The following is a 72,089-nucleotide window of genomic DNA, read 5'->3' as shown; positions in this document are numbered from 1 at the left end:
GACGATGATAGTAATTCTCTAAAATCGAAGGAGTTGAAAAAGAAATTTCCAGATAATAGAGAAATATTTGAGGGGGAAGGTTTGGTGAGCAGGGGAAGAACACATTCAAGGGAGGGTTCTTCTAGCATAAAGAAATCTAAGGCTAGATCTAAGTTAAGAATGAAAAATGCCAACTATTTTGAGTGCGAGGAGCAAGGTCACTACAGAAGAGACTATCCCAAGTTGAAAAATAAAAAGGGAAAGCAACCAGAAAGTTTTGCGAATGTGGTTGATAGTTTTATTGATTTTGATGGTGATGACAGTGCTGAAGAAATTTTATTTGTGAGTTCAGATCATGGACAAAATTCCTGGATTCTTGATACTGGTGCTACTTATAACATGTGTCCACGCAGAAACTGGTTTGTCACTTACAAACAAATGAGTGGCAAGGTATTTCTGGGCAATGATCATGCATTATCTGTTGAAGGAATTGGTAACATCAGATTGAGGATGTTTAATGGCGTTGTCAGAACTATAGAGTGTTGGCATGTTCCAGGACTAAAGAGGAACCTAATTTCTCTTGGGACACTTGACTCTCATGGATTCAGATACCATGCAGAGAATGAAGTTCTCAAAGTGTGTAAGGGCTCTATGGTACTCATAAAGAGCAGTTTGGTTTCAGGATTATATTTTCTTCAGGGCAGTACAGTTTTAGGGGAAGCTGCAGTAGCATCCGAAAGCAATAATCAGAATCAGACTCAATTGTGGCATATGCATCTTGGTCATATGAGTGAAAGAGGATTATCTGTGAAAGAGGATTATCTGTGTTAAGCACTATCATGTAGGACTCACTCTCTATATTATAGGAAGGGTCCATTTTTCTGTGAGAGATGGAGCACTATTTTTTAGTGCTCTCGGTGCATTTAATAATTAGCCTTGATTTTGGTGTTGCTGATTACACATTTGCCCTTTTGGACATGTGGTTTACAATTGCTAAAGTATTTTGTCATTAGCCCTTACACTAGGCCCAAAGGCCGAAGGTAATATTGCTTTGCTCTTTTTGCCCGTGATGTTTTTACGCCTTTGTCCACGGCTATGGTTACAAAGTGACAAGGTTTTCTTTTGCTTGCGAGGCTTTGCTTGTTGGACTGTGCTTTATCACCTACTATCGTCAGCTTACACTTGAGCCCGCTTTTGTCTTTTCGAGATAGGTTTGGGGTTAGCGTTACAAATTTGACCTTTGCTGCATGTTTATTGTATTTATAGGGTTTGGGTTTTAGCTTTTTCTTTTTTTTTTCTTTTATAAAATTTTGACTCATCTGCTTCATGTTTTTGCCCATGTTTCTTTCACATTTCCGCCCACACCACTCAAAAAACAGCATCATTTGCTCAGCCTTTGCTTTGCTCCTGCTGCTCCATGCTCTCTCTACACTAGTATTTTTTTTTATACAATCATTCGTTTCATTATCCATTGCTACATCATCCTTGACTAAAAGCCTTTCAAATTGTTGCCATGTTGTTGATTAACGTGTAAAAAAAAAAGCTCTAAGTTATTATTTTTGTTCTTTACTCTGTTGTTTGCTAATCACAATTGTAAGCATGGTATCAACTAATGATTGAACAAATAAAAAATACGGTGTGGCAGTTAGTGTTTTATTTAGTTGTATTTTTTTTTATCAAGATAAATGTGTACACAAGTTTAGGGAAGGGACGTGCTTCTTGGTAAAACCATGACAATTTCACTAAGGCGTGCTAACTCTTTTAAGCCCCCCCACCCCCCCCCCCCCCAAAAAAAAAAGTTTGAGTTTGGGGGTATTTGATACACCTGTATTATATAGATGTTTTTAAGCATATTTGTACAGCTTTTCGTAGCATTTAGATAGGTAATTTCATGCATAATCATCAAATTCATTAACTTTTGTAAATCTCATCGCCTGCACTAAATTTTATGTTTTTTGCATATTTTCAGGTGTTTTGAGGGAGTTCCAAAATATAGGAGTAAAGAAGGAAGCTTGGAAAAACTCAAGAAGAAGAGCATTATTGCTGATACACTTTACACGGGTCATGTAAATATACCACAGACCCGTGTAACTTGCTGCCAGGAGAAAACCAAAGAAGTCAAAGAGGAAGCATAGTACACGAGCCGTGTAATAAGACTCGTGTAAGATTATGCCTAGCAAAGCTTGAAGAATTCCCAGAAGAACAATAGAACACGGGCCGTGTAATTGGACTCGTGTAACTAGCCAAGACCCGTGTAATCTTCTGTCCAAATATGAGATGCAGCCTTCAAGTTCTAGTAAGTTACACAGCCCTGGGCCGTGTAGTGACACACAGGTCGTGTATCAGTCGACAGCCAATTTTCTGATTTGATTCCAGCTCCAGTTTTTACACTCAGAACAGACTTTTGATGCCTTTGGGACTCTAAAAACCTAACCCTAGGACATTAAATATAAATAGAAGCGGTAGAAAACAGAGAAAGGATTCCGAATCTGATCACCGATCTTCATATACACATCTTCATCATTCTCTTCAAGCCGTCTTGAACAACAATGCATTAGCATCAAAGAGGAGCCCTCGGTTGAAGTTCCACAAGTTAAAGGCCGCAGAGAATTATTTTCAATTCTTTTGTTTTATTTCTTTAGGCTACTTTTTTATGTTCTTTTATTTATTTTTGTTATATTTGTTAAACTCACCATGAGTGAGTAGTCTCTTTATTCTGGAATTAAGAGAGTAATGCTTGCAATCATTATTATGGACAAGTATTGAGTTTTATCTTTTGGATTTGAGTTTTGTTCTTTGATTTAATGTTATGTGTTCTTAATGCATGCTATGTGCTGGTACCCACTTAGACATGATATAAGATACTAATTGAAGAACTGAAAGGTAAAGGTTAATATTGGAAAATTGAAATATTAAACTTAGAATATCTGATCTAGAGATACGTTGAAATCCTTCATGGAATTCCATAATTAATCATCGATCTTAAAGGGTTTTTATTAGGACTAATCACCAACGAAAGTAGAGTTTAGCTCTAATTGAAATACACCTTAGGTGCCTTGAGAGAGGGCCTAGGATACCTCAGGATTAATTTCCATCAAAACAATGACCCTTAATCCAATGGATAGACAAGATTAAATCCATAATAAGGTTAAAGTGTGAAATCTTAATTCTGGAATTGTTTTAATAGATTGTTTCATTGTAAGTTCATTGTTCTCTTAGTTTTTAGCACTCAAGATAAATTAGATTCACTCTCCCATTATATTCGGTAGCCTAAACAGTCATAATTGCTGTGTAACTTGGTACTTGCTAATTAAATTCCTCGTGGGACGATACTCGACTCACTACTTTATTACTTATTAGCGATCCATGTACTTGCGGGGTTGTAAAACCAGCAAACAAGTTTTTGGCGCCGTTGCTGGGGATCGGTTCTTGATATCAAATGATTAGTGATTTGATTACTCTAGACATTCTTATTTCTTTTATAGTTTATTTCTTGTCTAAGTTTATTTTTACTTATTTTTCTTGTGAGGTACATTGAGATGTTTCATCAATAAGTCTTCACAAGTTTTATCCAATAACACAATGAACCATTTTTCAATGCTTGGAGAAGATTCAATGAATTGGTGGAGAAATTTGCCAATCATAGTTTTTTAAATTATGAACCCACTCTCAATTTCTACAATGGTCTGGATAAAGTGATAAGGAATTGGGTAGATTATGGAGCTTGGGCTACTGGTGATCACGTTTTTCAAAGAAACCATGAAGATGCCATTCATTTGTTAAATGACATGGTAGATTTTGATTACCATTGGTATTGGGATCTTTCACTGCAGGATTGGAGTCACTAATACCCCCACACATTCATCAACCTAATATTTCACACCAACCATTCGAGCTGCTACTAGATGAGAGAGTGGGACTTGAAGAGGCAGTAGCTCCATTAGAAAATTTTTACAATCTAATGGTAAACAATGAGCTATCACTTTATAAGGAGGAATCAAATGAACAAAGTTGGGAGAATGAAGAAGCTTCTTGGGATTTGAACCTATAGAAGAAGTTAAAACTCAAGAACAAAATTCCTTTGAAGATGAGTTACCAGTAGAATTCCCAGAAGAACAAGAGTTACTTGAAGAAGAAGTGGAACCTAAATTTGAAGAAAGCAACTCTTTTATTATTAGAGGGTCATTGGAAGAGTGCTTACATGAAGACAAATCAAAGGTGAAGGTGGTGGATGAAGAAATAGAGAAGACTCTCAATCTAAGTTCATTAATGATGCTTACACATACACCACTAGAAGACCCTTTTTTATCATGGACACCTCCTACATCATCACATGTCCTCCATGAGCTAAAACAGTCCTCTTCCTAAGCATATAACTCTAAGCCATGTGTTGTTCATTCTACGTGTAATCTTATTTCAGATCTTGCCAATCTTGAGGGTACCATAAATCAAGACCCATATGTGATGTTACATGATAACTACTATGTGCGAAAATCGCTTTTTGATTAGCAGTTCTAAAAGGGGTCAAGCTAATGACCTTAAAGTAGTGCTTCTTGGGAGGCAACCCAAGTTTTAAATTTAATCTTTGCATTTGTCTATTTCTTTTGTTTGATCACCCTCCCAAACTTGATTTTGATGTTTGTTCACTTTGTAAGTTCAAGAAGCACTTGAAAGGAGCAATAGAGATTAAGCTCACAAATCTTCAAGGGAAGGTAAGCTTTAAGGGAGATTATTCTATATCCATTAACTTTTCCTTATTATTACATTTATGATGTTGCTCTTGACCTGATTATGATATCTTGGTGACATTGAGGCAATGTCAAATTTGAGTTTGGCGGTGCATTTCATGCATTGCATTCATATATTGCATTTCATTCTACATCACCTTATTATGTCTCTATTATATTTGTGTATCAAAAACTCAAAAAACTTTTGCAAATTTTAAAAATTTTGAACTATTTTAAAAGGCTTTTAACTTAGAATTATAACTAAAACCTTGATGAGCTAATGATTGGACTCTCTGGGAAAGAGGAATGAATGTAACTGAATGGGCAAGAAGGCTTCAATATGTTATTCGCGAAAAACTTAATCACCTTAGTGGAGCTAGACTAGTTAAACCCCTTCATAGCTATTAATCAGTCACATTGAACTTGTAAAATTAGGAGAAGAGTTTTGAAATACAAACAAACCTAAAAAATTGCCTCACCAACTCCAGCACATGTCTTATAGACCTATCAAGGTGAAATCCTAGCATATGCTTGACAAAGAGATGATTAAGGCATTCTTTTATATAGCCTTATTAAGCCTTAGCTACCTCTAGTTACAATATATCCTTTGTACCCAACTTGAGCCTATATTTTTACCTATATGATTTTCCTTGTTTACCCATAATTATCTACCTAACCCCTAGCCTAAACACTAACCATTACCCTTTTTGAGGAAAGCCTAATGCATAAAAGGATAAGTATTTCAAGTACAAGAAGAAAAAGATGGGGAGAAGTAATGGAAACCAAGAAGAGTGCAAGTGTGAAATTGAAATCAAGGAAAAATTTGCATTTCGAACCCAGCAAAAGTAATGAGTTTGGGGGAGAGGACAAAAAGGGACATATCTAAAAAAAAAAAAAGAAAGAGAGAGAGAGAAGATCCCAAAAGTATCATGAAAGTATGCTTAGTACTATAAAGAACCCTACTTCCCCACACAAAATTAGCTGAATAAACTTGGTATACTTAGAACTTTATGCATGAAAGCTATCCTCATATTTTCATTCCTTAAAACCCTTCATTGGTAACCAAATCATTATTCCTTAACCCCATTATAACCTTTCTAAAGGCCTTTTGATCTTTTGAAAGTATGTGCTACATTAGTGGAGATAGAGAATTGAAATATACCTATGGAGTTGAAATTAAGCCAAACTCACCAATAATCTTCAATAGAGGCAAATTTGGGGGAGTAAGTGTTTCTTAAGTCTATTCTGATAAAACAAACTATTTGTGACTTACTAATAGCCTTGCATAGAGGAATAATTAGCTGAAACACTATGAATGTGGTGAAGCTTTAAACAAGAAGCTATTGAAACCCTTATGCCTTGAAAGAGGGTAGTTGGTATGAAGGATTGAAGGAGTTCAATTATATGCATATTGAATTTATGATTATGCTTCTGAGTTTTCTCCTAAAATGTGTTCTAAAAAAGTTTTGATCTGCTTGAGGACAAGCAAAAGTTTGAGTTTGGAGGTATTTGATACGCCTGTATTATATAGATGTTTTTAAGCACATTTGTACAACATTTCGTAGCATTTAGATAGGTAATTTCATGCATAATAATCAAATTCATTAACTTTTGTAAATCTCATTGCCCTGCATTAAGTTCTATGTTTTCTGCATATTTTCAGGTGTTTTGAGGGAGTTCTAAAACATAGGAGTAAAGAAGGAAGCTTGGAAAAACTCAAGAAAAAGAGCATTGTTGCTGATACACTTTACATGGGTCGTGTAAATATACCACAAACTCGTTTAACTTGCTACCAGGAGAAAACCAAAGAAGTCAAAGAGGAAGCACAGTACACGGGCCGTGTAACAAGGCCAGTGTAACCTGCGGAGATTCGTGTAAGATTCTGCCTAGCAAAGCTTGAAGAATTCCCAAAAGAACAACAGAACGCGGGCCGTGTAATTGGACCCATGTAACTAGCCAAGACCTATATAATCTTCTGTCCAAATACGAGATGTAGCCTTCAAGTTCCAGTAAGTTACACGCCCCTGGATTGTTTAGTGACACATGGGCCGTGTATCAGTTGACAGCCAGTTTCCTTATTTGATTCTAGCTCTAGTTTTTACACTCAGAATAGACTTTTGATGCCTTTGGGACTCTAAAAACCTAACCCTAGGACATTGAATATAAATAAAAGTGGCAGAAAACAGAGAAAGGATATTGAATCCGATCACCGATCTTCATATACACATCTTCATCATTCTCTTCAAGCCATCTTGAAGAACAGTGCATTAGCATCAAAAAGGAGCCCTCAGTCGAAGTTCCACAAGTTAAAGGCCACAGAGAATTATTTTCGATTCTTTTGTTTTATTTCTTTAGGCTACTTTTTTTATCTTCTTTTATTTATTTTTGTTATATTTATTAAACTCACCATGAGTGAGTAGCCTCTTTATTCTGGAATTAGGAGAGTAACGTTTGCAATCATTATTATGGACAAATATTGAGTTTTATCTTTTGGATTTTAGTTTTGTTCTTTGATTTAATGTTTTGTGTTCTTAATGCATGCTGTGTGCCGGTACCCACTTAGACATGATATAAGATACTAATTGAAGAACTGAAAGGTGAAGGTTAATATTGAAAAATCAGAATATTAAACTTAGAAAATCTGATCTAGAGATATGCTGAAATCCTTCATGGAATTTCATAATTAATCATAGATCTTAAAGGGTTTTTATTAGGACTAATCACCAACAAAAGTAGGGTTTAGCTCTAATTGAAATACACTTTAAGTGCCTTGAGAGAGGATGTAACATCCCTATTTGTATAGCCTGGTATATGTCACTATTTCGGTGATCGGTGTCAGTTTGAAAAATTAAGGGGATTAGAACCACACTTAAGACAACTAGAGAAGCCATAAACATAAATAATTAGTAATTGCCAATTAGTTAAGTATAGATAAGAAGAACAGAACATAAGAAGTTAAACGAGCCGAGAGTCACAGAGATGGGTGACCTTCTCGGGAACGACTGCGAAGTCGATTTAAACTCAAATTTCGAACCTTAAAATGTGACGCTGCAGTCCTTAGGACCATTACGAACACAGTGGAAAAAAGAAAATCACAAAAAAGAACTGTTAAGCCAGTCAAATAATTAGGTCAGGGAGCTGAAAGAAATATGGAATTATTTGCAAACCGGATCGAACCGGCGAGGGGCAATTTGGTCAATTGACCACGAGTGACTCGACCTAATCACAAATAAAATCGGAGAAAAGAAAATTTTGGAGTCGAGAATTAAATTAAAGAACTAATAGAAAAATGAAAAAAAAAAGAGGAAAATGAACAAGTGAAGGAAGATGACATCATGCATGACATCATGCATGATGCCATAAATCCTATCATTAATAAATTAACTAAAGTGATTTTTTTTGGTCTTCCATAAGACAAAATACATAAAAAGAAAAGAAAAGAAAAAAAAAATTATTTGGTTTTTTTCTTTCCCTAAGTGCCGCCCCACTTTCACTCTCCCTCTCCCTCACCCAAAACCTCCATTAAAGCTCATTTTGAGCTTGATCAAATCCCCAATTCCACCATAGAAAATTAAATCTCCAACATTAAACCTTGATTTCAAGCCTTGATAGAGGACTTGACGCAAAAAAAAAGGAAGAAAGGAAGAGGTTTGAAGGAAAGAAAATTATGCACTAAGGTTAGTAAATTAAATTTGATTTTCTAGTTGAATTAATTGTGTTTATAGCTTAACTAACTTAGAAATAAACTTAAAATGAAATGAAATTAATTGTTGGAGGACTAAACATGGATTTTGATCAGCTAGGGTTTGCTATGGTAGTGCATGAATTTGATTGGATAATAAGTGTAGGCAAGCTTATATGAATGTAGAGGTGATGTTGAGATGCTTGGATTTGATTAAATGCAATGAATTAGTATGGTTAGGGTTTGGCACCTAGGGTTTAGAGGCAAAAATTTGGAGAAATGGTGAGATGATGTATTTGATCTAGTTTGAAGTGAGAAATGGTCATTTTTTACTAGATGAAGTGTGTTGAAAGTGTTGGAGTTGAGATCAAATTTGGTTTGAGTGTGGTCATGCTGTTGGTAGCATGACCAAGATCCCTTTGTGAGACCAAAAATGAAAATTTACAAGTCCAATTGGTAAAAGACTAATTGGGAATGAAAATAGACACTAAATGACACAATTTTCATTTAGGAAGCATGCCCAAAAAGTGACCAAAACCTAGTGAACAAATTAACCAAACCTGGAAAATCATAGTCTGCCCTGTACAGACTGACCAAATGAACAGTATTTGTTCATTTGGCCATAACTTGAGCTAGGCAGGTCTAAATGACCTGAAAGTTTACCAGTGGACAGTTGAGATATAGACCTAAAACTTTCGTGAAGAACACAAATCGAAATTATGCCATTAACCAAGTCATTTGGCCACCCCAAGTTGGTGACCTAAAACTGCCAGCATCAAAAATTGCCCAGAAAATCTGGGTTAAATCCAATCCGGCAGCCATGGTTCAAATGGCTATAACTTGGGCTACAAAACTCCAATTGGAGTGATTCAAAAAGGAGAATAAACTTAAGACAATAAGGGACATTTTCTATGAAGGAAGATCTCCAAATTCCAACAGAAAAGTGACCAATGGAACAGTGAAACTTAAGACAACAAAACTGAAAATTTGCAAATTTGCCTAAAGGACTTAGAATTTGAGTAAACCACCAAAACCAACAAATTTAGTGACCAAAATGTAGTATGTGGGTGAAGTTGGAGTTCCCATACCTATTAAGTCTTAGAAAGTCAACAAATTGACTTGAATAGTATTATGAATAGTAACTATAAAATGAAAAATTCCAAGAATGTTAGTTTAAGTATATTTGGGCTAGAATTAAGTATTTATGAATTAATTATTGGATTTATTGTGAAATAAGATACTGAAACACTATAAATTTTGTGTTTCAGCTGAAAAAGACCCGGAAGGTATAAGGGACCGAGTCAAGGCCTAGAGGCAACTCACGTTAAGTTAGTGCACAATAGACTTAAAATTCTTTTTTTCTACTTGACAATTCTTGAAATAAATTTGTGAATAATTTTGATTGTTATGGCTTTGAAAATATTATTTGAAAAATAGTGTGTTGCCTACTTTGTATATGAAAAATTTAGAATGAAATATGATTTGTGAATTGTATAAAATATTTGAATAACTTTATTTAAATTGTTTTTAATTCATACTTGGCATGACAATATTAATATGTTCCTCCTCCACTTGTGGGGTGAGTTTGATATTTGATTACTTTCCTCCCTCTCTGGTTTTCCAGTCTGAGGGGCGAGTTTGGATGAGTACTCATTAGCTAGCTAGCCACCTCCCTCATTGATTTCGATCAGTGGGGTGAGTATGCCTTGTCGTGATGTACACACGGCATGTTCGGAAAATTTTGTGTCAAAGCCTAAGTTGTGTTATTGTTTGGCAACACTATTTTTATTAAATTGTTTGATCAAGTTGTGTTATATTAAGTTTTGAAAATTATGATTTGTTATAAATGTGATTTGAGAAAAAAATTTGTGAAATGCGATTATGAGATTTTTGAATGATGATTTGTTCATAAATGTTTTATATTATGTATTTTATGCTTTATTGTGCACCACTGAGTATTTATATACTCAGCGATAGCTTTAACTTGCTGTCGCAGATAAAGAAAAGGACATAGCAGCAGAGCGAGCTGCTACAGTTAGAGAGGAGAACAATTGAAGAATTTTTGTATGGGTATTTGTTTATACCCTAGTAGTTTAGTTTGATGTAAATATGATAGTATGCATATGTATCTCTGTAATTTGAGCAGTCGTATAGATAAAATTATAATAATATTATTTTTGAGATTTTGCATCTGTAAATTAACTTATGATTGTAAATTAATGATTTAAAACGTAATGTCCATGAGTTATGAAATGTTTGGAGATATTCATTCTTGATTTGAAATTTGGATTTTGAATTGAAGTGTTGCTATTGCTGTTGATTTGAAGTTTGGTGGTTGCAAATGGAGTTGTGATTGAGAAATATATTGGGAGTGTTTCTATTTTCAGGTTTTGAAGAACTGTTTTCTCAAAATATAGACGGCACTCTGCCGAAATTTTTGTAAAAATTATGGAGATTTTAAATATCTAAGAATTTAATTTATGTTTGGACTTTAAATAAAGGTTTTTAAAATTGAAAAAAAATTTTACCCATCAATTTCAAAATGAACGAAAATTGTTTTAAAATCCCTTGTAGTATATTTAATGGGTTACCGGTAGGTGAAGTACGGTAATTCATTAGGTGTACTACGGGAACATGTTACATCTTACGAGGAGTAGGGTGTGACAGAGGACCTAGGATACCTTATGATTAATTTCCATCAAAGCAACGACCTTCAATCCAATGGATAGACAAGATTAAATCCATAATAAGTTTAAAGTGTGAAATCTTAATTCTGAAATTGTTTTAATAGATTATTTCATTTTAAGTTCATTGTTCTCTTAGTTTTTAGCACTCAAGATAAATTAGATTCACTCTCCCATTATATTTGGTAGCCTAGACAGTCATAATTGCTGTGTAACTTGGTACTTGCTAATTAAATTCCTCGTGGGACGATAGTCTACTCACTACTTTATTATTTGTTAGCGATCCATGCACTTGCGGGGTTGTAAAACCAGCAAACAGGACATTGCTCATCATATTAGTTAGGGGCTTTTAAACCTATAAGTTCCACTTGAACTAACATGACAATGCGAAACTACCACACTCCCAGACAAAATACTTTACACGTTAATTCTTTTTGACATAGCCACATATAATGCTCATAGCTTTTCAAACTTCAACATCAATTTGCCCATCGCAAGCATTCCATGCCTTGAATCTCATCTGAAATAAGTACTTCCTATCTCCTATGTTTCATTGCCTCCTCTTTGCAATTTTTAGGCTCTTTCTATTGGATATGAACTTCACTAACCCACTGTTGTACCGGTATCCCATTTAACATATCATTGTATAATTTACTCTCTCTACTGATACTCATTTGTCTTCCATGCCTATCATCATTTTTCTTTGTGCCCCTGTATTCTGTCGTACTCTAGAAGGTACCTCTCTCTAACAAATTGATCATATCTATTGCCATTACTCTAACCCTTGTGCTTCCTGATGACTTATGACTACCATCTATACCTATCTTTTCCTATTCTATCCCTTATTGTTATTCTACCATCAATGCTCTTGTACGAATGACTCTGTTAGTCACGTTGATGATATCCACTTGATTATTATAACAGAACCCTAACTGTCGTATCATTATGCTGTAGTCTAACCTAAAGCCACTATGCCTTTATCTATCATTCTTTTCGATCATCATACCTATTTGAACCATTATGTTGACCTCAATCAACTTACTGTTTACTAGTTTTATTCTGCAACCTAATAGGATAGTTCAGAACACCATTGTACACTCTTTAGTAGCTATTCGCTTAGGTTGCATTTCTCGCCTAATTGCTTACATACTCTTAATAGGTTAAAGGAATCTTATCCTAATGGTACTTATTCCATGTTAGAGAGGGGGAACAGACAGAGTCTGATCAAGATTTGCAACTCTAAACTACTCATTTTGACTTTTGACACTACCCAAATTATTACCTACTCTAAGTCTTGCACTTCTAGGTTCTATATATTGATAATGGTTTTCATTAATATGGTTCTATTTTGGACTTTTTAATCTTGTCTTTCAGTTCATCTCATTTACCTTGCCTAGAGTAGCACCTAACCTACTTTATATCTTGATTATGTTATTCCTAATCTTATCCTATTTTAAGCCCTTCAACTTGCTCTTTAGTCTATCTGCTTTTATCTTACCCAAAACAAAACTTGCTTACTCTATTCCTTAACTCTATTCTTTATCTTGAATTGATAACTATGCTAGATAATTGTACTTTCAATATCTCTCTAGGTTATGTATGCCTCTATGCTGCTCAGAATTGGCCATCTGACTACTCTGATTAGGACTCTACCAGTACCTGAGCTTTTCACTCTCGAATCCCTGAGACCTTAAATGCCATGCACATTACCTATCATGACCTTTCACCACTGTCCGTCTTGATCTTGGAATTCATACCTTCAACTATCTTAAAGAGGGGGATCTATAAGGGTTCCATCTTCCATTCTACCTAATTAGTTAAAATTTAGGCTATTATTCCTGTCATTAAGCTCAAAAGAACTACATCTGCCATGGTTTGATCACTTATGAATACCTATAGTAGAATTTGTACCCTCCCTAGGGTACATAAGCCAGTATCTCTCCATCACACCATAGTCCCATCTAAGACACCATTCCATAGGTCACTAATAACCTTCTATCTCTATTGAGAAGACATTACCCTACTCTACAGCACAACTAACTTTGTGAGAAGTACTACACTATCCAAAACTCTAACCAAAATGTCCACTATAATGGCAAAACTATCATAGATCTTACATTGGAGACTAGATGATCATAAGACCCATATATTTTTTTTCTCTTCTCTTTTTTGTCTTCCTTCTTCGATGCGCTTACCCATTCAACTTTGGTCTTGCTCCTTTATCGATCATCAACCAACTTCCCTCTCGATTTGTCTCATTATCACACTACTCTTCCCATCCTCTAGCTTCGACCACCAGTCATCATGCGATTCCCTTTGGCCTCCCTTTGTAACGCCCTTACTTTAGGTAGTCCATACATTCTACCATTTCGACGACTAACGCTTGTTTGGACAGCCAGGATGTCTAGAACTACTCTCAAACTAGGGTGAGGAGATATAAATTGACTGAATAAAGAGCAAGAAAAATTAAGGAAAAATAAAAGAAATTAAAGGTTAATAAGTTAAAGGAGCTGGAGTCACGGCGATGGGTGATCGTATTGGGAAGCTACTGTGAAAAAGTTGTCGACTCTAGACCTGCGAGGAACCCTATGAAATAAATATTTTGGATCAATTGAAGGTTTTATGAGGATTAAATGATATTAAAAATTTCAAAGAAAATTTAAGAAAATTTAGTCAATCAGTACAGACAAATATAACCCGATAAGCACAATGAGGGGCATTTCGGTCATTTCACCCTTCGTGATGAATTTTGACCTAAATGCCAAGTGAAATGAGAGAGATTAGAACATATAAAATAAATTAAAAACATGAATTTAAGTAATGGAAAAAGGGAAAAGAAAAGGAAAAGAAAGAAATAAAATTAAATGAATTATGAGGTAAGCATGATGTGTTATGACATCATTAAAACTTTAAACCAATTATAATTAGACAAACTAATATATATAGGGACAAATTAATTAAAAGACCAAAAGTCATCTTCTTCTCCTTTATTCTTCTTGGCCGACTCCCACCACCACCATTGTCCTCCATTTTTGTTTCTTTAAAGCTTTAATTTCTATGAAATCTCACCATAAAACTCAAAAATTTCCTACACTAAACTTTGATATTAGACCTAGGCAAAGCTATTGGCAGCTAAGAAAGAAGATATTAGTAAAGTTTTGGACAAGTCCAAGAAGTTTATCAAAGAGGTTAGTGCCTAATCTTCTTTCCTTCTTTCTTTAAATCTTGAAATTGACTTAAGATGAGTTGAAATTGCATGAAATAAAAAGGAAGTCATGAACATATGGGAACCTTAATTTTCAGCAGCCATGAGGACTGTGTGAAATTGATGACTTTAATGGTTTTGAAATGGTTAGTGAGGACATGTGATGAGTTTGTAAATGGTAGAAATCAAATTGAATGGAAAAATGCATGAGATTGTGATTTTTGAGTTAGAGTTTTGACCTAACTTTGGGACTTTTATGTTATGGCTTGAGATCTTTTATGTTGAGATGATTTGTTGCCTATTAGAAGTACTATGAATGCCAATTGAAGTTTGGGAGTTAGAGAAATTGAATTTGGGAGTGTTAAATTTTCATACAAAAATTCTGACCTATGAGTCTAGTGTAGTGTTTGAGCTATAAGTAGAGTTGTGATGCTCTAATTGGTATGAGACCAATTGGAGATGAAACTAAGGTTATAATGCCCCATTTTTCATGAAGAAACCATGCCCAAAACTATCCCTACTTGATCTAAAAACTGCATGAATCTGGACAACCCTAATCTGGACTGAGAAAAATGACTAAATGAATAGTAATTATTCAAATGGCCATAACTTACTCTAGGAAGATCAGAATGACCTAATTTTGAACCATTGGAAAGGTTAGACATATGAGAACATTTTTCATGAAGATCACAGAACCCAGTTCTGACCCTAACCCAACCAAATTGCTAGCACAAGTTAGGTTACCAATTCTGTCCAGAACCAAAACTGCTCAGAAATTCTGGACTTGAACCTATCCGACCAGTTTTGGCAAAAATGTCATAACATGGTTTACAAAACTGCAAATGCAATGAAACCAAATCCAAAATCTCTATAAGACCTAAAATTATAATTTTGGAATTTTGACTAAAACCCAGAACCCAATGGAACTAAGTCAATTAACTAGGACTAATCAGCATGCCAAAACCTTAAATTGAACCAAATAACCACTTGACTCTATAATAGTTTTTATACCATAACTTTCACTAGAAAATCCCAAATGGGATGAGCCAAACTATTCTAGAAACCTAAGAGATAGGGCTCCAACTTTGATTTAGAAACTTTTCTCAAATTTTGAGTGTAAGTACCCCAAAATGGGAGACAAAGCCACTGACCTAAACTTGAAATTCTGAAGGCACGGGGTACCTGAGTCTAGGCCAGTTAATTTGCTATAATTAATTCTATAAAATTTGAAAAATTGTAAATCTTAAATTTGAGTGATCCTAAGACATAGAGTAATAACTCCTATGAAGAACATTAGGCACTGTAACATGTCCAAATAATTAGATAAATTTTGACTCTAGAATCTGCCTGGTTCTAGAACTAGAATGAGTTAATGAACCAGTTTTGGTTATTTGACCATAACTTGAGTTATAAAACTCCAAATGACATGAATCAAAAAGGAAAACAAAGATAAGACATAGAGGAACAACTTTCATGAAGGAAGTGTGGCCAAACAGTGTCTACATCTTAGCAATTTAATAGGGAAAGTTAAGGTACCAGCTTTGAACCTAAAGAAAGGTTCATGAAATCATTTAATACATAAAATGTAAATTACCTAAATGGTTTGCTAAACACATAAGTCATATGAAAATACACTTGGGACCTATGTTCCCATTATAATGACATGAAAATGGTATAAATTATAGATAGTGTATGAAATGAGATAATAACATGATATGAACCCTTAATAGTACATAGTATAAAATAATAAAACGATAAATGCTTAAAAATAATAATTGGCCCAAAGTATACCTAGACTTATTTATATATCATGGATCGATTGGTATACCAATTAGGGACTACAGATTACAGTACTGCCCATAGGAATGATCATTGATAGATAATATACGTCTGATATGGTTGTTCTACTGGCTTTATGCCTGCTCATTGGCCACAGTGCCTATTATTATTATTACTGGCTCTATGCCTGCCCGCTGGCTTAGTGCCTGACATGACCATTGTATAGTTGATAGATATACGGATGTCTAACTAGTATACTCCCGTATATCCAGTCTTTATAGTTTGTCATAGGTTACTTGGGCAAAGATATGAGTAATACACTTTAAATTTAAATAAGTACATCAAGAGATCACTATTATGGATTTAATAAGACTGAATATTAAATATATGAATAAAAAGATCCCGATAAATTATTTGCTCCCAAAGTTTCGCAAATATGTAATTAATTCAAAAATTTAGGAAATTTTATATGGAATAATTATTTCAATTATTAGTTATTTTTATTTCAATTATTGCACCACTAAGCAGAAATGCTTAGCACGATGGATTGTTTCCTCACGTAGGTACGGGAGATCAACAGCAGCAGTAGCAGTAGAGCCTAGACAGGATTTTGATCAAATCTGCTACAGTGTCGGTGTCACCTCATCAATTATTTTGGTAGGGCTCATGTATATATTAGATGTTGCATTTTGATCATTGTATAGAAGTAAATATTGTAAATCATTTTAAGATATGTAATTAAATTTTTGGATTGTATATAATTTGTACATTACTGTATGTAAATTTCATATGAATGAAATGAAGTATTTTATTTACTTGAAATGATTATGAACAATGACGTGATGAGAATTATGATGACATGATATAACATATGGAAATGTGAAATGGATATGAGTTTTTAACAGGTAAATTATGGAAACTGCCATACGCTAATAAAACAGAGGAGGCTCTGTCTAGGTCTCCACAAAAATAATTGTAATAGAAAAAATTTCTACACGTGGGATAATATAAATAAATGGATATTAAATTAATAATGTACATGACAAGACAAGATAGGGTGCTCTGGTACCGAATGCACCACACCTTATTCGACTACACAGTAGACGGGTAAGGGGTGTTACACCCTTTGTAGCAGTTGGTTCTTCTTTTGTGAATCCACACCTTGCCGTTGGTAACCCAACAACTACTACATCATTACTGACTATGCTAGGTCCCAAAAGCTCCTTCATCACATAGTGTTTTTTCCCCATTTGATTCGTGCTTCACTCCTCTTCCACCTTAGATTCGATTTTAGGTAAAATTAGGAATTTCCATCACTCCTTTGATGCTAATTTTGCCATGAAATTATTTGGTAGTTTGTAGATCTTATTGATTTTTGCTAGATTTGATAAATTCACAGGTACCTGTTTGTTGTTCAAGTATCCTCACTTACTGCAATATGAGGTTAAGCACCTGTATTTTGAATTGCATCTTGGTACTTGTATTACTTGCTTGACTATTGTTTAGGAATGGACATTTTACATGTCAATTTGTACTTATAGAGATGGCATCAGGTGACTCTCTCTCTAACTCACAAGCACGAGCCAGTTCCTAGGTACCTGCTATCTCGCAGGTATCTATTACTTCATAAGTACTTGGACTGCAACTACCCTTGACAGTGCTACAGGTCTCACCCATTGGTAGCAGCATCCCTGGACTGAGTGCTACTCCCTCCATTATTGCCTTGCATGTCTATACTCCACCAGTCTTTCCTATGCCTGGTACTAACTTATTTTCTCGCAATACTGGAGGTAACTTCTGGACTTTATTGATGTATATGTGAACTTTCTATAGATTGTGTTTGATTGTTGTGTTGAAAATTGGATAAATATTGCAAAGCCAATTTTTTGGATATTTGAATTGTAAAAGAGACTCTATCAAAATCTTTACTAACTAGGTATTTTTGTTGACCCCACAGGTGTCTCTATAGGTACCTCTACAAGTACCTGGAACCTAGTACCTCTAAAGGTACTTCTTCAGGTGCTTAGCCCTCATCTACTCTTATTAAAGCTCCTATAAGCACTTACGGCCTCACCATTGTTCATTTGAAGAGTCAATTTCCTCAAGTGCTTTTCATAGGTCTTGACATCAAATATTAGGGAGTAATAAATTTTTTTGCATGATGTAGTCGTTATGTCTTGATGAAATAAATTTAGCATACATGTAAATACTTAGATATTTATTGAACAATAAGTCTTGTTTCGACTTTTATTTATGAATAAAAGTGGCCATAAGGCCTACTTATTACATTAACATTTTGTCTACCTGATTACATGTAAATGAATGCTATAATATATTAGCCGTTATGTTGGTTTTGTCATATTGTACTTTGTTGTAGGAACCCTAAAGAAAGTCATGGGATCAACTATTTGAGGCTATGGGTCTGTTAAAAAGAGGCCACGAATCGGCCTTAGGTACTGCTTCGTGCTTGGTGCTGTACCATCGGCTTCTTATAAGGCATGATGGCTAAGGACTTGGCACACTCTTCTATAGGGGATTCATCATCATCACTTTGTTTCTCTTCCTTAAAGGACCCATGGTTAGAAGATATGGCAGACCTGACACCAATAGTATAAGCCTCTCTTAGGGAGCTATTGGCTGGTGCCCCCAAGTCCTTGGGTGTATCTTCTCTATAAGGAGTTGAATTGGACTCATGCCCATATCAATGTGTTGGACATGAATACATGCAGCTACCTTGGTACTCCAGGTACCATATGATGAGTATAGGTGTAACTTCCTGAGTTCTTTGATAACTCCTTTGAGATCTATGCTAGCTGTGTTGACTAAGGCTGTGTGGTTCGAATTTTGGTTTGGTTCTTTGTAAGAATTAAAACCAGAACTGAACTTTAGTTCTTTCATTTTTGGAACTAAAAGAGGAACCAAATTTCAGTTTTGGTTTGGTTCAGCTTTAAATGCTTTTGGTCTTGGTTCGATTCTAGTTTCAGTTTTGCTTTTGGTTCCATTTTTAATTCCTATTCGATTTAGTTATCAGTTCCTACACTTAAAATTGTAGTATTATTTTAAAAGAACCAAAATAATTATATATTACTAACATTAAAATATCAATAAAAATAATAGTGGTAATATTAAAATAACAATACCAATATCAAAATAAAGTATCAATAAAGTAACATAAACATAATAAACTACTCAAGAGAAATACTAAAATTAAACTAACAATTCTCACATAAAAATACAAGATAACACCAAATATCCATAATATTGGCACTGAGAGGAGATAACTCAGTGGACCAACATCCTACCTAGGTCCCTTTAGTCCATAGTGCTTGGGCTATTACATTATAAGGGATTAGAGTTGTCCCTTTGCTAAAAGTTTAAGCTTTTGGCAGCGTTCAATCCTACAATTGGTATCACAGCTAAGGTCATAGGTTTGAATCTTTGGTAGGTGCTGAGGGTGAATTTTTGGCTCTGAGTGGGGATAGCTCAATGCACTAGCATCCTACTCAGATCCCTTTAACCTATGGCACTTGGGGGTGCTACACTATAAGGGTTTAAAGTTGCGCCTCTGCTAAAAGCTCAAACTTTTAGTATAGTGGTAAGCGCTCGATCCTATACATAATAACTCATATAATATTTCCTTCCAAATTATAAAATAATAATAAATCAACGAGTATAATATGAGTTAGGATTAATGTAACCTAAACCAAGAGCACAAACTGTGTAATTTTTGCTTTTAGAGAAAATTTTTACTATATTTTCATTCAACTATTTGAAGCTAAAATTTTTTTGGACAACATACAATTTTCACTGATTTAAATTTTGATTCACAATAATAAATATTAAACATAAGTTTAATTTTAATATAGTAGATGTTGTTTATAAAAATTTGAAGATTATAGTAAAACTTTTCAAATTAAAAATAAGATAATTAATGTAATCTTAAACTTAATGAATTCAATTATTAACTCTAACTCTTAAATATTATTTTAATCCATGCTCTCCATTATGGCCACATACCTCATAAAATATTTTATTCGAATCGCACTATTGATATTTTGAGTAGGTCATAATTCAATCCCATGAAATAATACATACATAAATTAAGTTACTTCATAGCATGTATCTTAATAAATATATTCTACTATCTTATACATCTTTTTCAATTATTTAATTTTTAGCAAGAAAGTATACTACATGATGAAAGGCGATTTAATAAGATAATTAATGACAACAAAATGATTTAATGTATTTATAATTAAAAATAATAAAAGTTATTATTGGGTTACATATATATACTTATAATTAGTAACAAATTAAGTTATATATATAACCATCTTAATTACATATAATATATATAATTTTATTGAAACTATGTAATATATCTAAAATATATAAAAAATACAAATATACAAAATCGGTTCTTTGGTTTGATTTATTTTTAGTCCAATTTCAGTTTGATTCTTAATGAAGAACCATAACCAAACCAAAATAGTAAATAACTTCAGTTCAGTTCCTACAATAACGGTTTTTTTTTTTATTTCAATTCGATTCAATTTGGTTCTTTAGTTTGGTTCAGATCTCTTAGGAACTATGCACAGCTCTAATGTTGAGAAAGGCTCCTGGAAAGAAGGGATCCTCATATAGCAGCACCTTTCCTTCTCTTATGGGAATTTAAGAACTCCCTTGTTCATACGGCCCTGTATTATGCTCTTGAAAGCCCAATAGTAATTAGTACTATGGTCCCAGGAATCATGATAGTTACAATAATCTCTCCCTTTCACCTCTTCTTTAGTTGGAGGCTTGTGATCAATAGGAGAAGTGATGAATTTCTCCTTTAACAGGAAATCAAAGATCCCTTTTAGTTTGCTTATATCAAAGGTGTACAAAGGAGTCATATTTGAAGATGATTGAGATTGAATTTCCTTCTAGGAAACCACCTTATTTGCAGTACTTGAGGCAAGAAAAACAGAGGAACCAGTAGTAACCATGTCAAACTTAGGTAATTCATGATTGGTTACCACTTGAAAGTAAGTCCCCATGGTGGTTCTCTTTTTGTTTGACTCCTTCATGAGAAGCTCTTCATACTCGGCCACTTTGGTGATGAATTCATAGAAGTCTCTAAATTCCATTCCCTAGAACTTCTTCCTCAGCTTGATGTTAAGTAAATGTTGCACCATCTCAACATATTTTGTTTCAGGTAAGAAAACCTTACATCTATTTCTCATCTTTTTGAACTTGGTGATGAAAGCATCTGTTGATTCTTCGCCTCTCTATGTCATCCTTAACAGTTCTGCTACACACACATCAGATTCAACTTTGAAGAACTGAGTGTGGAACAGCCTCTCCATCTCCTGCCAAAAATAAACAAAGTTCCTTTGTATGGTAGAGTACCAAGTGAAAACAGCGCACCAATGAGAGAATTGAGAAAAAGTCTCAGCTTGAAACTGGCAAAGTTATTGTAATTTGCCAATTCACTATATTGAATAGTGAACTTTGCTATGTGCTCGAAGGTAGACTGCTCATCTTCACTTGAAAATGTAATAAAGTCGAGAATACAGTAACCCCTTGGATATGGATTCTTGCTTTAATTATTATTAAGATATTATATAAATCAACTTTACATTTACAATTAATTTTGATTTAGAAAAAAATTTTGGATAACCAAATCAAGATAGTGAAAAATATACTCTCATTGATAATCAAATCTAATAATAAGAAAGTTTTATTAATAGTAGTTCTTTTTACAATATTACACATTATTTATACTTGTCATATGTACTCATTATTTAAATTATTTTTATATATAATTTTAATTAACTTTTTATATATACTATAATATTATCATAGTATATTAATTTTCAATGAAAAATTAAATTTATTCTTTTATTGTCATAATACCAAATTAATATGATTTTAGTTTACTTATAATTAAAGATGGTTTATATTTTTTTTTAATTTTTTATACGTTTAATTTATTAATTTTAAATAAAATTGGATTGAATTTCTTTTTTTTAAATCATCCTCTTAATTTTTTTTATTTATATAGTTTTATGATTTTCTTGATTTTAATATTTATATATATTTATATAGTTTAACCTTATAACACCCTCTTATACAATTATTAATAATGCACATATTATGTTGCTTTTATAAATAGTATTGCTAATATACGTAAAAAATAATTACTTTTAACAAAATCCATCCTTAAACCCATAATTTAAAAAAAAAAAGTTGATATATTAAATTAGAATATGTTAATAAAAAAACTATAAATAAAATAGGCATAAAATTTTTAATTTAACCAATTATATAAAATTTTTAATTTAACCAATTAGTGTTGGAATAAAATTAAAAAAAAATCAATGATAATTATAGAAAATTATTTATACTTCAAAGTAACTACACAAATTGCTTGGTTTAAATAAAATTGTTCTACAAATAAAAATAATATATAGAGTTAATTTTAAATTAAAAATTTTATAAATATTAATTTAAACTATGTTCTAAAATTTCATTAAATAAATTAATCTAATAATAAAAAAGTTAAAATTAAAATTTTAAGTTGATTTTATAATCATATTTAATTTGTAATGATTTTTTAAAAATTTTCTTTGTCCACCTGCATATTCATGCTTATTTTTTCTGTTTTCTTTTATTATTTTTAATTAAAATTATTATTGTCCATTCAAAGTCCTAGTGCACCAAGAATTTCAGAAATAATAATTTTTTATTGTTATTTTACTCAAAATACATTAATTTTTAATAACGAATTAAATTTAACGTATAAAGTAATAAATAATGTATATAACATTATACATAATAATGTTATAAATTAATATAAAAGTGAAGCTAAAAACTTTAAGTTATAAGATTTATGCACATCACTAAGATATTATTGATAATTCTTATTAACAATTTAACTTAAATTTTTAATAATATATAAGGTATGCTGTTAAAGCCTATATTTATTATAGTGTCTCTCTTCCTCCATTTTTATATATATTATTGATGACAACCCTGTTAAAGTTAAAAGAATATATTCTTTTTTTTTAACGCCTAAAATAAGTATTTCCAATTAGTTTATGTTCCAAACTTACATTAAATATATTTTATCAAAACATTAAGAAATATTATCTTCTATAAAATATCATAAACAATATAAAATAATTAACCAAATTTCAATATGTTAAGTAGGTATTAAAGAAATTAATTAATTGAATTTACCATTATTAGCCCTTAAAACCTTACAAAATTAAAAATTTAAATACAATCCACTACTGCTTTATCGAATTTCCCAAGCACAATATAAATTAATAAATTAAAAAATTGAAATTCAATATTTTATTAATTTACTTTTGTAAATTTAAAATAAAAAAAACTGAAATTATTCATTTAATTTTTTATGATTACAATTATTTTTTAATAAAAAAATTATGAGTTTATTAAAATGTCAAGTTTACGAATTAAATCATCTAAAATTTACAACTCTTTTGCAAGTGGTGCTACACGTAAACATATTCATATTTATATAAGCATAATAAAATGTGTGATGAAATGAAAATCAGAAGAAACTAACCCAAAATAAATGTCATCAACTTATTATTTAAAAAAAAATTTTTAATTTATGAAATACTCCACATCTCAATATATAAGTAATTAATAATCCATGATAAACTCAAACAGTCCATGCACGTCCCGTAAGCTCCTTAATATTATTAACTAAATTCACTGTAACATTAACCATTCCCACATCTTCCGGCAGTATTTTAATCATTTCTTAAACTTAAGATTCTATCCCTTGGTTACTTTTTGAATTCAATAGAATTAAAGTTATAAAGATTTATTTTTAACGATTTTATATTTATAAACTTAATTAAAATAGAATTTTAATAGAAAAAGAATTTTTTAACGATTTTATAGCTAATTAATTTTTTTTAATATTATATATAATATAAAGAGAAACTTATCTATCTTAAAATTAGTTGTAGTTTTTAATAATCAATTAAATTTAATTTATTATTATTATAATTAATTTAAATTAAATAATGAATTAAATTTAATCCTTAATACATTAATTGCATTTTTATTTTTCATTTATTAATTTTTTATTTTAATTAATTATTTCTTATAAAATTTTTAATTGAAGTTTAGTATAAGTATGATTAAGAATTTTAAATTTATATAAACTTTAAAAATTAAAAATTTTAAATTTATTTAAACAATAAAATTAATTTAAATGATAAAAATATAATTATAATAAATTTAAAGAACGTAGGGCATTTTTGACAAGGACAACGTTCCCATTCCTTCCCATATTTATATATAGTATATATTATCAATATTAATAATCATATATTTATAATATTAATTCAATTTTTCTTATTTTACTAAATAATTTTATTTTTTAAAATTTTCATAATATTATCTAAAAACAAAAAATAATTATATTTAAAAAAGTTATAATAATTTTGGACCTATTCTAATCATAATACAAACTATGAATATATAATTAAATAGCAAAATTAAAAAAAAAAAAAAAAACTACCGCGTCATAATTCTAATACTATTTAAATAAAAGATATAAAACGATTTAAATGTTAATTGAAAAAGCAAAAGATTATATTAACCTGATTATACCTTAAAAATATATGACAGATATTTCCTATATAATCATTATCAAGGCTCAGCCAAAAATCTCTTCCAATTTGAATTTAATAACTACGTATTCGTTGATTTTAAGTTTATTTTATTTAATTTTAATCTTATTTTAATCTGAATTTAATGGACTCATATATAATACCTTATAATAAAGTTTTTTTTTTGCATTAAAATTAAAAATAAAATAAAGGTTAATCAATTATTTTATTTTATAAGACGTAATTATTACAAAATATTAATATAATATTATAAAATAATTTTTGTATGAGGCATATTTTAAAATATAAAATATTTTAAATAAAATAAAAATATTATAAATTTTAAAAAATATAAATTAGTTTTAGTTAGAAGTAAAATGATAATTTGATATTGAGAACGAATAACAAAATTTAATTAGTTATTTGGTAATTTGATGTTATGAGAATGAATGATAAAATTTAATTAGTTATTAAAAATTAATATATTATGATAATGTTATATAAAATTTAATAAAAATATATATAAATAAATTAAATTATAAATATTTATAGAAAACAAATAACATACACTAAAACAAAGTCTATAATTTCCAATTGTTAAAAAGTTTTATATTCACTTTAGTAATACATCAGATAATAATATTTTTACCATAACAATGACCATAAATATAAAGTTTCTGACGCGTTACCTACCACACCAATAATAACATATTAAAAATAATATTTTTTATATCAATGCTTTTAAATCCTCAATTTTGACCGAACTATAATAAAAACTAAACTATCAAATTAGATCAAAATTGACAAAAAAATATATATTTTGTTTCTTTTTGCTATAATTGCATAAATGCATAAAATTTTAAATTTCTTTTGGAATATTTGGCCTAAATTCAATCATTTATTTGGAAACCAATAATGGTATAATCGAAGATATGCAGATGGGGAATTTTCTGAAACGAAGTGTTTCTCAACTCTATGCTTTGGGTTACCATTCAACCATTAGGGAAGCCACCAACAAAAGCCTTCTTTTTTTAATTTATATATATATATAAAAAAAACCTTGTTATTCTCAACTCAAGCAAATGAGAAATGCAGTAGGTGTGGCCATAGGAGTTCAGCTAACAAAACTACCAACTGCACTGCAAATAGCAAAGATGAATAAGAAGAAAGCTGCAGTAGTTAATATGCCCCGCTTGCTAGGATTCAACAGGAATATTATCTTTCTAGTTTCCACATAGGATTCAACAAGAATTTGTTCCTATTCAACTGAATTAATTTCCCATTTCCATGATCTTCTGACAAATTTAGATTGAAAGCATTTGTAGCAAGAAAAGATTTGCTAAGAAATAAACCAGAAAGCAGTTCCATAATCTAAATAACAGAAGACATAAATAACACATCCATATCTCCCTTTCTAATACTCTTCATATTCACAAATCCAGCCGACAAAGACCTTACAAGCAGGTATCCTTCTCGAATAAAACCTCTCACCACCCACCCAACCACCCTCTTTTCCTTTTTCTGGTTGGAGAAAGAGATGCCTAGACAAGTAGATGTCACAAAATCATAACGACAATATTAACAAAATAATACTACAGCTGAATAGTAACAAGAGCCAGGAAGAGCTCATCCAACAAAATTCCCCGGACTTCTCTGTTCTTTGAACACTAGATGCCTTATAAATACTCAGCAATATATCTACCAATAGCTTTGCAAAAGCTAAAAATCCAAAAAATAAGCAAATGAAAAACACCGTGATACCCTTATTTTCCATAGATATTTGATTATCTCGAACCCTTTCAACCATTAACCTACAAATAAAGTGGCACTTGTTAGCATGAGAACTACATGAAACCAAGAAACATCGAGTTACATAACCTATGTCAAACAATTTTGAAAAAAATAGAAATATGTAGAGAGAGAGAGAGAGAGAGAGGGCACTTGTGCTCAGAAGATGAGGTGATAACCTGAAATGGATAAAGAGGGCCACTGACTTCAAGAAACAACTAATTATTCCCCTAGTACCTATTTGATGTAATGGCATCATCCAAGATAGGCCAATAATTATCCCATCATTTTGATTTTATAAATGTATGACCATATCTAAGTAAGCATGGTCATCTTGAAATTGGTTCACTAGCCACATGTCCCGTCCTAGCAAAATAATATGAAATCAACCTGGAAAATCTCTAAAAGAAGCACCATGCACAGCCAGAGTTGACTATTCTGATAGAACCATTTCAAGATTTAATTAAGAGTGACCGTGTGAGGTGAAACCTAATGCAAACAAAGAATCCAAGTACCCAGGCATCTTCACTGCCCCATTCTTTGCTCCTTTCCCAGCAACAATGTGGAATAAGGCAACAATGTGGAATAAGACTCTATTAATCATTGTGACTCTCATTATGTACATAATTTGTGTTAGGATCTACCAAAGAAATTGGGCATATTGAAAAACAGTTTCCACTTTTTCATGCTATTTGAAAGAGCACAAGCCAATCAATGGAGATGAGGACCATTAACCACTTTCCTTGAGCATACCCAAAAAATCCCATTATGTCATAAATTGCTGTCCCATGGCACCAAGGTTTCTTCTTTTCTTTTTCCTTTTAATTAAGAGAACTTATCAAAAAGTGACCAAAAGTTATTACTGCATATTCAGGGTTCTTTTATTGAAAATTAATCATCTAATTGCAAAAATATTTTTGAACCATAGTATACCAATAATTGAAGTTTTCATAGAGGAACAGAAGCAACCTGAGCGCAAGATTATCCCTGAGGAGATAATCCATCTGTGTAGAAACAAGGGATTTCCAAGAAAGAAGATTGTCAACCTCTTTAGCCTGCAAGAAGAAAGCATGACAAATGAGTTGAAAGAGACCTATTATAATCAAACAAAATTAATGAAAAGAAATAGAAAAAACTGACAAGGTGGGAAATTCACATACTATGACCTCCTGGCTGTCAAGGAGATTCTTTATGTCAGATATGATTTTCTCTAAAAGTGTGTCTTTCTCTCCCAAATCTTTGTCAAATTCTTTAAAAATATTGCCATATCTGTAATTCACCTCCTCCAAATATCGTTCCAAAACAGATAAACTTAAGTCCAGAGAATGAACTTTCTGCATCAATATTTTAAGAACAGTGTCCCCTGGCATTCTGCCTACTTGTTGGTGATGAATTTCTTCCACGCGATCTGGCAATTTATTTTTCGTTACTTCATGCTTCATGTTTGAGTTTTCAACTGAAGTGCCAGATTCAATTCCCATCCTCAGTTCTTGATCAAAATCATCAACACGAGAAGACTCTGATAGAGATGGTAAAGGTTTTGGCTCACCAGTTCCCTCATCATATATAATCTTGTTTTCAACAGAGATCAAATCTTCCAGCATTCGCTCAACAGCATCAACTCCGTACACTTCAACAACACTAAGAGTACAATAAAACTCTGTACCATAATGGCTAAGAAGACTCAGCTTTAGATATCTCACCCACTGTGGCTCCTGAAGAACAAACATTTGTGAAAGCTTAACATTAGCAGCTGTAAAATTCCCAAGCTGGACCCATGAGTCTGTCGGATAAACCAAACTGCCAAGCAGCACAAAATCTTTTAAATTAGAAGAGTAGTGCTCAAAATTTGCAATTTTAATTGTGTCTACTAAGGTTTCTTCTGAAAGTTCTATTACAACAAATTTCTCTTCAGCAGAGCATGGATTTCGAAGGTACTTGTCCTTGTCTTTGCCTAAGACATTAGAGGCTCCCTTTGCTTCCTTATTAAAATCCAATACCTTCGCTCCCTTCGATGCTGAAGCATAATTGTACTCCTGACCCCCAGGCTCCACTCTATGAATTACACCTCCAGCTTGAGCAGTTCCTGATTTACTTTTAGAGCTGAATGCTCTGCTTTTGAATTCGTCAAGACCCAATGGCACAGAATGAGATAGCCTGTCAATCTTAGGACCACTATTTTCAAATTTCACATCTGAAACAGAGTTTGCCTCAGGTTGCTCCATAACAAAGGCATAATTTGTGTTACCTTCACTGCCAAGTAACTCATCATTTGAACCCCTGGTTTCAGCTGTATCTGTACACAAACTTTCATCTGAATAGACAGAACAAATTTTATTTAAAAATGTTGTTTCCAGGGACTCAGAAAGTATACAAAGTCCCAAATTTGCTTCACTGCAAGTTGATATGCCAGCTGCAGGTACTGCAGATTCATCTAAACCAAAGACACAAAAGAGAGACTAATGAGAAGCTAGGGACACACTGAAGTTAAAGTTGAGGCATTCCAAAAATCAGACAGGCTAGAACAAATTTAAAAAAATAATGCCACTACTACTTTAACTCAAATCAACTTAGATTCACAAGTTATATTTATAATTGAATCTTATGGTTTCAAAACTTCCCCAGTAGTTGTAGTTGACGCAGTGTGTAGCAGGTATAGATTGTCAAACGAACAAATCTCCAAAAAAAACAAAGGTTTAATCCAAAACCTCAAGAAGAAAGAGATAAAACTAAAGCAAAAAAGCTTTATTGAGAATTGGAAAAACAAAGAAAGTTGCAAAATCTAAATATAATGGGGGTATTTATAGAGTTTGGATGTCCTAAACTAATTAAGAATAAAATAACTATTATCTAGGAGTTTAGACAAATATAAATACAATAGAAAATCTATGTTACATGCCATAGAAGGAAGAAGAGAAGTAATAATGTTAAGCAGAATGAGGGTCAGGTAGATAATGTTTTTGAGGGAAATATTGTTGAGGAAGTTAGAGGGAATAATTGAATTGGTTACAGTCAGTTGTGTAACTGCTTTATAAAAGGAAAGATCCTCATCTGTATTCATTCATTCCATTAATGAATCAATAACAGAACTTCTCTCTCTGATTCTACTCTCTTCTCTTCTCATCTAAGTCTAATTCTCTTCTCCTCTACTCTCTATTCTTTAGATTTGTTTCAATCTCTGCATCCAGAGGTTGAATTAGGGCTGATACCTAACAATCTAGATAAGATAGAAAAATAGCTACCCTTAATTGAAGTTGGTTAAGTAATAAGTAATCCAAATTGAAATAGGAAAAAAAAAATAAATAATAACATAAATAAATAATAATAATAATAATAATAATAATTAGCAAGTTGTTGTGTCACGCATCATTCCCCAACTTGAAAAAAGACTCGTTCGTGAGTTGGTTTCTAGATACTCAAGTGCACAATCAGCTAAGTACAAGCACAAACCAGCCACAATGAAGGTCTTGAAGATGTTCCCCATCCAATACGGAAGATCAACAACATAGGCATTGCCATTAATCCTTTTAGTAATCTTGAATGTACCATATTTCCTTTGTTTAAACTTGCGATGTCCCCTAACAATCCTTGCTTTACTCATAAACACCATGACTTCATCTCCTACCTCAAATACTTTGAATCTTCTATGTCTATCCATAGCTTCTTTGTACTTTGCATTAGCTTTCTTAAGCATTTTCTTCACATCCCCTTGAACCGATTGCACTTGTTCGGCAAGATTTCCAACAGCTACACTCAAACCTAGAACCTTTGGAAGCTTTATCAAGTCCAAGGCATAATTAGGAACCTTGGTATACAAAATAGAGAATGGAGTCCTTCCTGTAGCACTATGGACAGCATTGTTGTAAGCAAATTCCTGCTTATGGTATGGCTAAGTCCCATTGCTTCGATCTATCCTTGCAAATGCTTCTTATCAAATTCCCCAAGGTTTTATTCACCACCTTTGTTTGACCATCAGTTTGTGGATGTGTTGTGCTACTAAACTTCAATGAAGAATCAAACAATCTCCACCAAGTGATTCAAAAGTGACTTAAGAACTTGGTGTTACGATCAGATGTGATGGTCTTAGGCACTCCATGCAAGCGTACAACCTCCCTAAAGAATAGTTTGGCTATAGAAGTTGCATCCACTGTCTTCTTGCAAGGTAGGAAGTGTGTCATCTTAGAGAACCTATCAACAACAACAAAAATTGAATCCATACCTCATTGAGTTCGTGGTAACAAAACACGAAGTCCATTGATATGTCCTCCAATATGGCATTTGGCATAAGCAAAAGCATGTAAAGTTCTATATTTTGTGTTTGTCCCTTGGATATCTAACACACATAATACCTAGAGACAATATGAGTAACATCTCCCCTCAATTTAGGCCAATAGTATCTACTATTCATAGCTTCAATGGTCGTATTCCTTCCAAGATGTCCTATTAAGCCAACTTGACTTTCTCACGAATAGATATGCGAGAAATACAAAAAGTTGTCCACCTTTCATGAGATAATCATCATGCACAAAATAATCATCATGGGATTGGTTCAGCATACACTTGCCCCATGCTTCTTTAAAATCCTCATCATTCACATATAAATCTTTCAAATACTCAAATTCTACAATCTCCACTCTAAGGGTTTTAATTAAGGCCACCCTTCTACTTAATGCATCGGCTACTACATTTCGTTGTCCCGGTTTGTGAATCAACTTTTATGGGAATATATCCACAAAAGCTGACCATCTAGCATGCATGTCACTCCTAATTTGCTTTTAACTCTCTAGAAACTTCAATACTTAGTGATTGGCATAAAGCACAAATTCTTTTGCAATTAGACAATGTTCCCATGTCTTTAAAGCCCTCACAACCACATAAAACTCTTTATCATAGGTAGACCACTTTCGACTTGGCTCACTCAACTTTTCACTAAAGAAGGAAATTAATCTCTTTTCTTAGGAAAGCACAACACCTATTCCCAAACCACTAGCATCACATTCAACTTCAAATAATTTCTCAAAATTAGGAAATGCTAGAACAAGGATTGTACATGGCTTCTCTTTAATCAAGGCAAAGCTCTTCTTTGCTCCTCATCCCATTGGAAATTTCCCTTTTTCAAACACTCAGTAATGGATGCCACAATACTAAAGTGTTTAATGAACCTCCTATAAAAGGTTGCTAGCCTATGAAAAATCCTGGCTTCACAGACCATTTTAGGAGTAGGCCACTCTCTAATAGCACTTACCTTCTCTTCATCCGCTTTAATCCCATGCTTACCACAAATCCCAAAAACAAGAAGCCATCAATCATGAAAATACACTTCTTCAAATTAGCATATAGCTTGTTTTCCGTTATTACTTTAAACACCTCTCGAAGATGCCCCACATACTCATTAAGAGACTTACTAAAGATAAGAATATTATCAAAATACACCACTATGAGTTTACCAATGAAGGTCTAAGTACTTAGTTCATTAGCCTTGTGAATGTGCTTGGTGTTAGTAGTATGCCCTAGAGCATATCATTTAGTATGTATCTTGTACATAATTTTATTAATAAAAGGCATTTCCACTTTTCCGTTTACATAATATATTTATGTGTAATAGAAAAGGTCCATTGATATTTTGTTAGAAATATTATTCTTAAGTTGTTAAGAATATGAGTGACAATATTTCTAGCACAAAGTATCATAAATAGGTTCACAATCGAGGATACTTCATAATAAGGACATGACTTATCCAGAAAGATTGTATTCATGTTTGTTCCCAAGTTATTTATATGAGATATAAATAAGATGGAATGGTGAGTCTCATGCCATATAACAAACATGATAGGCACTTATAAATGATAAGTAGGCCGAACCAGTGACACTTATGACAAGCACATGGAGTTTACTCTTGTCAATGTTTTGTCATAAATCATATCAGTGCATATAATCTTTAGACACGAGATAGCACGATTATCTTGTATATAGGTAGTTTGAGTTTGATCTCGCTTTCATACTTGTACTGTATGGGTATATGGGCATGTGTTGGCTCACCTAGTTATATATGGAGGTAGGTGTTGATCAAGATGGAATCTGTTCCTCTAAGTAAATAGAGATAAAATCCTATGTTCATTTAATTGTTCTTGATGTTTCAAGTTCTGGCAGACAGATAGATTTATTGAGAAAAGAGTTTACGATGAGAAAAATCTTTTAATCAAGCTGGAATTAAAAGAGAACATAATATTCATAGCAAATGGAGTTTGACATAAACCATGACTCGGCTTGAGTTGGGATTTTGTAACAGAGAGATTCTAGTGCATGGTAACATATGATTATAGGTTCATTTAAGGTAAACCTTATTACCAATTGGGTGGCCATGGCATGCTATGCTAGGTGTTAACCATGGTCTATGAGGTTCATAAAATGATTTAGAGAAATCATTTATGGTAAGAAAGAGTTCTGATGATATTAAGAGTTGATATCATTTCTCATTGCCAATTAGTGATGAGCCTAGTAAGTCACACACATACACAAGTTATCACCTATTTAAATATGATTTAATTAATTAATTAAAGAGTTTAATTGATTAATTAAATAGATTTGGTTTGCAATAAAATTGCAAAGTCCCTAGCATGACTTGAAACCAAATCTAGATTATTGGATGTGTAGTATAAATTAAATTTATATTTAAAGTGTTTAAATATGAATTTAATTGATGAGAAATTAATTAATAGAGTTTAATTAATTAATTTATATTTGATATAAATTAATTAGAAGAAGAAAATAATTATTTTGGGTTAAGAACTCAAAATTAAGACACAAGGGCATTTTCGTCATTTCACAGTGTGACACGTGGCACCATGAGATGGTGACACATGGCATAACACATAAGCTTGCCAAATATTTTTAATCATGTAAGATGATTAAAATCAAGATTAAATATAGGTTTGACACTTGGCACAATGTGATTGGGTCACTTAAACCTAGAGCTAATCAAAAGGTGACATGTGGCTAGGGTTTAATGTGTTAACCTAGCTATTTAAGTGTGGTTATGAATGGAAAACATAACCAGCAGCCTCTCCTCTCAATTGTCACGCCACTTTGAGCCTCTCCAGCCATTCTTCTTCATCTCTCATCAATTCAAAGAGATTAGCCATCAATCTCTTGAATTAAGAACACTAGAAATTGTTTCTAGTGTCCTGTTTACATCTCTAATCTCTTAAAAGGCAGAACTTGAATTTCTAATTAATAGAAAAGGCTTTAGAAGCTGTTCAAGGGCTGCCATAGGTGTTCTTGGTGTGGACAAGCTAGAGGGACAACATCTGGTGTCCTGAAGACGAATCTCAAAGGCGCAGACACGCTGCAGCACATCAAGAGGTTAGTGTAATCGTTCTTGATTTAATCTAGGGTTCTAAAATTAATCTAATTAATTTTAAAATCTTAAATGGCAAATACAGATCCAAAAACATATTAAAAGAGTTTTAATATGTTGTTTATCATTGAAATCAAATAGATAAAAATAAATCTTGCATGGTGCATGTGACCCTAGGTGAAAATTTTTGAATTCAATGGTATAATCTTGTGTTTTTCACGCTTCCGTTCCTTCAATTGGTATCAGAGCCACTATATTTGCCATTTAGATTGTTGATTATATGATTTAATTGTGTGATTTGATCATGAGATGATTGATCCATTGCTGGTTGCAATGGATGTGTGGCGGCACACAAGGTAAATCCACCATAGGTGGCGGCAACAATGCTTCTTCATGGTGGCGCAAGGTTTGCTTTTTAATTTACAATTGTTGTATGATCTAAAAGCTTATCTTATGTCTAATTAAATTGTTTAATTAGAATTTTTATTACACAATTAAATTATGATTCAAATCAGAATTTTAAAAAATGTTTGAATGTGATTCAAATCTGAATTTTAAAAGTTGTTTGAATGAGATTCAAATCTGAATTTTTAAAGTTGTTTGAATCATATTTAAATCTGATTTTTTAAAATTGATTCAATAAAATTCAGATCTGATTTTTTAAAAAATATTTGAATGTGATTCAAATCTGATTTTTTAAAAAATGTTTGAATGTGATTCAAATCTGAATTTTTGAAGTTGTTTGAATGTGATTCAAATCTGAATTTTTAAATTTGTTTGAATGAGATTCAAATCTGAATTTTTAAATTTATTTGAATCATATTCAAATCTGGATTTTTAAGTTGAATATGAGATATTCAATTTAATTTAAGAATGTATGTTTTATTTAATTGTTAAATAGTGATATGCATGATGGATGATCATGGACTATAAAAGACCAATGTGATTGGATTTTTTTCTTTTATGTTTCTTTGGGATTGTAAATTAATTAATTTATTTTAATTTATTTTGGGCATGTATTATTAAGTTTGTAATAATATTTTGGGTTGTAATTTCATTTATTTAAGTTCTTGTAAATTCGCCTTGGTATGCCAAGGATTACTATGTAATATTCGATTGCAAGAAGTTCAAGGAGGTCAAGAGCATTGGTGGGACCAGTGGGAGGAATTCAATATCAAGTGTTGATTATGTACTCCTTCAGCAACTCTTGTAAAATGAATGAATGAAATGCACCTAGGAATGCCCTGATTCAATTCTTGGTGGCTCAGAATTGAATCCCTTAGAAAGTCCATGATCATACCATATTTACTGCTTATCCATGAATGCATGAGATGTATGGGAATGTATGCAATTATATGATATATGCATGCTAAATGGATAATGTGCAAAGTGAGACCTTAATAGTAATTAGGATGGCTATAAAATCTTCCAAACAAATGATTAAGTTGGAAATGCTATAATTAAAGTAATTATAACATAAGCCCTCCATTGGGGCAATTATTTTAAGAAATTTTAAATAGTTGCATGAGATGCAATTAATTTAAGAGATTTTCTTAAGAATAATTGTTAAGCATGAGATGTTGTAAATATGTAAATGGTTTGGTGGCCAATATTGGATGTACCTGAGGACATTAAAATTATTTGCATAATTACTGGCTCAATGGGATCAACTTAACTAATGCAAGATAAGTCAATATTGGATGTACCTGAGATTTTGAGCATTAGGGGCTAGCAAAAGGATTGAACCTCACATGAGATGTGATGGGCAAGGAGTTGCTCACTTATAGTTTATTGTAATTCCAATAATGGATGTACCTGAGGATGATCAATAGAATTATAAGAATTCAATCACCCACTAGAAATCCATCCAACTAGGATTTCCGTTTTCTACTTTGGAAGTGTAGGATTCGCTAAGTTAGTGGGAGGACCAATTTGATTAAAAGACCATAATCATTTTGGTTAATTACATGATACATTTACTAATTAATCTGGTTATTTTCTGCAGTTAATTTTCTGATAAAAATGAGCACAAAACAACCACCACCATCCAATATCCTTGCAAGCATACTTGATCACAACAGGTTGACAGGACCTAATCTGTCTGATTGGCTAAGAAATTTGAAACTTGCAACCTTGAACATATAGGATATGTTCTAGATTCAAATGTTCCTGGTCCCTTACCTCCAGAGGCCACACAAGAGGAACATGATACTTTGGACAAGTGGAAGGAGCATGATATGAGAGCTAAGTGTTACATGCTTGCTTCCATGAGTAATGAGTTACAGAAGCAACATGAGAACATGCAGAGTGCTAGTGAGATCCTCCTTCACCTACAAGAGTTGTATGGTGAGCACAACAGGAATGCTAGGTATGAGATATCTAGACAGTTATTCCGTATGAGGATGTCTGAGGGACAGAATGTTGGGGATCATGTCCACAAGATGATTCGGCTGATTGAGCAGTTGGAACATCTTGACTTCAACATGGATTTCCAACTACAAACGGATTTGATCCTTCAGTCCCTTCCTGAGTCTTTTGGGAATTTTGTGACAAATTTCCATATGACTAAACAGGAATGCACCTTAGCTGAATTACTCAACATGCTGGTTATTGCCCAAAAGAATATGCCAGGCAATAAAGGAAAAGAGGTAGCTTTGGTTGCATCTTCTTCTACTGGAAAGTCCAACAAGAAGAAGGGCAATAAGAAAAAGAAACCTCAGATTCCTGGTCCTTCCAAGAAAATAGCTAAACAGAAAAGGAAGACTAAAGCTGATGAAGGCAAAGGAAAGTGTTTCCACTGCCAAAAGGATGGGCACTGGAAAAGGAACTGCCCAGAGTATCTTGCTTCTCTGAAGGACAAGAAGGATACACCTTCGGAAGGTATGTCCATATCTTGTTATTTAGATTCTGATGATACTCATAGTTCATCTACAGCTTGGGTTTTAGATACTGGTGCCAGTTCTCACATTTCTAATGATATGCAGGAACTAGCAAACAGTAGCAGCTTGCGTTCTCAAGATATTAGAGTCCGGATTGGCAATGGCTCAACTGTTGAAGCTTTAGCCATAGGATCTAAATCTTTTTACATGTTTGGACATGTTTTGTGTTTGGATAATATTTTATATGTACCTGATGCTTTTAAGAACATCATTTCTATATCTAGTTTGACTAGAAATGGCTATGAATTTCAGTTCACTGATGATGTTTGCAATATTTATTTTGGAAATAAATATGTTGGTTCGGGTTATATGAATGATGGTCTTTATTATTTGGATAATAATGACAAACACAAATTGAATGCAAGTGATCTAAAAGAATACAATGCCATGGTGAAAACCAACTCAAGTTCAAAATATATTTGGCACTTAAGGTTATGTCATGTTGCAGAAGATAGGATTGCAAAATTGGAGAAAATGGGGATTCTATCCTCATTGGGCTCTGAGCCTACTCCAACTTGTGAATCTTGCCTTCAAGGCATAATGTCTAGTTCACCCTTTGTTGGACAAGGGCTAAGATCGGAAAATTTTTTGGAGCTAATAGTGAGTGATGTATGTTGTCCATTTTAAGAAATGGCTAGAGGGGGCTTTCATTATTTTATTACCTTTCTGATGATAAATCAAGGTTTGGGTATTTGTATTTGATGAAATACAAACATGAATCCTTTGAAAAGTTCAAAGAATTTAAATCAAGTAGAAAATCAAACAGAAAAATATTAAAGCTCTTCGATCGATCGTGGAGGTGAATATTTTAATCTTGAATTTGATGAATACTTGAGAGAGCATGGCATTGTTTCTCGGTGACTCCTCCAGAACGCCATACCTGAATGGTGTATCCGAAGGAGAAATCGTACCCTATTGGATATGGTACGTAGTATGATGAGCTATCTTGATATGCCAATCTCCTTTTGGGGATTTGAATTAGAATCAGCTTTATATATTCAGAAAAGGATTCCATCAAAATCAGTTTCTTCCACACCTTATGAGATATGGCATGGAAGAAAACCAAGTCTTAAGCATGTTAAGATTTGGGGTTGTCCAGATTATATCAAAAAGCTGAACAACGATAAATTGGAGACCAGATCGTAAAAGGTCGATTTGTTGGATATCCAAAAGATAGTTTTGGATATTATTTTTATTTGTCTACTTCACAAAGGTTGTGATAAGTAGAGATGCCACATTTCTTGAACAACAGTTTGTTCAAGAAGGAGGCAAAGGAAGGCAAATAGAGTTAGAATTGGGGAATTCTGACCAACCAACAGATCAGATGGATATAGATCCATCTAGTCAACCTATACCCATTGATGATACATCTACAGCTGTTCCTCGTAGAACAACTGGGTATCTCACCCACCGGTGAGATATGGTTTTTTTCATGAAGAAGAACAAGAGTTGTCTACTCATGGAGAAGTAGATCATGGAGATGATCCACTTACCTATGAAGAAGCTATATCAGATATAGACTCTTCAAAATGGATTGATGCTATGAAATCCGAGATTGATTCCATGTATAAGAATCAAGTTTGGGATCTTGTTGACCCACCTGAAGGTATTGTACCTATAGGGAACAAATGGGTTTTCAAGAAGAAAATTGGTTCTGATGGAAAGGTAGAGACATATAAGGCAAGGCTAGTAGCGAAAGGGTTTCGCCAAAGGCAAGGAATAGACTATGAGGAGACTTTCTACTGTTGCCATGCTTAAATCAATTAGGATTTTATTAGCAATAGCTGCATACTATGATTATGAGATTTGGCAGATGGATGTCAAAACAGCTTTTCTCAATGGATACATTGAAGAAAACATTTTCATGGAACAACCTAGGGGATTTGAATCCCAAGATGGTTCCAAGGTATGCAAGCTAAAGCGATCCATTTATGGGTTGAAACAAGCTTCGAGGAGTTGGAACATCCGTTTTGATGAAGCCATTAAATCCTTTGGTTTTATCAAAAATGAGGATGAGCCATGTGTATATAAGAAGGTTAGTGACAGTGCTATCACTTTCCTTGTCTTATATGTGGATGACATACTGTTGATAGGTAATGATACAGGTATGTTGACGACTATAAAGGTATGGTTGTCAAATACATTCTCCATGAAAGACTTAGGGGAAGCAACCTATATTCTTGGGATTCGCATCTATAGAGATAGAGCGAAAAGGATAATTGGTTTATCCCAAAGTCTTTACTTGGAAAAGGTGTTAAAGAGGTTTAACATGCTTGATTCCAAGAGAGGATTGTTACCAGTGAGACATGGTATCCATCTTTCTAAAGAGATGTCTCCAAAGACACCTGAAGAAAGAGATAAGATGGCCAGGATTCCAGAGGCTTCGGCTATTGGAAGTTTAATGTATGCAATGTTGTGTACTAGGCCGGATATCGCATATGCTGTTAGTTTGACTAGCAGGTATCAATCCAATCCAGGTTTGGAACACTGGATAGCTGTCAAGACTATCCTTAAGTACTTGAGAAGAACTAAGGATTTATTCTTGATTTATGGAGGTGGAGGCTTGCAATTGGATGGTTATCACGATTCGATTTCCAATCGATATCGATGATAGAAAGTCTACCTCTGGATATGTGTTCATTTGTAATGGAGGTGCGATCGGTTGGAAGAGTTCCAAACAGAGCACGCATTGCAGATTCCACTCATCGAGGTGAGTATATTCTTGCATCGATCTGCAAAGGAAGCTGTTTGGATAAAGAAGTTCGTGATGAACTTACAAGAGTTCCTTCCATTGAGTCGCCAGTTCCATTACACCGTGACAACAATGGAGCGATCATCTGAGCTAAGGAACCAAGGTCTCACCAGAAATCCAAACACATAGAAAGGCGCTACCACATTATCAGAGAAATAGTTGGGCGAGGCGATGTAGCCATGCAGAAAATAGCATCAGCTGAAAATCCAGCTGATCCATTCACTAAGCCTATGTCACAGACTCAGTTAGACCGACATCTTGAGAAGATAGGTCTAAGATATTGTAATGATTGGCTCTAGTGCTAATGGGAGATTGTTAGTAGTATGCCCTAGAGCATATCATTTAGTATGTATCTTGTACATAATTTTATTAATAAAAGGCATTTCCACTTTTCCGTTTACATAATATATTTATGTGTAATAGAAAAGGTCCATTGATATTTTGTTAGAAATATTATTCTTAAGTTGTTAAGAATATGAGTGACAATATTTCTAGCACAAAGTATCATAAATAGGTTCACAATCGAGGATACTTCATAATAAGGACATGACTTATCCAGAAAGATTGTATTCATGTTTGTTCCCAAGTTATTTATATGAGATATAAATAAGATGGAATGGTGAGTCTCATGCCATATAACAAACATGATAGGCACTTATAAATGATAAGTAGGCCGAACCAGTGACACTTATGACAAGCACATGGAGTTTACTCTTGTCAATGTTTTGTCATAAATCATATCGATGCATATAATCTTTAGACACGAGATAGCATGATTATCTTGTATATAGGTAGTTTGAGTTTGATCTCGCTTTCATACTTGTACTGTGTATGGGTATATGGGCATGTGTTGGCTCTGCTAGTTATATATGGAGGTAGGTGTTGATCAAGATGGAATCTTCCTCTAAGTAAATAGAGATAAAATCCTATGTTCATTTAATTGTTCTTGATGTTTCAAGTTCTGGCCAGACAGATAGATTTATTGAGAAAAGAGTTTACGATGAGAAAAATCTTTTAATCAAGAACTAGAATTAAAAGAGAACATAATATTCATAGCAAATGGAGTTTGACATAAACCATGACTCCAGCTTGAGTTGGGATTTTATAACAGAGAGATTCTAGTGCATGGTAACATATGATTATAGGTTCATTTAAGGTAAACCTTATTACCAATTGGGTGGCCATGGCATGCTATGCTAGGTGTTAACCATGGTCTATGAGGTTCATAAAATGATTTAGAGAAATCATTTATGGTAAGAAAGAGTTCTGATGATATTAAGAGTTGATATCATTTCTCATTGCCAATTAGTGATGAGCCTAGTAAGTCACACACATACACAAGTTATCACCTATTTAAATATGATTTAATTAATTAATTAAAGAGTTTAATTGATTAATTAAATAGATTTGGTTTGCAATAAAATTGCAAAGTCCCTAGCATGACTTGAAACCAAATCTAGATTATTGGATGTGTAGTATAAATTAAATTTATATTTAAAGTGTTTAAATATGAATTTAATTGATGAGAAATTAATTAATAGAGTTTAATTAATTAATTTATATTTGATATAAATAAATTAGAAGAAGAAAATAATTATTTTGGGTTAAGAACTCAAAATTAAGACACAGGGGCATTTTCGTCATTTCACAGTGTGACACGTGGCACCATGAGATGGTGACACATGGCATAACACATAAGCTTGCCAAATATTTTTAATCATGTAAGATGATTAAAATCAAGATTAAATATAGGTTTGACACTTGGCACAATGTGATTGGGTCACTTAAACCTAGAGCTAATCAAAAGGTGACATGTGGCTAGGGTTTAATGTGTTAACCTAGCTATTTAAGTGTGGTTATGAATGGAAAACATAACCAGCAGCCTCTCCTCTCAATTGTCACGCCACTTTGAGCCTCTCCAGCCATTCTTCTTCATCTCTCATCAATTCAAAGAGATTAGCCATCAATCTCTTGAATTAAGAACACTAGAAATTGTTTCTAGTGTCCTGTTTACATCTCTAATCTCTTAAAAGGCAGAACTTGAATTTCTAATTAATAGAAAAGGCTTTAGAAGCTGTTCAAGGGCTGCCATAGGTGTTCTTGGTGTGGACAAGCTAGAGGGACAACATCTGGTGTCCTGAAGACGAATCTCAAAGGCGCAGACACGCTGCAGCATATCAAGAGGTTAGTGTAATCGTTCTTGATTTAATCTAGGGTTCTAAAATTAATCTAATTAATTTAAAAATCTTAAATGGCAAATACAGATCCAAAAACATATTAAAAGAGTTTTAATATGTTGTTTATCATTGAAATCAAATAGATAAAAATAAATCTTGCATGGTGCATGTGACCCTAGGTGAAAATTTTTGAATTCAATGGTATAATCTTGTGTTTTTCACGCTTCCGTTCCTTCACTTGGTGCATTGGTTAGCCCAAAGGGCATAACTAACCACTCATACAATTCGTCCCTTGTCTTGAACTCAGTCTTCCACTCATCTCTAGGATGAATCTTGATTTGATGATAACCCTCCTTAGATCGATCTTGGCGAAGATGACCTATCCCTCCAATTGATCAAGCATGTCCTCCAACCAAGGGATTGGAAATTAGTATCCACCAATATTCTGTTAATAGCTTGGCTGTTAATGCACATCCTCTACCTTCTGATTTGTAATGAGGTAGATTAGGTAGGCTTGAGAGGGCATTAGAGGTGAGCATTCGATTCAATTCGAACGAAACCGAACCGAATTAAATTATGAAAACCGAATTACATATTTTAGAAACCGAACCAAATCGAATCGAAATGGATGAAAAATCGAATCGAACCGAACCGCTCTATTTCGTTTCGGTTAGGTTCAAACTGTTTATTTTTTATTATTTTTTAATTTAAACTTGATTTTTAAGTTATTTTGTCTAATTTTGACTTTGGTTTGAACCTAATAACCATTAATCAATAAAATTAAACAATATATATATATATATATATATATATATATATAATTACATATAATTCATAAATTCTCCATAAAAATAAATCAATTCAAAAATCGATTCGATTCGGTTCGGTTCGATTTCAATATAAAAAATTACAATTTGGTTCGGTTCAGTTTAACCGTTTTTTTTCTCTTCAAAACCGAACTGAACCGAAATAACCGAAATTTTTATAATATAAAACCGAACCGAACCAAACCAAATTATTTAAAAAACTGAACCGAATTACCGAATTAAGGCAGTTTAGTTAGGTTTATTCGGTTTGAACCGAACAATTCTCACCCCTAGAGGGCACCAAATCAATGTGGTGTTGTATATCTCTCATAGATGGCAACTCATTGGGCAATTCATCAGGAACCACACCATGAAACTCCTCTAATAGGCTTTTCATCTCTACTAGCAATTGGCTTGGCTCCTCTTTCTTTCTTTCTTCGCCTTTTATCACCAAAAGATGCACCTATTTAGTCTCCTTGCGCTCAGCTACAATTTTAAAAGGCTTATTGGTAATTGAGAGAAAATCTCTTTCCTCCACTTTAAAAGTTTCGGTAGGTTTCTTTTCTCTAATTGGTACAAGAGTGTATATCTTTTCTTCCTTCTCCAGCTTGTATTTATTTTTCCGATGATAGTGCTTTGCATCAACATCAAACTGCCAAAGTCTCCCAAGCAAAATATGGCAAGCATCCATATAAACAACATCATAATAAATTTCATCAGCATACTTACCAATAGAGAAAGGAACCTTGCCACGTTCATTGCCTTGAATCCCTCCAACTTCCTTGATCCATCCTATAGTGTAAGGATGTGGATGTGCCTCAGGTGTGAAGGATAGTTTTTGGATAGCTCTTAGACTCATGATATTCTCCTAACTTCTACCATCAATGATCAAGTCAAAATATTTCCATTCACTGCGCATCGAGTACGAAAAAGTTTGTGTTTTTGTGTACTGTCTTCTACTTTAGGTGAAAGCGTCAATATTCTCCCATATAAACACCTTCCTCTTGCTCATATTCTTCCTCAACATCATTCCCATTAGGTCCACAAAACTCTTCTTCCTCATCTTCAATCTCCCTTTCCACTAAATTAACCAATTTCCTCTTTCAGCATTTATTGGAACGATGCCCAATCTTATTGAACCTATAGCACTTAATAGCTATAGGTTTTGCATAAGAATTAGAAGCTTTAGGTACATCAAAATTGGTACCTCTGCTACCTTCAACTGTTGGTGCTTTGATGTTGCTCTTCTCTACATTCGTGCCACTTGAACTAGGGGATCCTTGTGTTATTTTCCCTTTTTCCTTTTCGACTGCACATTTATTATCTCCATACTTTTTAAAAGGCTCTTGCTTCATCACTATCTTAACTTTCAAGGCTACGTTTCTAACTTTTTGAACACTCATCACCATTTGAATGCTAATTTTGTCATGTATTAAAGGCTTTAAATCTCTCAAATACCTTACAGCTTGTTCACTATCACTCTCAGCTAAGCATGGTTTCAAATTGCGGTCCCAGTTGCAGGTAACGAAAATAGGTCTATAACGGCCATAACGTAACGGTAACGGCCTAGCGCTATACAAATTTTTCAGAGAAAATTAGCAACGTTCATAAAATGACGCTACACTATGCACATGTGAAAAAAAGGCAAAGGAATCTTCAAAGTAACGGCCGTTATTGTTACGTAACGGCCGTTACAGCCATTACACCTGCAAGTACCTGTTTGCCTGTAAATAACAGTCTCACTGATGACAGCCCCCTTCAAAACCTGTAAATGACAGTTGTTACGTTATGTAACGGCCATTATTTGAAACAATATTGCTAAGTGATTCCTTGCTGCCAATCTCAAAAATACTACAGTATACTCACTGACACTATGGATTCCTTGTCAACAATTTTGGTAAGATTCAAACAGATATTGCTCATAATCAGGAGGTAGGAACCTTCCCCTCAACAATTGTTGCATTCTCTTCCATGAAGTAATTGTATTGCACCCTTCTCCCCTTCTAGTCTCCTTTAATCGATCCCACCATAAGGAAGCTCCACCCTTCAACCAATAGTTTTGCTGGAAATTTCGGCCAGCTCTCCCTTGCACTTGGCATGCACCATACCCCAAGTCGATCTTCTCATCATCACTTGTATCATCATCCATCATGGCTCTTCATGGATTGACAAAAACAGAATTAACTTCAGCTCTACCAAGGTTAGCTCCACTAGCTTAAATAAGTTCTTCATTCCTATTTTCATCAACATTCATCCTAGTGCGCAATTGCACTTGGATCTCTTGCAATTGTCGCATAATTTCTATTATAGAATTTCGCTACTCTTCAATTACTCTCCAAATAGCCGGTAACCCCCAATCACAGTCACGAGGATGATAGTCACCAATACCACTAGTATTGGCCATCGTAATGAGGGTGAAAATCCCTACTTTGATATCACCTGACGCAGTGTGTAGCGTGTATAGATTATCACACGAACAAATTTCCAAAGAATAATAAAGGTTTAATCCAAAAGCTCAAGAAGAAACATATAAAACTAAAGCAAAGAATCTTTATTGAGAATTGAAGAAATAAATAAAGTTACAAAATCTGAATATAGTGGAGGCATTTATAGAGTTTGGTATTCATAAACTAATTAGAAACAAAATAACTATTATCTAGGAGTTTAGATAAACAAAAACACAATAGGAAATCTAGATAAGAAAATAGCTAACCCTAATTGAAGTTGGATAACTAATAAGTAATTGAAATTGAAATAGGAAAAGAAAAGAAAATAAAATAAATAAAATAATAATAAGCAAGTTGTTGTGCCCCGCATAAGCAGTTCGCAACAATAAGTAACAAGAAACATGTAAATCATAAATTTGAAGAACACAAACTATGAGATAAAGTCACCGTGAGACATATCTTGCAATCAGAGAGGAAAAGAAAAACTATGATAACACAAATTATGGAAATTTGTGTTATATTTCTAGGTCATAGTTGATAATAAATGTATGACAGGTAAAAAAGCCAATTTTTAACAGAAACTAATAGATATAGCATCATTGATTAAAAGCTTACCCCTATAACCATCCCCATGACTGATCCATAAACTGAAAAGGAAGAAAATCCCCCATAAAACAAGAAACAAAGAAAGCGAAACCTTGAATAACTGAGTTCTTCCACCGATAGCCTTCTCAAAAGCTCTTCTTTGAAGAAGAGCTCTACGTGATCTCTGCATTGCACATCAATCCAATGCAATGCTGAAAGCTGATTAATTAAAAAAAAAACAACGGAGCACCCTGCACCAGATAACACAAGGATTCACCTTCATTAATTTCAATTTACAGGATCCAAATTCAAAAGCACTTATTAAATACTAATATGCTAAAGTCTAAACTCCCATGGGTATTCTTCAATTAATGAAAAAAGTGTATCTAGCTTATAGATTCGTTTATCACACATCAAATTCAAATTCAACAAACTTCAACTGGACATTCCTCGGTGACTAACAGAAGGACTTGATAGTCTAAAAGGAGCAAGAATTACATTTTAAGCAACAAGTATAACATAATGTCCATTGAAAAAAAAAAAAAAAAACAGATCACTATTACTTCAACAATTGGGACAATAAATCTAGCGTAGAAATGTCCAGTCATCGAATTACAAGTTATGAGCTTGTAAATGAAATACATCCAGCTCAATATGCATAATGGGGTGTCTACAGATATTGCAAAAAATTCACCTTAGCAGCAAAGCAAAATCACCCTGCTTAACCAAAATCGTTTGTGAAATAACCCAAACTAACAGAGATTGAAAACCCAGATTACAGTCGACCCATTCTACGCATGGCACATCTTTTTGCCATAAAATTTTCGAATCTAAATTTTCACTCAGCAAAAATAATCCGAAACTAAAGGAATAAGACAATTTTAAAAATAATTATATAAAAAAGCCAAATATAAGCAGAAATAAGATCAACTACAATTATAAATAAAGCATTAAAGAGACAAGATAAAATTATATATATAAACTGGTTTAAATAGGAATCAACGGATCACCTGGATTTGGGATTATCTGGAAAAAAAAAGGATGAAAATTCTTAGAATGAAATTTGGAGAGATTCAACAACAGGTGAATTGAACGTGAATGATTGAATTAAAAGAGAACGAGAAGAATTAGGATTGTCAACAGAAGAAGAAGAAAGAAAATGAAAACGGCGCAGTTTAAGGCGATCAAGCGCGTTGTGCTGTGTCTTTATCAACATCATCGCGGATTTTATACTCATGCTGTCTCTTTCTTTTGCTAACGAATCTCTCTTCCTATTCCTTTTTGCTTTCTGCTTCTATTTGTCCTAATTTGATTTCTGTCGCATTCTCTCTGCCGTGTTTCTCTAGTTCTCTAAACAAGGATTTTAAGAAAATAATAATAAATTGGATGGGAGTAAAATTAAGCTTGAGACTGTGAAAATTAAAATTTTATATTTAAAAATAAATTAAAACTTAATTAATATATTAAATAATATTATAAAATTAAGCCCACTTAAGTTAACTTTAGACAAAAGGTACTCAGAATAGGGATTACGAGAATAACACTTGTGAAAATAATTTTATTTAAATTTGATTAATATTTATATTATCTTAAATTTATTTTTAATTTAGGTAAAATTTATTCTTAATTATTTAAATTCATTATAAACTTAATTATTGTTAACTGAATTTTATATAAATCCATTAAGGACAAATGTTATAAAAAAATTTAAATTTTACGTGTTTTTATAATTATAATTAAATTTTTTTTATCAATTTTAGCTTAATTTAAAAATTTAATATTAAGGTCAAATTTTAGGATTTGAGGATGTTAATCATCGTGAATTTAAATATTTTTTAATATATTATTACTGATGTGGTAGATGATGGGATAAAAATTTTAATATTTTTACTGACGTGATGACTATTGTGATAAAAATATTAATATTTTATATATTATTACTGATGTAATATAATTTTAATAATTTAAAAAATTAAAATTTTTTTGACTTTTGTTAGATATAATTAATTTAATAAATTTATTTTATTTATAGTTAATTAATTAATTTTAATCATTAATATTTTATTATCTAATAAAATTATAAAAATTAAATATTTATGTTACATAATATAATAAAAATAATAATTTTCTTCTTTCTCTTTCTTCATATTTTTTTATTTATTTAAAAATTAAAAATTCACGTAAAAATATTAATAATAACAATATTCATCATCATAATAATAATAATAATAATAATAATAATAATAATAATATAATTAAATGTCTATATATTATTGAATGATAAAGGGTGGGTAAAGAGAGAGAAAAGGAGAGATACATGTATAAAGACATTTTTTGGAGAGAGAAAAAAAATAAATATAAGGATATTATTTAAAAAAAAAAGCCTAAGTAAATGTTATAATGCTTAAATTATATTAATTATATTAATTATCTTCTGATAAAAAATATATTAATTATATATTTTTAATTTTATAAAAATAAAAGTAAAATTTATTTTATGAGATGCAGGGTATATGATATTAGTGAGGGTGAAGACAATTTTGATGAATGCACCTCTTGCGTATGAATAAGTATGAAACCATTTGACAATTCATGCGCGGCAATAAATAACGTGTATCAAAATTTTTGTGATTATGAATAGCAGAGACAGAAGATAACCTTGATAATTAAAAAAAAAAAAACTCTTGTAGGGCTCACATGACGTGGCAGGCACCTGTGCACGCGTTAGAAGGATATAGGTCAAAATGACGCAACAATTTAAGTATGCGAGCCAATACATGAAGTCCAGCTCATCTGTTTTACACCCATGTCCATAGCGATCAAACGTTTGCCTCACTGCAATGTACTCTCCCTTCTTGCGTGCTTGCATGCAATTGGTTGCCGCAGTAAATGACAGCTGACTCTCCATGTCTCTGTTTCCTCAACCGTTTTGGACGGGGCTTCCATGACATCCCCCATGCAACACGTAAAGCAGGAAGGGAATATTCTCCAGAAGTTACGTGGCCTTAATTTATAATTAATCCAATCAATTTATAACCTTTAAAAAAATTATCTATTTTTTTATAAAGCTTTTTGAGATTATAAAAAATAAATTTGATATTAATTTTCTTTTATTCTGATATTTATAAATATTATTTAATTTAATTAAATATTTTATTATATTATCTTTATTTAAATTTTATAATTTCATTACAGATATAATTTAATAGTATTTAGTTATTTTAAATTATTTTTTATTAAATACATTAATTATTTATAAATCACTTCTAAAAATTAAATACATAATTATTTAAAATTTAAATTATTTATAATATCAAATCAGCTTTCATAAATTAAGCTCAATAATCTCTTAGTCTTATACTTATAAATTCTTATGGTAGACTTGTCGATTATCACTGTTAGTTTGAAATTCAAAATTGGACCAATTTAAGAAAAATTAAAATTAAATCATAATTAAATTGAATTAAATCACTCAATTTTATTTAAATTAAAATTGCATTAAATTTTTCTAAATTAAATTTAAACTTTAATTATAATTATATAAAATATTAAAAGTTGAGATTTGTGATTTAAAATTAATACCTTTGGCTATACTTATAAATTACTATAAATGTTTGACCTTTTGTATGCAATTTGCCTATAATATTTTAAATGATATATATATATATATAAGGGATTTTAATTAAAATGAGCTTAATGTAATAAAGTAAAACAATAAAAGAAATATTTTCACCAATAACTTATCTAAAATTTAAATTCATTTTTCTCTAAAATAATACATTTGTTTTTAGCAATAATTTTGTAAAATAAAAGGGAAGAAAAGAGCTTACTGTTTTGACAAAAAAAAAAAATTACCTTGTAGAAAACTGCCCGAGAATATAAAGGATTATGATTTTTATTGTATTTGGAACGAGCACATTAATGTATATAGAATTTATTCTATTTAAATGAATTTTGAGTAAATTTTATTTATATGTATTATTCACTTATGAAATTCAAATTATGAAAATTTTTTTAAAAAATTATGAGATCCAAAAAATATTAAATATACGCATTTGCAAATGATTTTTTTAATTTACCAATTTTTTTATAATTAATTAAAATGCCCTTATATATTTATATCATATTAAAATATAAATGATGGTTAAATTTGTAAATTGTCTAAACTATTTTTATATATTATATTATTTATAAAGACTACAAGAAATGTTAAAAATAACTACAAAAATTACCGACTACAGAATTTCGTGGGTAATTTACCGACGAATTACAGACGCTTTACCAACGAAAAGAGAAATAAAATTTAAACTAATTTTTATCGACGAAATTACCAACTAATTACCGACTAAAACTTTACCGACGATGTAATTTCGTAGGTAAAAGTGGTGCCTAACATTAGCGGCAAAATTAGCGACCAAATAATAAAAATAACGACTAAATGTTTCGTCTGTAATTGCCAACGAAACGCTTTTCGTAGGTAATAGTAAGAAAAAAATAGAAAATAAAATTTTAAAAAAAATACCTACGAAAAATTTTTCGTTGGTAATTACCAACAAAAAGTTTTTTGTAGGTAATATTAAGAAAAAAATAGAAAAGAAAATTTCTAAAAAGCTAAAAAATTTTACCTACGAATTTTTTTCGTTGGTAATTACCAATGAAATGTTTTTCGTAGGTAATATTAAGGAGAAAATAGAGAAGAAAAAACCTAAAAAGCTTGAAAAAATTTTAGCTACGAATTTTTTTCGTCGGTAATTACCAACGAAACGCTTTTCGTAGGTAATATTAAGGAGAAAATAGAAAATAAATTTTTTTAAAAAAAATACCTATGAAAAATTTGTCGTCGGTAATTACCAACGAAAAGTTTTTCGTAGGTAATATTAAGACAAAATAGAGAAGAAAATTTCTTAAAAACTAAAAAAAATACCTAAGAAAAATTTTTCGCCGGTAATTACCAACGAAAAGCTTTTCGTAGGTAATATTAAGGAGAAAATAGGGAAAAAAAATTCTAAAAAACTATAAAAACTTTACCTACAAAAAAATTTTAGTCGGTAATTACCAACGAAAAGCTTTTCGTAGGTAATATTTACGAGAAAATAGAGAAAAAAAATTCTAAAAAACTAAAAAAATTTTACCTGCGAAAAGTATTTCGTCGGTAATTACCAACGAAATACTTTTCGTAGGTAATATTAAGGAAAAAATAGGGAAAAAAATTCTAAAAAACTAAAAAAATTTTACCTACGAAAAAATTTTAGTCGGTAATTACCAACGAAAAGCTTTTCGTAGGTAATATTTAGGAGAAAATAAAGAAAAAAATTTCTAAAAAACTAAAAAAAATTTACCTAAGAAAAATATTTCGTCGGTAATTACCAACGAAATACTTTTTGTAAGTAATATTTAGAAGAAAATAGGAAAAAAAATTTTAAAAAACTTAAAAAATTTTAGCTACGAATTGTTTTCGTCGGTAATTACCAACGAAACGATTTTCGTAGGTAATATTAAGGAGAAATTGAAAATAAAATTTTAAAAAAATACCTACGAAATATATTTAGTCGGTAATTCGTCGGTAAATCACAAAAAATGTGAAATTTCCACATCGTTTGAGAATAGATTTGAGGGTAGTGAGTTTATCTATAAAAGGAGAACTACTCTCCAATATAGAGTAATTGTGGCATAGTCACATATATGGGGCCTACGTTGGGCTCCACTAGTAATTTTTTTTAAGTCAATTAAATCTTAAAAAATTATAAATTAAAATAATTAATAATTAATATTTAATTTAAAAATTAAAAAATTAAAAATTAAAAAAAATTAAAAAATTAATTTGAAAATTTTAAATTAAATTAAATTAAATTAAAATTTAAATTACATTTTAAATTAAATTAAATTTAAAAGTTAATTTAAATTAAAAAAATTAAAAATTAAATTAAATTAAAAAGTAATGACTAAATTAAAAAATATTAAATAAAAATTAGCTACGAAAATTTGTTTTCATCGGTAATTACCAACGAAAAATTTTATCGGTAAATAGTCGGTAATTTATAAGAGCAAAATCTCCTACGAAATTACCTACAAAAAAATTTAAATTTACCTACAAAATAATTCGTCGGTAAATTTAGGGACAATATTTTTTTCGTCTGTAAATTTAGTGACAACATTTTTTTCGTCTGTAAAAATTACCTACGCTAGTATTTGTGGATGAAAAAATTTCGTCGGTAATCATTGATTACCTACGAAATTTCAGTATATTTGATCGGCAATTTTTGTAGCTATTTTTTTAATTTCTTATAGTGAAAAATATTACTTAACATAAATTAAAATTTAATCATGTTAATTCAAAATAAAAAAAGTGAAATTAGAATGAGAAAAAAAAAAGTTTCTTTTTAAATTTGTTCGCATCACCTAGTTGATGTTGGAAAAGTTTGTACAAGTTAGATTTGGATTTTTCTACTTGTGGCCTATATAGAGGAGACCTTTCTCCTTATTTTCGGTGTGCTTGTAAGCTACACACCACAAGTAGAAGTTTATTTTTGAGATGCCTGCCATAATGGGTGAGTGTTTTGTTCGTTGATGACACCTTTCTATTTGGTAAGGCAACAAGGGTAGAAGCTGGGAAAATCGTTCAAGTTATTAGACAATATTCTAAGGCAACAGGCTAGAGAGTGAACTTCCATAAGTCCAACATTTTCTTCAATAGACATATCCTAGTTCAATTAAAGCAGGAGATCTTGGAGCTGTTCAATATGAAGGAAATGAACCCTCATGACAAATATTTAGATTTGCCTTATTCATGGTGGAAATCAAAGGTGAAGGCTTTGGCGTTCATCAAAGAGAAAGTTATCTGTAAAACTCAAGCATGGGAGTAGAAATTATTGTCCTAAGTAGGCAGAGAAATGCTCATTAAGTCAGTGTTGTGTGCTATCCCAACCTATTCCATGGCTATTCTTTAGTATTCGAAGAGCTTCTGCAACCATCTTAATTGCCTAATTTTTAATTTTTGATGGGGAAAAAGAGATGAGGAAAAGAGGCTTCATTAGGTGTGTTGGTGCAAGGCATCCTATCCAAGGCATCCCTCGGTTGAGAGTGATGTTGGAGACAGGAGAGATCCTGCTATGCTAGTGTTAGAGGGACTTGCACAACCCCAACAGGTTTTATGGGAGTAGATGATCGAGTACTTCAGACAGATTACTGAGGTAGTTCCGCAACCCCAACCACAACAGAAGTTACCTTTGGGAAAAATTAGAAAGTGTGGAGCTGTAGATTTCAATGGTAGAAAGGAAGATGATTCTTCAGCTATGGAATATTGATTAGAAAGGACTGAAAGAGTCCTACAATAGCTTCATTGTACCCTAGAATAGAGTTTGGAATGTGCAATTTCACTGCTACAAGAAGTTGCATATCATTAGTGGGACACTGTAACCAAAGTAGTGCCACCAACCAAGGTGACTTAGGAATTCTTTCTGATGGAGTTCAGAAAGAAATATTGTAGCTGTGTCCAAGAAGAAGAACATAATAGAATGGATGGTCAACAGAGAAAAGATTTTAGCTAGTCTAGTAACAAGAGACCTAGAGAACCATTAAGTCAAACACCTGATCAAAGTAAGAGACATAGGCCCATATCCATATCCAAAAGAGACCAACCAGAGACACCAATAGTGAATACATCGGGGCTAGCAATGAGAACTTCTACCCCAAGAAAATATTGCCATTGTAAAAAGTGGCATAAAGGTGAATGTAGGGGGTTGACTGAAGCTTGCTATAGATGTGGGGCCATGGACCACTATCTAAAAGATTGTCCTAAGAGGAATATACCACAGACCCAGATAGAGAAAACTGTCACCTAAGCTAGAGAGGAGCAAGATGCTCCAGACATAATTTGAGGTAAGGTATTCTTTCTCTATGATATGCCTAGGTATATATTGATAGATTCGAAAAGGATAAATATAGGAAAAATTTGATCTATTGGGAAATACATAGAAAATACTATGAAAAAAAAAACATAGGACAAAAGGGAGTAATGGATAAAGTGAAGAAATTGCCTCCATTACTTAGATCAGATAAATTTCGAGGACGAAATTTAAATTAGAGGGGAAGAATTGTGACGCTCTCACTTTAGATAGTCAGTACGTTCTACCGTTCCGGTGACCAATGTCTGTCTAGACAGCTAGAATGTCTGAAACTATATTTAAACTAGAGTGAGGAGTCATAAATACACTAAATAATACAAGAAAAATTAAGAAAAAAATTTAAGAAATGTAAAACTAGAAAGTTAAATGAGCCGAACCTGCGGCGATGGGTGACCTAACGAGAAGCGACTATGAAGACAGTTAGCAACCCTAGACCTATGGAGAAATCCTGTGAAATAATTTTTGGGACTCCAGTGAAGAGTTATTGAGGCTTAGATGGCAATAGAATGCTAAGAAAATGCTAAAAAAAAATTTGTAAATCGGTACAGACAAATTTAACTCGATAAGCAAAACGAAGGGCATTTTGGTCATTTCACCCTTAGAGATGAATTTTGACCGAAATGTGAATTAATTTAAGAGAGATTGGAAGCTTTGGAATGGAATTCTAAATGACCAAAGAGAGTTTGAAAATTAAAGTGGAAGAAAATGAAACCTTGGTGGGTGAAAGTTGAATTTTGAAAAGTTAAGTGGGTAAATTAATAAAAATTGAAAAATGAACTTAGTAAAAGAGATTAAACCATTAGAATTCAGCCACCCATCCCTCATTTTCTACAGCCCACTTCATCTCCTTCTTCCCATGAGTGCCGTCCCACCTCTCTCCTTAAGACTCCATTTTTGTCAACCTTCAAGCTTGGAAATCCTTTGTTTCTAACCCCAAAACTTATAACTCCCAACACTAAAGCTTGTTCTTACATCCTCCTAAAGAGTTTGGCAGTCAAGAAGTGGAAGAAAAATGAAGTTTATCTAAGGGAAAATTCTTCCAAGTAAGGTTTGTGCTATCTCCTTCCTTTCCTCTCCTTGTAAACTTGAAGTTAAGTATGAAAATGGAAAGAATTGCAAGGAAAATTAAGAAATTATACATGATTAATTAAAGAGAAATTTTGGGCAGCATGTTTAGTTGTGGGAATTGCTGAATTTAATTGAAATTAAATGTGTTTATTGGAGTTGCTTAGTATGTATATGTGATTAGAATGTTAGATTGCATGGTTTGCATGAAATGGAAATTGTGGAAGCTAGGGTTTGGAACTAAATTTGGGGGATTGATGCAATGTTGTTCAATTGATGTTGTTAAGGTTGATTATTAACTAATTGAAGTGCTATGAATGTGATTGAAGTTTGGTAGTTAGGTGGAAATTGAAAATTAGGAGTATTGTGTTTATACAGGATTTTCTAGACCTTGAGTCTAGTGTGGTTTTTAGGCCATAAGTGGAGTTGTGTTACTCCAATTGGTGTAAGGACAATTGAAGATGACACCTAAGACAATTTGCCACATTTTTCATGAAGAAATCTTACCTAGAAAACTAACTTAGAGTGACCTAAAAATTGCTTAAATCCGGGTAACCAAAATCTGGACCTAGAAAAATGACCATATGAACAGTAAATGTTCAAATGGCCATAACTCACTCTAGGAAGGTCAGAATGACCTGATTTTTGAACCATTGGAAAGCTTAGACATAGGAGAACATTTCCTGTGAGGAGCTTAGAGCCCAGTTCTGACCATAACCTCTTTAAATTGCTAACCAAAGTTAGCTTACCAAAACTGCCAGAACTAAAATTACCCAAAAAATCTGGACATGAATCGATCCGACCAGTTATGGTAATTTGACCATAACTTGAGCTAAAAAACTCCAAATGGAGTGATTCAAAAAGAGAAATAAAGTAGAGACATTAAGGAACAACTTTGATGAAGAAAAGTTAGCCAAAATCCCACTGTAGATTAGTCCAATGGAATAGTAAACTTAGGAGATAAAATCTAAAATTTTGAAAATACTTATAGGAAACTTTGAATTATAATTGGCAACTAATGCCAGCAAATTTAGAATGCAAAATGTGGTAGGATCATGTGTCTAGAATTTGTATTCCTATTATTTATGAAATAGTCAATATTTGCATGAATAGTAATGTGAATAATAACCACAATGACATCAAACCCAAAGAATCAAAACCTAAATGACTTACACCTAAATCATGTGGAAAGGTAGATGGGATGTCACATCCTACTCCTCGTAAGATGTAACATGCTCCCGTAGTACACCTAATGGATTACCGTACTTCGCTTACCGGTAACCCATTAAATATACTACAAGGGATTTTGAAATAATTTTCGTTCATTTCGGAATTGGTGGATAAATTTTTTTTTTCAAATATTAAAAACCTTCATTTAGAGTCCAAACATAAATCAAATTTTTGGATATTTAAAATCTCTGAAATTTTTACAAAAATTTCGGCAGAGTGCCATCTGTATTTTGAGAAAACAGTTCTTCAAAACCTGAAAATAGAAGCACTCCCAATATATTTTTCAATCACAACTCCAATTGCAATCACCAAACTTCAAATCAACAGCAATAGCAACACTTCAATTCAAAATCCAAATTTCATATCAAGAATTAATATTTCAAAACATTTCATAACTCATGCACATTACATTTTAAATCATTAATGTACAATCATAAGTTAATTTACAGATGCAAAATCTCAAAAATAAAATTATTATAATTTTATCTGTACAACTGCTCAATTCACAGAGATACATATGCATACTATCATATTTACATCAAACTAAACTACCAGGGTATAGACAAATACCCGTACAAAAATTCTTCAATTGTGCTCTTCTCTAATCATGGCACTCGCTCTGTTTGCTATGTCCTTTTCTCTATCTGCGACAGCAAGTTAAAGCTATCGCTGAGTATATAAATACTCAGTGGTGCACAATAAAGCATAAAATGCATAATATAAAACATTTATGAACAAATTATCATTCAAAAATCTCATAATCGCATTTCACAATTTTTTTTTTCAAATCACATTTATAACAAATCATAATTTTCAAAGCTTAATATAGCACAACTTAATCAAACAATTTAATAAACATAGTGTTGCCAAACAATAACACAACTTAGGCCATGACACAAAATTTCCGAACATGTCGTGTGTACATCACGACAAGGCATACTCACCCCACTAATCGAAATCAATGAGGGAGGTGGCTAGCTAGCTAATGAGTACTCATCCAAACTCGCCCCTCAGACTGGAAAGCCAGAGAGGGAGGAAAGTGATCAAATATCAAACTCATTCCACAAGTAGAGGAGGAACATATTAGTATTGCCATGCCAAGTGTGAATTAAAAACAATTTAAATCAAGTTATTCAAATATTTCATACAATTTACAAATCATATTTCATTCCAAACTTTTCATTTACAAAGTAGGCAACACACTATTTTTCAAATAAGATTTTCAAAGCCATAACTAAATTCAAAACCATATTGTTCAAATATTTCATACAAATCAATAATTAATTTTCCTTCCAAATTTCCATTGTAGAATAGGCAACACAACATTCTCGAAATTCATAATGAACAAACACATTCACAATATATAACAAATCAATTTCCATTATGAAAACTATAATTTAAAATTTTTGTGCACAAACCTGACGTGAGTCGCCTCTAGACCTTGACTCAGTCCCTTATACCTTCCGGGTCTTTTTCAGCTGAAACACAACATTTATAGTGCTTCAGTATCTTATTTCACAGTAAATCCAATAATTAATTCATAAATACTTAATTCTAGCCCAAATATGCTTAAACTAACATTCTTGGAAATTTTCATTTTAGAGTTACTATTCATGGTACCATTCAAGTCAATTTACTGACTTTCTAAGGCTTAATAGGTATGGGAATTCCAATTTCACCCACATACCACATTTTGGTCACTAAATTTGTTGGTTTTGGTTGTTTATTCAAATTCTAAGTCTTTTAGGCAAATTTGATAATTTTCAGTTTTGGTGTCTAAGGTTGCACTATTCCATTGGTCATCTTGCTGTTAGAATTTGATAAAACTTTCTTCATAGAAAATGTTCCCTATTGTCTTAAGTTTATTCTCCTTTTTGAATCACTCTAATTGGAGTTTTGTAGCTCAAGTTATAGCCATTTGAACCATGGCTGCCGGATTGGACTCAACCCAATTTTCTGGGCAAATTTTGGTTCTGGCAGTTTTAGGTCATCAAATTTGGGTGGCCAAATGACTTGGTTAATGGCATAATTTGGGTTTGTGTTCTCATGAAAGTTTTAGGCCTATATCTAAACTATCCACTGGTAAAATTTCAGGTCATTTAGACCTGCCTAGCTCAAGTTATGGCCAAATGAACAAACACTGTTCATTTGGTCAGTTTGTACAGGGCAGACTGAGATTTTCCAAGTTTGGTCAATTTGTTCACTAGGTTTTGGTCACTTTTTGGGCATGCTTCCTAAATGAAAATTGTGTCATTTAGTGTCTATTTTCATTCCCAATTGGTCTCATACCAATTGGACTTGTAAATTTTCAGTTTTGGTCCCTCAAAGGGACCTTGGTCATGCTGCCAGCAGCATGACCACACTGAATCCGAATTTGGTTTCAACTCCAACACTTTCAACACACTTCATTTAGTCACCATTGACCATTCTTACTTCAAATTAGGTCAAAGACAACATTTACCAAATTTTCACATTTTTGTCTCTAAACCCTAAGGGTCCAAAACCCTAATTCACAAATTCTTGCATTTAACCAATTCAATGCATATCAATCTCATTACCACATCCATACAAGCTTGCTTAACATATTAAATTCAATCAAACCATGCAAATACACCTCCACAACATGCTGGCCGAAATTTACTCATGGCCCCTCAATAATTTTTTTCATTTCATTTTAAGTTTATTTCTAAGTTAATCAAGCTATAAACACAACTAATAAACTAACTTTGCAACTTAAATCACTAACCTCAATCTTTGATGTCCGATTCTTTAGTTCTCTTCCTTTTTCTTTTTCTTTGTTCTTCAATCTCCTCTTCTAGTTGCCAAAACAAGCTTTAACCATGGTAAAATAATTTTCTATGATGAGATTTTTGGTTTTTCAAGCTCAAAGATGAGCTTTCATGGAGGATGAAGTGAGGGAGAGGGTGAGGCGGCAATATGGGAAGAAGAAGAAGACTTTTGCTATTTTTTTTTCTTTTCTTTTATGACTTTTATCCTTATGGAAGACCCAAAAATCAAATTAATTAAATTTATTAATTATAATCTTTATGGCATCATGCATGATGTCATGCATGATGTCATCTCCCTACACCTTTTTCATTTTCTCTTTTTTTTTTTCTATTAGTTCTTTAATTTAATTCCCGACTCCGAAATTTTCTTTTCTCCGATTTTATTTGATAGTTAGGTCAGGAGTCAGCTCTCGGGGTCAATTGACCAAATTGTCCCTCTCGGTTCAACCCGGTTTGCAAATAATTCAATATTTCTTTCGGATCCCTGACCTAATTATTTGACTGGCTTAACAATTCTTTTTCGTGATTTTCTCTTTTCCACTGTGTTCGTAATGGTCCGAAGGACTGCGGCGTCACATTTTACGATTCGAAATTTGAGTTTAAATCGACTTCGCAGTCGTTCCCGAGAAGGTCACCCATCGTTGTGACTTTCGGCTCGTTTAACTTCTTATGTTCTGTTTTTCTTATTTATACTTAACTAATTGACAATTACTAATTATTTGTGTTTATGGTTTATCTAGTTATCTTAGATATGGTTCTAATCTCCTTAATTATCCGGACCGACATCGATCACCGGAATAGTGAAATATACCAGATTATGTAAATAGGGGTGTTACATGGGACTTGTATTCCCATCACAAATAGAACACATAATACCTTAGTAATATAACTTGAAATATGAAATGTGATTTACATAAATGGATTGCTAATTGTATTAAATGAGGTAAAGTAGTCATTAGGACTTATGTCTTCATTGTAAATAGAATAATAATGCCTTGCATAATAAATGGCACATGAGAGGGAACAATGTGAATTATAAACACTTGTTCTCATAATGAGAGAAAAGAAGAATATTTGAATACAATGGTACATGAAAATAATTGGTGTAAATTGTGATTAATGTGGATGATAAAATGAATGTATAAACTATGTAGAAATGTGATTTGGAAAATTTTGCTTCCATCATAACTAGAACTAAAATACTATAAAATATAAATAAAACTTATAATGAAATAATGAAATATAAGAATACTTAATGGTACTATTGTGTCTATGTATTGCCTAGACACATGTGTCAGATTGGATAGATTGGCATGCCAATAGGGGATTATTTAAGCAGTATTGTAAAAGGCTTTATGCCTGTATTTATGGATTTATGCCTGCATTCATGGCTTGTATACCTGATTATTTATTACCATGGCTTTTTAGCCATATTGATTGCATACGTGATTGACGTTTCGCATTTCATGTCCCATGTTATGACGGCCCGAGACACCACGGTGTCCAGTGTCCAGGGACCCACTTATCCAGTTTAGTCAGCCAGTCATAGGTTACTTGGGCAGTGAAATAAATTAAGAATATTAGAAATTAAATAAACGAGTTTGATAGACCTTAAATAAATTAAATTAGCTCTAAGAAATTATTTATTTGAAAGACCTGAAATGAACTAGATTAATATTAAAATTTATCTATTATAAAATAACTCTGAGAATTTTTATTATTATGAAATGATCTAAGACAACCTAGAAAGTATTGAGGAAGTGATAAAAAGATTAGCAAAGGAACTATAACATAAATAAACATTGCAAATGTGTCATACATAATAATATAAGCATAAATTTATTTTTAGATAATTTTGTATTGTGTATATTTATTGTAAATTTATGAACTAAGCACCTCCAATGAAGAATAAACATATTAGGATAAAAGATAGTTAATGTAACACCCCTCACCAGTCTATAGCGTAGCCGAGCAAGGGGTGCTACATTTAGTGCCGGAGCACCTTGTCCTTTCTTGTCGTGTACAAAATTAATTTAATTGTCTATTTCATTATATTATCTTACGTGTAGAAATTTTTTTTCATTTTTTTTATTCCATTTCATTTTTATAGAGACTCAGACAAAGTCTCCTCTGTTTTATTAGTGCATGGCGGGTTTCCTTATTTACCTATTAAAATCAATTATATCCATTTCATCATATTATTTCTCATATCAATTATTAATGTACCATATCATACCATTACTCATAAAATTTTTAAGAAAATAAACTTTCATTTCATTCACATAACATTAAATATGATAATGTACAATTATATACAATCCAAAATTTAATTACATGTCTCAAAATAATTTACAACATTTGCTCATGTACGATGATCAAAATGCAAAATCTAAATTTACATGAGCCCTACCAAAATGGATTGACAAGGTGACAATTTACTTTGTAGCAGATCTGATTAAGTCCTGTCTAGACTCTACTGCTGCTGCTGGGGGTCTCCTATACCTACGCGATGGAAAAACCTATGTGCTAAGCCTTTTTGCTTAGTGGTACAATAATTTGAAATAAAAATAATAAAATAATTGAAATAATTATTCATATTCAATTTACTAAAATTTTGAATTAATTACATATTTATAAAACTTTGGGAGCAACAAATTATTGGGATCTTTTTATTCATATTTTTCATATTCAGTTTTATTAAATCCATGACAGTGATCTCTTCATGTACTTATTTAAATTTAAAATGTATTACTAATATCTGTGCCCAAGTAACCTATGACAGACTATAAGGACTAGATACACGGGAGTATACTAGTTAAACATCCATATGTCTAACATGTATACGTCTATCATGTCAGGCATAAGGCTAGCAGGCAGGCATAAAACTAGAAATAAAATCAGGCACAATGGCCAACGGGCAAGCATAAAGCCTGTAGAACAATCATATCAGACATATATTGTCTATCAATAATTATTCCTGTGGGTAGTATTGCAATCTGTAGTCCCTAATTGGTATACCAATCGATCCATGCTATATAAATAAGTCTAGGTATACTTTGGGCAAATTAGTATTATTAATTACTTATGATCTTATCATTTCATGTAATGTACTATTTGTGCTTTATAGTAGTTTCATGTAAATTTATAGTGGGACAATAGGATCCCCCATCATTTTCATGTAGCTTATACATTTAGCAATTTATTTAGGTAATTTACATGTCATATATCAAATAATATCTTGAACCTTTCTTTAGGTCCAGATTTGGTGTCTTATTTTCTCCTAGCAAATTGGCCAAGATGTGGCCACTGTTTGGCTACACTTCCTTCATGGAAGTTGTCTCTCTATGTCTTGCCTTTGTTTTCCTTTTTGAATCATGTCATTTGGAGTTTTAGAACTCAAGTTATGATCAAATAACCAAAACTGGTTCCTTAACTCACTCAAGTTTTAGAATCAGGCAGATTCTAGAGTCAATATTTTTCTAATTATTTGGACATATTACAGCCACTTTTAGGCCTAATATTCTTCATAGAAGTTGTTAAACTATGTCTTATGATTACTCAAAATTTTGAATTATAATTTTTCAGGTCTTGTAGAATTAATTATAGCAAATTAACTGGCCTGGACTCAGGTGCCCTGTGTCTACAAGATTCCAAGTTCAGGTCAGTGGCTTTGACTCTCATTTTAGGGTTCCTACACTCAAATTTTGAGAAATGTTTCTAAATCAAAGTTGAAGCCCTATCTCTCAGGTTTCCAGAACAGTTTGGCTCATCCCATTTGGGATTTCCCAGTGAAGGTTATCATATAAATTCTATTATGGGGTCAGGTGGCAGTTGAGGCAAATTCTAGGATTTGGTGTACTAATTTGTTCTAATAATTTGACTTAGTTCTCTTAGGTTATGGCTTCTGGCCAAAACATAAATATGGTAGATCTATGTCTTATAAAAATTTTGACACTGGTTTCATTGCCTGTACAATTTTGTAGACCAAGTTATAGCCTTTTTGCCAAAACTGGTCGGATAAGCCTATGTCCAATTAATTCTGGGCAGATTGGTTCTAGATAGTTTTATTGATCTAATTTGCGCTAATAATTTGATTTGGTAAGAGGTAGATATGGATTCTATGTTCTTCATGAAAAATGTGCTCCTATGTCTATCCTTTCCAATGGATTAAGAATCAGGTCATTCTGACCTTCCTAGTGTAAGTTGTGGCTATTTGAACATTTACTATTCATTTGGTCATTTTTCCAGGCCCAAATTAGGGTTACCCGGATTCAAGTCAATTTTAGGCTAGGTTAGGGATAGTTTTTGGGCATGGTTTCTCCATAAAAAATGGGGCATTATGATCTTAGTTTTATCTCCAATTAGCCTCATACCAATTGGAGCAACACAACTCTATTTATGGTTCAAAAACCTCACTGGACTCATAGGTCCGAATTTCCTACAAGAGAAATTGCACTCCGAATTTCAATTCCCCCCAACTCCCAAACTTCATTTCACATTCATAGCACTTCAAATGATCAACAATTCATCTCAATATGCTCAATTTCAAGCCATAATGCAAAAGTACTAAAATTAGGTCAAAACTCTAACTCAATATTCCTAACACCATACAAACTCAATGCAATTTCACTTCCAATATATATAAACTCATCAATCAACATCACTAAGTTAGTTATATCAATTAAAAGCATCAATTTCCACTTTACATCATGGCTGTCAAAAATTAAATTTCTACATACTCCAAGTTTTCTTTTAATTTCATAAAATTTACACTTAAGTTAACATGCCTAATCTAGTTAAAGAAGAAAGAAACTTGTTTAGGCATTAACCTCTTATGGCAAGATCCCAAGCTTCCAATTCTTCTTTTTTTTTCCTCTTCTTTTTGCCACTAATTACTTTATCAAGATCAATAATGAAGTTTTTATGTTGGGAACTAGGGTTTTTATGGTGGTTTATCAATGGAATTAAGCTTGCAAAATGAAGAAAATGGAGGAGAGAGGAGGAACCATAAATTCAGCCAAGAGAGTGGAAGGTAGAAGAAGACCAAAATTTTGGCTTATTTGATTTCCTTTTCATCTTTTTATTTAAGCTTGTCCATTTTTAATTGGTTAGTAAATTTTTAATGATGTCACTCTTGTGTAATGCTTAGGTAATAATTCAATTTCATTTCCTTTTTGTTTCTTTCCTTTTCTATTCATTTTTAATTAAATATTTAGAATATTTATTTACATTTTATATCATATAATTCACTTACTTAAATGGACAAGTTGGTCAAAAATCGTCTCTGAAGGCGAAATGACCAAAATGCCATTCATTTAGCTTATTGAGCTAAAATCGTTTGTACCAATTAATTTAATTTTTCTTGGGTTTTCTTAATAATTTATTGTCATCGAACCCTCAATAACTCTTTACTGGAGTCCCAAGAATTATTTCACATAGTTTTCCTCAGGTTTAGGATTGCTAGCTATCTTCATAGCAGCTTCCCGTTAGGGTCACCCATCGTTGTGACCCCGGCTTATTTAACCGAGTTGCACTTTGCTTGTTTTATTTTTTCTTGACTTTTCTTAGTCTTTATTAAGTCAATTTATGCCTCCTCACTCTAGTTTAAGTATAGTTCCAGACATCTTAGCTATCCGAACAGATATTAGTTGCCGAAACAGTAGAATGTACGGACTACTTAAAGTGAGGGCATTACAGTTAATATTAGAAATTTTTTATGAAATTAAATTAATTCTTGATTACCCAAATCATGTTTTATTTCTATCTTTATTTGTATATTATTTCTTTGTTATATTATCGCACCACTAAGCAGAAATGCTTAGCGCGATGGATTGTTTACTCGCACACGTACTGAAGATAAAGCCCAGTGAACATTAGACTGGGATTTTGGAGTCCAGATCTGTAAAGTGTCCAAGGTTGTCACCTTCTCAGCATCACATGTAGATAGGGCCATATAGGTCATATTATGTATTTTGTACATTATAATTAGTTATTATGTTAAAATGTAAATGATGGAATTGTAATTAATATGTATGTGATGTAAATTAATAAATTGGCTCTCATATATGTAATTAATTTGTATATCATGTAAATTATGAATTTATGTAATCAGTGTGTAAATCATATATCTTAATGAAGTTTGAAAATTTTTATATATAAATTAAGCAAGAATGGATTTGTATGGGAATGATGATGTAATATGAAATATATAAATGATATTTGAAATACTGAGATGATTATGATGTATACGAATGAGATTATTATTGAAAATTATTGTTGAAATTTTTAAATAGGTAAACAGTGAAATACGTCAAATAGTAATAAAATAGGGGAAACTCCGTCAGTTTCTCCTTATACTATAATTGATTTTAAAATATAACGAGAATAAATTATTAAAGGAATAAAGTAAGATAAGATAGGGTACTCCGGCACCGAGTGTGACACACTTTGCTCAGCTACACTGTTGATGGTTGAGGGGTGTCACAATACAAAATACTGAGGTGACTCTGGACTATGCCAGATTTGGACAAAGCTCTGTCAGAACACTGCTGCTACTGTTGCTACTGCTGCTGCTGCGGCTATGTTTGGTCTCCAGTACCTATGCGATGGAAAACCAACGCACTAAGCGAAGTGCTTAGTGGTGCTTAATTTTAAAGAAAAGTAACTAAATAATTAAAAATAATAATTCTAGGCAAATTTCATAAATTCTAAGTCTTTACAAATTTATTTAACTTTCGGATCAATTTATTTATCAGGATCTTATCTGTGCATTTATTTCATTTTTTAGTCTTTTTAAAATCATATCAGTGCCCAAGTAACCTATAACAGATTATAAAGTCTGGATACATGGAGTATACTGGTTAGACATCCATATATCTACCCTGTATACAACTGTCATATCAGGCACAAGGCCAACGGGCTGGCTTTTAAAGCCAGAAATGAAATTAGGCACAATGGCCAATGGGCAGGCATAAAGCCCATAGAATAATCATATCAGACATATTTGGTCGGTCAATGATTATTCATATAGGCAGTATTGCTATATGTAGTCCCTAATCGGTACACCAATCGATCTAAGCTATATACATAAGCCTAGGTTTACTTTGGGCAATTAAGTATTATTAATTTCTTATTAGAAATTTCATGTCAATTTGTAGTGAGAAAGTGGGTCCCACATACCTATCTCATGTAATTTAGTGTTTAGCAACATATTAGGGTTAAAACCCTACCATAAAATAATTTTTCTTATGAACCTTTCTTTAGGTTCAGTTTTAATGTCTTAACTTTACCTATCAATTTGATCAAATTGTGGTCACTATTTGGCCATACTTCCTTCATGGAAGTTATTCCTCTATGTCTTGTCTTTGTTTTCCCTTTCTGAATCATGTCATTTGGATTTCTAGAGCTCAAGTTATGGTCAAATAACTATAATTGGTTCATTTTCTAATTCTGGCTCTTTAACTAGGTAGCTTTTGGACTTAGATTTTACCTAATTAATTGAACAGGTTGCAGCCACTTTTAGGCCCAGTGTTCTTCATAGAGATTGTTGCTCTATGTCTTATGGTCACTCAAAATTTTGAATTTCAATTTTTTAAGTTTTGCAGAATTTTTTATAGCTAAATAACTAGCCTAGACTCATGCACCCTATGCCAACAGGATTCCAGTTCAGGTCAGTGGATTTGACTTAACTTTTAGGGTTTTTACATTCATAATTTGAGGAAAGTGTCTGAAACAAAGTTGGAGCCCTGTTCCTTAGGTTTCTACAACAATATGGCTCATTCCAATTGGAGTTTCCTAGTGGGAGATATGACTAAACGACTGTTCTGGGGTCAAGTGGTCACTTAGGCAATTTCCAGAATTTGCATACTAAGTTGACCTAGCCAATTGACCTAGTTTCCTTCATTTTTGGGTTTTGGTTAAAATACCAATATTGTAGATTTATGTCTTGTGGAAATTTTTCCACTAGTTTCATTACATTTGGATTTTTGTAGACTAAGTTATGGGTTTTTTGCCAAAACTGGTCGAGTAAGCCTATTTCCAGTAATTTCTGGGCAATACGATTCTGGATAGTTTTGTGACTTAACTTTGGCCAGCAATTTGATTTGGTTAAAGGCATTTCTAAGCCCTGTGTCCTTCATAGAAGTTGTAGTCCTATGGCTAAGCTTTCCAATTGTATAAATTTTAGGTCATTTGGATCTATCTAGAGGGAGTTATGACCAAATGAATGTGTATTGTTCATTTGGTCATTTTTCTAGGTTCATTGTATGGTCAGCCGGATTAGAACAGTAAATTGGTCAAGTTATGGACAGAATTTGAGCATAGTTTCTTCATGAGAAATGGAGTATTTTGGGTCTAGTTTCATCTCCAATTGGCCTCATACCAATTGGAGCAACACAATTCATGTTATGGCTCAAAACACATACTGGACTTATAAAGTCCCAAACTTGCAAAGAAATGTACACTCCCAATTTCATTTCCTCCAACTCCCAAACTACAAATTGGCTTTCATGGCACTTCTAAATATCATCAACTCATCTCAACAAAGTCAAATTCCAGCAATTACACAAAATCTCCAATAGTTAGGTTAAAACCCTAACTCAAAGTGTCAAAGTCAAGCATACACATGCAATCAAATTTCTAGTACATGTAACTTCATCACTCAACATACAACTCACATCTACTTATTCATCAACACCACTAATCACCATTTATATGCATGAATTTATCAAACTCCCATGTTTCCCAAGGCTGCTAAATTCTAAGGTTCTCAAATACTCATCATTTTCTTCAATTTTCTTATCATACCAACTCATTTCAACATGCTTAGCCTAATTAAAGAAGAGAGATAAGATAAATCTTGCACTAACCTTGTTCAAGAAATTCCTAAGCTTGTAAAACTTCAAGTTCCCTTAAATTCTTGGCTGCCAATAGACTCCCCAAGGTGTGGGAATGATTTTTATTGAAGGGATTTATGGAAAATATAGTGAGAAAGGGGAGGAAATCAAGCTCAAAAGCTTGAAAATGGTGGAAGAGATGCTCCCATGGTGGTTCAGCTATGAGGAGGAAGAAGAAGAAGAAAATGATTTGGTTTAATGAAATTTTGTTCTCATATAGTCATATTTATCCAACAAAAAATTTATTTATTAATTATAATAAATAAAATTTTAACATTTCTAATAATTCCCTCTATGTTCCTTTAATTACTTTACACATAGCTTCATGTTTTCATGGGATTTTCAAAATTTTAATGTCACTTATTTTAATGGAAATTTAGGTCAAAAGTCAACTCTAGGTGCCAAATGACCAAAATGCCCCTCATCGGGTTATAGTCAAACTTTTTCGGTTATACTGATTAAATCCCTGACCCGATGGTTCCTTTAATTTTTATATTGTCTATTTCATTTTTATTTTCAACTGCACCGATTAACTAAATTTTCTTAATTTTTTTTATATTTTTAATGTCATTTATTCCTTAGTAAATCTTTAATTAAGTCCTAAAAATTATTTCCTAGGGTTCCTCACGGGTCTAGGGTCAGCAACTATTTTCTCAGTTACTTCCCGGTACGGTCACCCATCACCGAAACCTCGTCTCATTTTGTTAGTAGTATGCCCCAGAGCATATCATTTAGTATGTATCTTGTATATATTTTAATAATGAAAGGCAATTTTACTTTTTCGTTTACATAATGTATTTATGTGTAATAGAAAAGGTCCATTGATATTTTATTAGAAATTCTATTCTTAAGTTGTTAAGAATATGAGTGACAGTATTTCTCACAAAGTATCATAAATTGGTTCACAATCGAGGATACTTCACACAGGACATGACTTATCCAGAAAGATTATAATCATGTTTGTTCCCAAGGTATTTATATGAGATATAAATAAGATGGAGTGGTAAGTCTCATGCCACATAACAAACATGATAGACACTTATGCATGATAAGTAGGAACCAGTGGCGCAAATGACAAGCACATGGAGTTTACTCTTGTCAATGCATTATCATATATCATATCAGTGCATATAATCTTTAAACTTGAGATAATACAGTTATCTTGTATATAGGTGGTTTGAGTTTGATATTGCTTTCATGCTTGTACTGTGTATGGGTATATGGGCATGTGTTGGCTCCTACTAGTTGTATATGGAGATAGGTGTTGATCAAGATGGAATCTGTTACCCTAAGTAAATAGAGATAAAATCTTGTGTTCATTTAATTATTTTTGATGTATCAAGTTCCTGGTCAGGACAGACAGATTTAGTCAGAAAAGAGTTTCTGACAAGAAAATCTAATTAATCAAGAACTAGAATTAAAAGAGAATATAATGTTCATAGCAAATGGGGTTTGACATTAACCATGACTCCAGCTCGAATTGGGATTTTGTAACAGAGAGATTCTAGTACATGGTAACATATGATTAAAGGTTCATTTAAGGTATTCCTTATTACTGATTGGGTGGCCATGGCATGCTATGCTAGGTCTCAACCATGGTCTATGAGATGCCTAACACCTATCTCCATATATAATTAGTAGGAGCCAACACATGCCCATATACCCATACACAGTACAAGTATGAAAGCAGTATCAAACTCAAACCACCTATATACAAGATAACTGTGTTATCTTAGGTCTAAAGATTATATGTACTAATATGATATATGATAATGCATTGACAAGAGTAAACTCTATGTGCTTGTCATATGCGTCACTGGTTCAACCTACTTATCATGTATAAGTGCCTATCATGTTTGTTATGTGGCATGAGACTAACTACTCCATCTTATTTATATCTCATATAAATACCTTGGGAACAAACATGATTACAATCTTTCTGGATAAGTCATGTCCTGTGTGAAGTATCTTCGATTGTGAACCAATTTATGATACTTTGTGAGAAATACTGTCACTCATATTCTTAACAACTTAAGAATAGAATTTCTAATAAAATATCAATGGACCTTTTCTATTACACATAAATACATTATGTAAACGAAAAAGTGAAATTGCCTTTTATTAATAAAATATGTATAAGATACATACTAAGTGATATGCTCTAGGGCATACTACTAGCAAACCACACATCTCATTTGTAAGGACACACTCCTAGCCATCGAATTCCAAACGGTTAAAGCAGCCCAGTACATCTTGATTTACACCATTGATTATAATTGTAAGGATGGATTTGAGGCCTTCGGATCAACGCTTTTTGTTCCCAGCCCTTGGATTCATTTCGTAAGGCAAGACCCTTGACCGTTAGATTAAGGGGTGAAAGGATAGAAATTTTGAATGAATCCCAACCCTCAATTTTGATTCTCTTTAATTCCAGGACGTCGAATTATGTCCTTTTGAATCTAGGCCTTCCGTCTCCTCCTGCTGGAATCCTGGCCCTCTGTTTTGAGTACCCATCTCCTATAAATATCTACATGCAACGCAATGGATGTAGCAGTGATTATTAAGGAAAAACCCTAGAAATTTGCTGTAACTTTATTTTCAATCAAGAACTCTCAAGGTTCCTAGAGACTTTAGAAACAAGTTTTCTGAAGGATTTTACCACAGAAATTATAGAGCTTGCAATCTATACTTTGGATAACCTTGCACAGTCTTGGGAATTCAATCACTGTTTCTCAAGAAAATCTCACTTCAATTGTTTACAACTCCTTAAAACCACATTACTATCTCGGTGTTAGTGGCGCCGGATACTTCAATTGTTTACAACTCCTTAAAACCACCTTACTGTCTCAATGTTAGTGGTGCGGGATACACAAAGACATCGGTACCAGCTTACTCGTTGTTTCAGCCTTTTCTACAGGTAAGTGCTCGACTTATCATTCTCAAGTGTTCATGGCATAATTTGTTACAACAAATCTTCAGAATAAGTTTCTATCGAAACTGGACTTATTTCACTTTTTGTGACGTCCACGAGTTTTACCTTTTATTTTTGCATTGTCTTTAATTTCTTTACGTTATTTCGTGTAAAAAAGAGGATAATTCAGGATACTGACATTCTGTAAGTACCATAAGGAGTACGGATGGGAGAAAACAATGTGGAGATTCCCAATTAGGGTAAAAATGATTAGGAATAGTATGGATGAATTGGGAGGTTAGTTACTCAATCTAGCTCTAAAAAAATAGAAATGAGATCGGGATTTGGGATCAAGCTTGGACGGGGAACTTCCGAAATGAGATGTCTAGAAGATTCAAAATGAGGAGTCATTATAAGTTGAGGACAGTTTAGTAAATAAATCATGAGATTAGAAACAAAAGTCTGGGACAATATGAAAAGCGGGAGGTGATATGAGCAACGTTCTCATATCTAATAGGGTCAAACGAGATTGGTCTCACGACCGTGACCTTTTAAAATTCATTTTGAAAAATTAGAAGAAATCGGGAGAGAGTCCTTACCCTAGTCCTCTTAATAAAAATTCTAATATACACATTTTAAGAGATCGGGAGAGAGTCCTTACCCGAATCCCCTTAACCAAATTTTAATATACACATTTTAAGAGATCGGGAGAGAGTCCTTACCCGAATCCTCTTAACAAAATTCTAAGAGATCAGGAGAGAGTCCTTACCCGAATCCTCTTAACAAAATTCTAAGAGATCGGGAGAGAGTCCTTACCCGAATCCTCTTAACAAAATTCTAATATACACATTTTAAGAGGTCAGGAGAGAGTCCTTACCCGAATCCTCTTAACAAAATTCTAATATACACATTTTAAGAGATCAGGAGAGAGTCCTTACCTGAATTCTCTCAGCTAAAATTCTAATAAGAATATTTTAAGAAATTGGGAGAGAATCCTTTCCTGAAATCTTTTCAATCAAAATTTTAATATTTAAATACTGAGATATCGAACATGTGAGCCGAGAACCTTTCTCATTCATTACGGATCTTTAGGAACTCAAATAACATCTCTTTAAAATTAGAATCCCAAATTCAAAGCTAAAAAATTGATATGCAACAAATCAAACAAACAAAACACCAATTCGCCGTGGGGACATCCCATGTACCCATTTTCTTGGGAAACCCAAAATGGTGAGATATTGAACGTTCCTTCTGTCAATAAAAAAATCGACAACATGACTCTAAAACCCCCAAATTATTAATCGTAAGTAATTAAGAGCACATCGTTAAATTTGCTGACCCTCGTTAAGAGACGAGGTGGGGTGCCTAACACCTTCTCCACCCGTGAACTGACTCTGAACCTAGAATCTCTGTTTCGAAAGTGGTTTTTGTTTTCAGTAATGGTTTCCTTTAGTTTCCCTTAAAATTAAAGTGGCAACTCCTCACTTTTTCCACTTCGATGAGAATCGTCCGGAGACTGCAAAGTCCTTGCGACATTGGCTGATGCTATTTTCTGCATGGCTACATCACCGCGCCCAACTATTTCTCTGATCATGTGGTCACACCTTTCTATGTGTTTGGATTTCTAGTGAGACCGAGGTTCCTTAGCTTGAATGACCACTCCAATGTTGTCACAGTACAGTGAGATTGGTGATACAATGGATGTAACCACTCCAAGTTCTGTCACAAACTTCTTTATCCAAACAGCCTCTTT

At 32.5% G+C, this 72,089-nt stretch overlaps 1 protein-coding gene across 1 annotated transcript; it reads right to left on the bottom strand.

Moving 5' to 3' along the window:
- Positions 1-26,039: 26,039 nt before the first annotated feature.
- Positions 26,040-46,933, bottom strand: LOC110636801 (SUN domain-containing protein 4). The gene is made up of 5 exons (XM_021786645.2): positions 46,554-46,933; positions 45,574-45,794; positions 27,641-28,914; positions 27,450-27,535; positions 26,040-26,503 (listed from the first exon to the last, which is right to left on the bottom strand). Exons 2-5 carry the CDS (start codon positions 45,731-45,733, stop codon positions 26,257-26,259), a joined length of 1,767 nt encoding a protein of 588 aa, XP_021642337.2. The 5' UTR covers positions 45,734-45,794; positions 46,554-46,933; the 3' UTR covers positions 26,040-26,256.
- Between the last annotated feature and the right edge of the window lie 25,156 nt (positions 46,934-72,089).

This window comes from Hevea brasiliensis, chromosome 16 (assembly GCF_030052815.1).
Source record: "Hevea brasiliensis isolate MT/VB/25A 57/8 chromosome 16, ASM3005281v1, whole genome shotgun sequence".
In the NCBI taxonomy this organism is placed as follows: Eukaryota; Viridiplantae; Streptophyta; class Magnoliopsida; order Malpighiales; family Euphorbiaceae; genus Hevea; species Hevea brasiliensis.
Note: the sequence above shows the minus strand (reverse complement) of the source record. Positions and strands in the feature narration are given on the sequence as shown.

What these genes read in the sequence shown, in the direction of transcription:
- LOC110636801 (XM_021786645.2), bottom strand. Translation starts at nt 45,733, where the DNA reads ATGCAGAGATCACGTAGAGCTCTTCTTCAAAGAAGAGCTTTTGAGAAG. An exon ending in TCATGGGGATGGTTATAGGG is followed by an intron (nt 28,915 to 45,573) that starts GTAAGCTTTTAA and finishes TCTTTGGTTTAG; the next exon opens with ATGAATCTGCAGTACCTGCA. An exon ending in AGGGATAATCTTGCGCTCAG is followed by an intron (nt 26,504 to 27,449) that starts GTTGCTTCTGTT and finishes CTTTATTTGTAG; the next exon opens with GTTAATGGTTGAAAGGGTTC.